The sequence below is a fragment of the Gavia stellata genome, chromosome Z (genome assembly GCF_030936135.1).
Source record: "Gavia stellata isolate bGavSte3 chromosome Z, bGavSte3.hap2, whole genome shotgun sequence".
In the NCBI taxonomy this organism is placed as follows: Eukaryota; Metazoa; Chordata; class Aves; order Gaviiformes; family Gaviidae; genus Gavia; species Gavia stellata.
Window position 1 is genome coordinate 34,292,558 of NC_082637.1, and position 72,089 is coordinate 34,364,646.

Below are 72,089 nucleotides of genomic sequence, written 5' to 3' on the forward strand. Positions count from 1 at the left end.
TACCCTATCAGATTGGAAGTATGCAAAGGATTGGAACCAATATGAACTGCTTAGAGAGTGTCAATCTGAATTTAATACTCCTATTCTACCAGTAAGGAAGCCTAATTCTCAAGAGTACAGATTAGTATAGGATTTAAAAGCAACAAATCAAATAACTGTGGACATACACCATACTGTATCAAATCCTTACACCTTGCTAGCTTTGGTACCTGAAACAAATGCTTATTTTACTATTTTGGATTTAAAAGATGCCTTCTTTTGTATTCCAGTGGATGAACAAAGCCAGGCAATCTTCGCTTTCGAATAGGAGAATCCCTATTTGAGGCGCAGCTGTGTTGGACTGTGCTTCCTCAACGATTTAAAAACAGCCCTACTCTGTTTAGTAACACATTGGCAAAGGAATTGGAACAGTGGCAAGGTACCTCAATCAGCGAGCTTCTTTGCCCCTGGACACAATTTTCAACCTGGAGACTTGTTTTATATTTGCACCTGGAAGCATGAGCCGCTGAAAAATAAGCAGAAAGGACCTTATACAATCTTACTGACCACCTATACCACTGTGAAGGTAGAAGGTATCGACACCTGGATCCGCTACAGGTAAGTTAAACCAACTCCGCCACCAGAGTTTGAGGACAAGTGGAGAGATATTTCAGCAGGACCCTTAAAAAAGGTACTATTGTGTAATCAGGTTGTAAAATGAAAAACTATCCTTTTATGTTTCTTTTCCAGATTGAAGGAACAAATGTGTTTTTCGCAAAATGGGGTAGATCTGAAAATGTTCGGGAAAGACAGCAAGAAAAATAGTGAATACCAGTACCTCCTGTTTAGCTGGAGGAACTTCTACAGAAGTTTTCACCTCTTGCCTGCTAGGAGTACCTACTCCTCTAATGCTTTTGAAAAATTATATTTTTCTGAGATTTTTAATATTAACATGACATACATGTATACTTGGGGAAGAACAACTAAAATCATGGAAGAAGGTATGCTAAAAGTAAAAGTTAAAGGCATGTTTCCAGCTGAAAGTTGTGTTCAGTTTGTGAACTGCACTCCACAGTCTAAGCAGTCTAAGTGTGAGAACCTTCTAAGATTTGAACCTCCATTAAAATGTAATAGAACAGAGATAATGAGTTATGTATGGGCTCGTACACCTACATCCCTGCAAATGTCACTGGAGGACCATGTGCAATGGGAAGATTAACAGCAATGTTACAAAAAAAAAAAAAAGCAAGACTTAAATGAAAAGACAACGATTAGGCAGAAGAGACAACTGTCCAATCTGCCTCCAGATTATAACTCTCATTGGCATTATGGAGTCCTAGTGAAATCACAAGGCTGCGTTCCTTACACGTGGATTTGTGGTAGCTATGAACTACTGTACTGTAAGAGACTGGCTTGTGAATTAGTCAAAAATATTAACTTTACTTCCCAGGTGCTTGCTGCCTTAGGAGAGGAAATGACACAGATTAGAGAGGCCACATTGGAAAATCAAGCAGCTATCGACTATCTGCTTTTAAGACATAACCATGGATGTGAAGAACTTAAAGGAATATGTTGCTTCAATTTAACTGACAATTCTCAGGTTATAGAATGAAAAGTTCAACAATTGAAAGAGTTAGTAGAAAATACCAAAGAGAAAGAGGGTTTAGATTTTTCTTAGTTAATTTTGTGGTTGCCCAATTTTGGATGGTTAAAAGAACTGTTTGTAGCCAGCCTCCTCCTAATCCTTACGATTATGACTAGCTGTTGCATAATACAATGCCTCCTTTTGTGCTGTGATTGGCTGATGCCATGCCTTAAGAAAAAGCCTTTGAACAATATTATGATGGTGCAAAAAGAAGTTAACCCCTTTATAGGAAAAATAGAACAGAAAGGGAAAACCAGAAAAATTGAGACTTATGGGAATTACAAAATATACCCATAAGTCTCAAAGGGGAGAAATGTTACAGAACATCTCGAAACACAAGGTCAAAAATAAATGAAAAGAATGGAAAGAATGTAAAGAAGATATTTTTTAGTGAATGCACCTGGTATTTAGACATATTAAAAATAAAAACTGTCTCTACTAACTAACAATAAGGATTAATACAAGGACGAATTCTAGGAAAATAGAATAGAGTGACAAAATAGTATCCTGAGATGAACTTAGCTAATTAGAATGTTTTATGTTGTTTAAGTTAGAGTCAGCAATTTTTACAGCCAATCATTATGAAGTACGTTAATTAATTATGTGATACAAGCTGTGTAATTAAGACAAAGAGGTGTGCTGGTTTGGACCAGGCACCCGTATCTGCGCATTTATGTATTAAAGGAAAATACCTCAACTCTGTATGTAAATTGGGCAATGCACACTGGATAAGAAAACCAAGTCTTGGGACAACAGTACTGTGATTAGAATTTTCACAGCAAAGAAAAACATATGGATTTATGTGTTTTACTGTTATACAAAAAAGAGAAGATAATTGAGGGAAGCCTAAAATAATAAGCAACATTTGCTAAAATATAAATTTTAAATGCTTATGGGAATACTAATGTAAAAATATTAAAGTGTGAAAAGTAGTGTTTTTATTTCAAAAAATTGGACATTTTTCTCATCAATAGCAGAAAACGCAGTGTGATATTCTGAACAGCCAAAACAAGGGCTATCATTCAACTGACTGTGAAAGAAAAATTAGTCTTTCCCGTAAGATTCCTGCCCTTCAGTCTACTTATACAAAAGCTTTTGCCTCTTTCACTCTCTGTCATCTTTACATATGCCCTTACAGAAGACATTTTCCTTTACAGAAAGCCCAGCTTCACCAGCAACCTCCTCAGGGATATCCTCTGGTACAGAGAAAACTGAATGTGTTGTGGTAGCTCTATGTCATTCACCTCTATATCTCAAAGAGAAGTCCAGCAGTGATATGGTCAGAATAACCTGTTACTGCTACAGGGCTTAATATCTGAGAAAGTATTCTGTTGTTTCTGTTACTGACTCAGCAGCTGCAGCAGAACCCACCTGAACTTTTCACAGACACATATAGGAGAAGATGGTACAACCTTCTTTGTTCTCTTCATATCCCTCAGTAAACACTGATTGTCCAGGATAAGGAACTGCCAATGTGGACCAGAACTTGTGTATTCAAAGTGTAAAGCTTAGTGAATCTGCATAATTCTAAAATTACAGAAAATTCCCAGATTCTGAGATAAAAATCTTATGAATAGTAGAAAATAAAAGTAATACTCCTACAAGATAGCATAGATTTCAGAGGATTTTTTTTTTAAATATACTTCTGGTTTAGTTAAAATGCCTGGCATGTGACAGTTCCCAAAGAAATTATTAATCCGTAAGATTTATGGCTACAAATGAATTACATTTTCCAGATTAGTTTTTACTACTGATAATAATATGACAATTTCTACCTATTTTGCCAACAGTCTCAAAAGTCAATCTTCCATTTCAACAAAATTTCTAAAAAAACCTTTATAATTTTACTTTGATATGATTAACTTTTTAATCTACATAAGACAGTAGTTTTTTAGAGTCAGAAAACAAACATGGAAAACTAAATTAAACATTCAATTTTAAATCAAAATTGTCTATTAAACCCAAAACACAGTGTGGGACAGAAAATAAGCAAAATATTTTTCAACTATTCCAAATCATGTAGAAATAAACATTTACTACTTTCATTTCATCCAGTGAACAATTAAATCAATTAATCACAGAACTCTATGCATATCATACTCTCAAGACTAAATTCTACAATGACTGGGAAAGAGAAGGAGAAGTAAAGATACTAGGAACCCATTTCCTTGAAGTTTAGAAATAGTGCAGGAAATAACCCTGATTTTTCTGTGTGTGTTCCAGAATTTGGAAGGAAATAAAAGAGGATGTAACATTTACTCTGATAGGAGAAACAGGGAAGAGTATTATTGCTTTGTATTCCTTCCACATAGGACAGAGCAATGCTGCAGAAGTATTTTAAAATCCACTAACAGCAATTTAGCACAGTATTAAGTAAATTATCACCAAAAAAAGCCCTATCAGTATCTTTTCCCAATCAGTTGCTAATGTACAGTTCACCATGTTGCTAGTAGCCACACTGGCCACCTGGCATAAAAAAGAATTTTCCCATTGACTTGTAGTATTGCAGTAATGGAACTGCTGCAGTAAAGGAAAGCACCTTTTTCTTTTTAACATACTCAGATGTTTTCTTTGTCAAAAGAAGAAAAAGAAAAAAGAGAGTGGACACTAGTTTCTTCAAGATCCAAATGGCTATGCTTTTTTTATTTTCTTTGTGTTTTTTGATAATTGTTAGTGCTGTAGAACTGGTGATCCAGCTCAACCATGCTATAAATGGGCCAAGGATCATGTATTTTTAAGACATTTTTAAAGGTGAACCGATTAATTGTTGATCCTTTCCAATACGAAAGGAGGAAATGCAAGGAGGACATCATCATGTAAGACTTGACACTAAGTGTTTATCCTGCTTGTCTAGTATGAAATCAAGCTGTTTGAGCTTGATTTGATGTCCCAAATCCTTCATACATTCCAGTTCAAGTCCCTTTTTAAGGAATAGCTTCTGGCAAGCAAACTTACAGATAGACCTAGCAGTAGCAATGGAAAACTCTTGCCACATAATCCAAGGTTATCTCTAGAAGAATTTCTAATGGCAATTCGCTTCCTCTGCAAAGTACCTACCAAAGCAGAAGCAATAGTAATAAGTTTCCCTAGTGACATCTTCAGCAACAGTCTTGACAACCATCCTTTCATTACAGTTTCCTTAGAATTACAGTACCAACAGAAAGGACAATGAGAAAGATCTATTCATTCACTCACCACTGACATGAAGATATGTTGAGATTGCAGGAAAACATCCGGAAGGGAAGAAAATAAACCTGAAAGTTTCCAATTAACTACAGGAATGAAAGTAAACATTTTTATTTATAAAGATTGTAGCAGCAAAGATAATAAAGGAATGAACCTGTAAGGATTTACTGGATGTCAAACAAGAGTCATCACTAAATTGACCATGTCCCTTAGCTTGTCCCCTGAAGCAATATAGCATGATTTGTGGTAATGCGTTCAAAGTCACCTGTTTGTTGCAGTCTTTATTGACTGAAAATGTCAGGTTGAGGAGATTATCAGTGTATGTTAGTTTATGTATCTATTTTAAATATGACTGGTGTGGGTGATCTATACAAAATGGATTGATTTGAAATGTAAAGATGCCAAATATTGCCAAAGTCTTCAAGTATAAAAATAGTTCATGTGCAGTGGAGCTACCAAGTTCAAATATATTCAGAATATGAAGAAAAGAAATAGAAGTTTTGTAGCTTGCTGTCTTAAATTAGTCCTGACATTTTACTCTAAACAGCTTTAATTTCCCATGTCAAACACTACATTGCTTTAATCATACCATCACTATAAACAATTTAGTAAACCTTTAACTTTTGGTTCCCTTTCCTTTTTCATGCATGGATTATTTACCTCTACACCAGTACATGAAACAAATCTTATCTTCCCTGTAGAATTTTTCTTTAATATACTGATTGCTAAGTGGAAGATAACTGCTCCACTGAAATTAATTTTTCATTTTTTACAGTAAATGTTATTTACTGTAATACGTAATGAAATCCAACAATGCAGCTCTGGGGTACCATTAAACTGACAGATACGAAGTGACAGCATTTCCATTATAGAATTGTCAACACTATTTCTTACAAGAGACATCAACAGCAAAAAACAACAATCACCTGCTTTTACCAGCCTTTCTTGGAATTTTGAAAATATCTCTGCTTATAATATATTTGCTGTTCTATCTGTTTGTTATATTTTTACAAATAAAGCTTGACTGATTATTTTGGTAGATAAAAATAACTTCTATAGTGTGCTCTAGGAAGAACAAAAAATGAAATTTCACTTTACATGTTTAAAACAACATGAAAATATAGGCTGCAGAATGAATAATAGATCAGGAAACAGTTTATTAAGTTATTTGACATTGATCTACCTGCAAACTCTTTTTAATGCAAATACGTTTAATCTTTTTTCCCACTAAGAGTGTCAGAAAGTAAATCTTAGGTGAGTACTGCTATTACACGTTCCTACTCTACAATATTTATTGAATCATTAAGTTCAAAAATCACTGACCCTGCAAAGATGCAGGTCAAGCTGCTTTCCTGAGAACAATTGATAAAAAAAATTCAATTATGTTAGAGATAAGAGTCTACATATTTCAAACTATATTAATAGGGACGTGAAAAGCACATTTCTAAGGGTTAGTAAATGTAATTTCTGAGTCTGCCAGTCGTAAATATAGAACTGTTTGTGCCCATATCCTAAAAAGTTTCATCTGTTTTCTAGGAACATTGATCTGCATTTGAACAATGAGCAACTAGAATCTGGAAACAACCACACAGAAAAGTAGTTTGCAAAAGTAGATATTTGCTTTTCCAAAATTGTCTCATCAGATCTTGGTGTTTATGTATTTTTTCTGTAAGAAGACACTTGCAGTTATTAACGAATGTACATATGCTTTCACTGGGCCCCCTGGCCACTCAAGCAGAAAAAAGCCCGTAAGAGGTAGATATGGAGATTAACTTTGTGAGAAGCTTTTATATTTTTGTAGAACTTTTATCTACAATTACCTTAGAAATCATGATTTTTAGTATTTACTTCATCCAGAAATGAAATGCAACCAACTTTAGGATGAAGGATAGCAATTGCTTTACTACTAGGAAGTAGTACTACATAGTATTAGGGATAGGAAATAAATTAAAAAATTCTCAATATAGTTGAAAATACTGTGGGAATTCACAGAGGAAGAAATGGTTTGTTGAGATTTAAACTTAATTTATTTTCCCTTAAATTGTAACCTGAGGACTTTTTTTTTTCTTTTTTGTTCGGTTTTGGTTTGTGTTTGGTTGGGTTTTTTTCGGATAAAATAATGTTTCCCAAGAAGAAAAGGTTCAGGAATTCAATTAATTTATCCTATGAAATTTAAAAGAACTGTTAGATATTGTATGATGGGACTCTCTATCAAAGATCCAAATTTTAACATGCACAGTCTGGAGAAGGCCAGTCTACACAGGATGACATATTTGCAGTAAATTGTATTGTTTTCACATACAGTGACATAAGAAAGACAGAAATCACATATTTCACTTATCTAAAGAAGTCTTTGCTTTACACATCCAAGATTTTGTGTTGCAGTGAAATAAAGCTACTATCACAGTATTTAGTCCTTCATATTATTTGAGTCTGACTTCATCTCTTAAGTTATGGTCTTTCCCCAATGATTTAACACAAAGAAGAACACATTGTTTGATTTTGTATTTTATTTTTTTAATCTTTGTTGCTTGATTTTGTTTTTATTATTGATAATAATTAGGCAGAATACTACAGCAGAGATTTTCATTAGATAAGATCCTCATTCCTTTCAAAAATATAAAAAGAAGTTTGCACAAATAAATTTGCATTCAAAATGAGAGTTTGTTAATCATCAGAGTTTGACACTTGTCTTCTGTGCTCTTGAAATTTAGTCTTTAGTTACCAGTATTTAAGTTTCCAGAGGATGTCAGGATACTTTTTCTCCAAAATCCTAGTAAGGGTCAAGGACTGTTAGGTAGCTGAGACAGCACAAATTTCCAGGCCCTTACTCTTGCTCAAATTTCAACCCATGAATCACTAGCAGAAGAAAGACGCAACCAGGATATGGTAAAATATCCATGTGACTTAGGAGCAAGCACCTTTTGATGTTGACAGCATCTAAGTTAAAAAAGAGCAGATAGCCTCAAAGGCTTTACCAAAACCAAACCAAAACACACACACAACAAAAATCCAAATCCAAAAAAATTGTAGCAACTACCAAAATATCACCAGTTGCACTCACCGAACAATGAGGTGGGTGACACTCAGTGATGGAAAGGAAGACTTTGTTTTATTCATTGTTTCCCATTATTTTACTACTAAATGTTTTGAATTGTATTTGATATGAAAGCAGATCATAATTTTGTCACCTGAAGCTTACAATCACGTTCTTTGTCCATCACAAAGAACTTTTACAGCTAGCTTCAATGCTAGCTTTAACATGTTTCTCTAAAAACTGTTATGGAGTAATCTTACAGATAAATTTTACAACAGGTCACTTTTGCGAAGCGGTTAAGAATTCAAAACATTAACTTATGTCCCCAGCGTATGAGTTGTTGAAGATAGAAAGCAGAGGAGACACATTCTTCATGTATCAAGTTTAGCCACTATGCTGTTGGAATCCATCTGGCTACATTACGGTATCTGATGTTTTGGTAAATTAGGTTCTGTATTTTGATTTTGTATTATGTGTTTCTTAACTAAAAAGAGGAAATGAAAAATACACAGAAAGAAATACCCAGAATTTTTTTGGGAATGCGGGTCTTACTACTAGCATTAATAGAAAGGTATAATTTAAAGTGTTGATCATCTCAGGCATAGGTATTCTACCTGAAGAATCCTAAAAGTATCCTGATTTTTTCTCAATAAGTTTTCAACTGTAAACGTCAAATTTTCACTGTTACAATATCACCGAATTGCATCCCAAGTTATGGAAGACTAAGTTATATGTTTTCTGTGGACATGTTGATGCTAGTTCAACAGCATTTTTGAAAGGTTTTGTGAGCAAATCTGAGTATCCCAGATATGCTTAAATACTTGAACATTCCAAATACCGCTGTGTGGTTTACTGATATTGTCCTTGGGCTAGGTGTGCTATCTATTTCGAACAGTGACTTCACTGTATATGAATGATAGCGATAGAATAAGATAGTCCGAATATTTTGTAAGTAATCTTTAAAGCTATCACAAAAACATTTTTTCTTATATAAGACACTACTGTTTTGCTGTACAAATAAAATTTAATTATATTGACAAAAATATTATTCACCTGAATAATCTTTTTTATTCTGTTGCAATTCAGGCATCTGCAGCCAATTATCTGTTTCTCAAAAACAGGTAACAGCCAGAGTAATAAAACGAACCCATTTTATGAAGCATCTGAAAAATGATGGAAAATATTTTCAAAGGAGCTATACCTATAGCCCTGAAAAGTATCCTCGCAACCTGTAATTTAAGAAATCTAAGAGGCTGAAATGGTAGAAATATATTAGAAACAAAATCATACACAACATTCATGATTTTTCATGTTATTAAATGAAAACAAACTATCAAAGATAATTAATTTATAAGATTTCAAATCCTTTAGTATTACTAAAATTATGTAAACACACCTCCGAACTTTTACACTACATTATTTACTAGGCTAAGATTTAAACAATGAGATCATCTGCCATTTTTTACTCTATCCTATGTAGATTCTGTCTCAAAAATAGTAGAAAATGTTTTAGCAATTGAATTTTAGGTTACAAAAGAAGAAATAAAATCAGAGCAATCAAAATAAACCTGAAAGAAAAATGAAAAGTCATGATAAATATTTTATACATTCTCCCAAAAGAATTTCATTCAGTGTTAATAAAAGTAGATCAAGGAAAACAAACTTGTAGATTCAGATATCATTCAACAAAATTACTAAGAAGATAGTTTTGTGGCTTTTTTCATTCTTTTTTCTTCTTCTTTTTCTTTTTTTTTTTTTAATTCAACAGCACACTTTTTTGACAACCCATATAAAGTGTGAGAAATAAACTCAGATTTTCAGAGGAAAGGGTGTTCAGGGTAGATTTTTAAAAAAAAAATTTGTCTCATAAGATTTAATATTAAATGTAGCATTTCTAAAGAATATTGTGCTATTGCTGTGGTCAACATCTTGTAAGTTGATGAGACATTTAACTTTGCAGAAAATATTAAAATATTAATCTGGAGTACTCTTATAGAAGTAATACACCCATTAAGTTATAAAGTAATTTTTCATGCATGGAGATCTATAAACAGATGTATTGATTTCCCAAACAGCTTCAAAAGAAGAAAACACAGAAGGCTGGTCTCAGAATATTAGGTATCTTTCTTGCTTCTGCACTGATGAGTGTCTTAAGAGAACAGATTATTGGGCAAAAGGACGGGTTCCTTTCTTCACCAATTCTTCATAAACTATCAGAACTATCCCCCCCTTCCCACCAAGGAAATTATTTTTTGAATTTTCAACAGGGACATGAACAGCTGTGTAATGTACAAATTAACTTCTTTTTGGAAGGAAATTTTTCCTACTCTTACAAAAGTGTAACTTCAGAAATGCACTGCTCTGTACTTGATGGTACCTGACTTTTCTTTTAGCATTTCACAATGATATTTTAATTCTGGCCAGTGTATCCAATGAAGCAGGTAATTTTTTATCTTTGTCTGTCAATTTAGTCTCTTAAACCGAATTTGTGACTATCAGAGAGAGAGATTGGCCTCTTGCCTACTTGCGTTCTGCTCTTGCTTTACCACTACATTGAAAACCAAGAAAAACATATGTATATACAAGATAGGATGACAAAATATCTGACACGGTAGAAAAGACGAGAAAAGAATAATAATTTTGGTGAATCTGTGCCTCCAGCTGTCAGGAAAAAAAAAAAAAAGTTATGTGACCTTAGTATAAAAAAATTACATGCCAACGATGACAGGAAAGGTACCACTCCTGAATTACTGAATCCTATTCTCCCTTAATTCAGACAACAGTGTGTCTCCTGTGTCTTTTCCATTTCTATTTCCCCTTCTCACTCCTGATAAGAACTGACAATGCTTCACCCCCTCTTTGCTATTTTGTACTCTATGCTGTTGAGAAATTCTCTGTCATACAGAAGTGCACACTTAATATCTTCTCCTATTCTGTTGCATTTAGATCTCTTCTTCCTCAGCTTTTCTCTTCTTGAAGAAGAAATCTGTTTCCTTCCCCTCCTTCCAGCCCTTTTAGTGTGAGTTTGATAACTGGGAAACTAGTAGGCAGTTTACTTGAACTAAAAGAATTAGAGAAGGACCACTACATGGGAATTCTGAAAATATTCCTATGTTGTTTGAGGTACAATGTTTATTCTGACATATATTCTTATGTTTCCATACATGGAATTATAGAATTAATTTTCAATCAATGTCTTCAAATGAAAAATAGAAATTAATATTGATACTGGAAAGCACAGAAATCTTAAAACGGTCTTTTTATAATAGTATACTTCCTTACCCATAAAACAGTAATTTCTGCAACTGTTGGGCATTCAGAAGTTGCATCTTGTCAAGATAAAGTTCAGATCTTGTTGAAAAGTTGGTCAGCATTTCTGTGTCATTATTCCCCTAACATTAGGTTCCAGCAACTGCATTGAAGTGCTTTAGTTATATGGTTTTTAAAACCTTGTCTTTAATATTTAAATTACTTGTTCATAAATTGGCCCCAAATGAGTTCATTCTTTCCAGTGTAATCTGAACATTTAGTGATGTTATCTTAGGCAACCTAATTTTTTAAGAAATCAGATACTTATTTAAAAATAACCAAACTAAGCAACCTTACCTATGATTTTATTGCATAATATTTCTACATTTTTGTGAGGAAAAAAAACAGATTTGATATGGGATGTGGGGAGAAAAGTGAACTTCTACCCATGTTTCAGAAAAATACTTCCAGGTCTTAGTCATTATGAAAAATATGTACATACCCAAGAAGACAGCTCTTTACAATAAAGATCATTAACTGTGTTTATTGTATTAGAACTTTTGAAAGCTTTGAAGACAACTAATGATGGTAAAACCTTTAAAGATTCGTAAAATCACTTTCAATAATAAGCAAGAGATACAACATTCATTTATACACCTGAATTCTGATGTTTCAAAAATCAGACCAGAAAACTGGTGGGAAGAGACTATCATGACATTTTGGCATTGGATGTTTCCATGTTATTTCTTTTCTGAAGACTCTTCTCTTTCCAGTCCAACCAGTGATAGAAAGCTAAGTTGAACCTAAAAATTGAATGTCACAAAAGGTTTTCTAGCACAAAGAAATAAAATAATAATAAAAAAAAATCTATGAAAGTTTAAAAATAAAAGTCAAAGGCACATTCATACATTATATGAGCACACTCACACAGAGATTATTAAAGACATTATTAAAATATATTATTACATTAAAGGCAGATTGCAGACCTAAACTTTTGTAATTAACAGAGTTCAGATTTAGACTTTGAGTTCAGAATTGTCTTCCATCAATTGCAGATGTTCAATTAAAGCAATTTGCCTTACACTTGAAAAAATAGTCAGGACAACATTTTTTTTTCTTTTTTTTTTTTCCTTTTTTTTCCTTTTTTTTTTCCTCCTGTCTTTCAGTGCTGCAGAAAGAAAACAGATGTCTGCTCGATAGTCACGAAATTCAGGGCTGTAATTTACAGACTCTTGTTCATGTTAGGTTTTGGTCCAAAACAATTGAGTAATTTTTTGATGAGATACATTCTGTCACGTACTGTTACATCACATTGAAGTTACCTAAATACATTCCCTGGCATGACGTATGTCAATGAGATTAATTTTAAAGCATTTGTCACACAAACAATTTACACCACTTCAGTGTTTAGACAATGATCTGTATGGGTGGTAACAGAGCTTGGTGGTACTAGCAGAAATCATTGATGAACATAATTTTCAAAAATACATTTTACAGGTTTTTTTGCGATGATGTTATACCTTTTTAGATCACATTTCATTAGCAGTAGTAATTTATTCACACAACCCCACTGTTCCTCTGTGTAAAAGATCGTCTTGCCACATAAGAAACTGTTTTACCCGATCAGTTTATCTCTTAACTAGCAACTTCTGTTAACAGTGGTTTGTCCTACTAGGCTTCTATAAAACACATTTTCTGGCAAGCATAAAACTTAGTTAGAAGCGTATAACAAGGACCAGATTTCTCTGTGGTGCTTTGGTAGGGCTTTTTATATCACTTTCTTTGGTCTCTAATTGGAATTGTAGAAAGCTGGCAACACTAAAACTCAGGCCACTTATTTAAAAGCTTAATGTTTCAACTTTTGCAGTTTGGTTGGCTGGGGGGGAGTTGTTGGTGGTTTTCGTTTTGATTTTGTTTTTTCTTGTTACCAACAGTGGCTTAGGTCAACAGTAATGGTTACAGAAAACAGGATAATGGTAAATTCAGTCAGTGTACTTGTCATGGGAGAATTCATACAAAATTTACCTATGACAGATTCACTAGATCTGTGGGAACTTGTTTTCAGAAAGACCATCTTTCAGAGACTATTGAAGGCTTACAAACTGTTACTATTCTTACGACAGTTATATGTGTAAAAAAAGAAAATGGCACTATTGTATTGCATACTTTGTTACTGTTTGCCTGTCCTCTTAAACTAGACAGCAAATATTTCAAAGAAGTTAATTTCAAGGAAACTGCAAATCCTTTATTAAGTCATTTGTGGATACATTAAAATAAATTATCCTTCATATTCTTTTAATCTTTTAACTCAGTTGTCCTATGGGACATAAATTGCTTTCAGACATACTTGTTCTGCAAAGCATAAACTCAATTTTTAGGCTTACATTAGCAATTTTTAAAGAATACAAGCAATTAAGAAAATTAGTTGTATAAAATATTTGCCTTTGAAGCTCAAAAAACATCAGTGTTAAAAAGTAATCGGGTAATTGTTTGTTAAATTTTTGTCATTTGTTATATTGTATGAACTAAAGCACATACTTTTATTGTTGAATACAACTTAATAATCAATGCTATATCACTGACACAGAGTTGTTTTGTAAAACTACACAATGGTTCTGACCTGTATACTGTTCTGAAATTCTGGCATGGAGGCAGTCTTTGCAAGATTAGTGTCTTTTCCAAAGAAGTGGAAACTTACCTCACAATTTAACTGAACTTGCTATAAATTGACACCAAAGCATGTAAAAATAAACCCAAGCAAATCCAAGTAATCTTAAAATGCAATTCACTGAAAATCTATTAGATTTGCTGTAACTTAAATATTTACAAAGTTTACAAATATAATCACAAATTTAAATAATATACAAAGATTGTTTGATAATTTGAGAATTTTCTCTGATTCCTATTTTCCATATTTTGAAATTGATTTGTGTGAGAGCCTAGTGTGATCTTTATACAAATATCATTCAGTAGAGGAGCAACTACCGTTTTTACCCTGCACAAAATGGAACATGTATATTCAGCTTTAGCTATCTTGCTTTCCTGCAGCAAACTAAAACAAGAGAATGAGATGTTCAAAATAAGGGGTTTTGGTTGTTGGTTTTTTGTTTGGTTGGTTTGTTGTTTTTTGGATTTGTTTTGGTTTTTTTGATATGGCTACTTGCTTGCAATAACACCATGCATCTCTTCTTTGCAACTTCTTTGCAACATGGTGTGGAGAGCACTGAACTAATGGCACCCTACCATTTTGTAAAACTAACGTATCCATACTCGTATAGCTGTGCGTCCAAACTAACAAGTCCTGTTGAAATAAGGAAAAAAAAAGGCCAAGTTTATTAACATAGAGCTACATCAGGACCTGACCAAGAATCTGTTCAGTGCACTGCATTGTACGGACACAGCACCTTGGCCTATATTAGTTTCATAGTATAAATAGGCACTGAGATATTCTGTCTCCTCTCTGGTCCTGATTATAGTAATATAATGACCTCTCAAACCCAGTCAATATGGTGTTTTGGCATTGCTAGTGCATGTTATGCAGAATTCAGCATCTGACATCATGGTCATTATAACAGTATTTTACAGAGTTGTATCATCAAAATGGACAATTAAAGGTTTGAAAATGTCTCATCTTCCCATGGACTACTGTATTCTCTATGAACAAAACTGATTTCTACTAATTTTTCTTAATTATTGATGTCCCATGTGGTACGATAACACCTTTTAACACCATCTAGAAAACAGAAGTTCCATCTCCTGGAAAAATAAATGGGTTTGACTTTAAATTTTTCTACATGAGTATTAAAAAGTGAAAAAAAAAAGATAAGTAATTTTGTTCATGCACAAGGAAGAAATATCGAACAAAACAAATAAAAAGCCCAATCTCAGGGGAGTACCATTCTTTTCAAGAATTACAATTTGCCTAGTTGTACTGTTGCAGCGGTTCTGTTTCATATTCTAACACATTAGGTCAGAGACAAATTGGCACTAAGGCTTGTATTAGTAATAGTGGAGCTTTGAATCTATATCCCATGGGAGGCAGGACTGTGAAAACCCCAGCACTTTGGAATTTCAGGCATCTCTCAGTCAGACAATCATTTTTATCAAAAATTCTGTTGCCACCCAACACACCTTTCAGGGAAAGCTTTTATCCAAACCAATTGTTTATATATATATGTATTTTTTAATAAAAATAAATACTGCAGAAGGTTTTGCTGCTAGGTCTTAGAGTTTTATCTGGTACACAGCATCAAGATCCAGGGAGCTACAGAAGTAAAAAAAAATGTCCTTCTATCTTTTGTTACAGGACCAAGAGAAGCCTGCTGGTATTTCAACTAGAGAACTTACAGACATCATGATCTCAATTAATTTTAACAAATTAAAAGTTGGGAAAATTAGTATGAAGAACCCTAGCTTCTACAGAATAAACTGCATTTCTGTACTTGAGCTATACTAACAGTTGCTACACATTTTGAGGTGAAAACTTCTGGATTCACAGGACTGTATATACATCACTTCTGACCATCCCTACTGCTTTGATAATTTTTGCTTTCCCTTTCACGTCTTCTGCCCTGCTCACCCGCAAAAAGGAAATGTGTCATTACCAGTTTTCCTGCATATATGTACGGAAATTACAGTAACTGTTAGAGAGGCACATGTGTAAAAAGAAGATACAGCAAAGAACTAGGATGGTATTTAAGTGCATAGCAGCACCATAATCCATTTTTAAAAATGCAGATTAGCTGAGAGAAATTTAATCAATGCCTTCTGCTCATTCATGATAGTCAAAGACACAGTCTGCATCAGCGTGTAATTCAAAGGAACTGGATAATTTCATAGTACAGTGAGGAAAACTGACTTGGCATAGTTGACTTATTGACACCAGCTATCCTTCTGCTGTCACTTTTAATTCTCTATAAACAATTGTCTCTAATATCCTCTACTGCCAGAGACAATTCACACTCTGTGAATGATGGGGGTCATTTAGGACCATACATTTTCTTGTTTAGTATCTGAAAACTTAGAGGATGACACCAATTGAGCAAAATCACAACTTTGAATTTGGGTTTGTAAAATAAAGATTTATCTCCAGCTATAATATAGATAGCTATATTTCTATGACGTAAAAATACATGTATAGCTGTATTTTTTTCCAGTTTAAATGTATTTGAAATGTACTTACATGTCTTCCATGCACACAATATCTATAGTTAAGCAGGGCCAGATACTTCTTATCAGAAGCATTTCGTGGCATTTTCCTTAAAATTTTTTCTTATAAAACAAATAAAATTAAATAACCTTCTTACTGGCATCTATAAGTTTCAAAAAAATAAGACATTATTAAATTGATTTTTATACAGCAGGCAAGGGACACAAAAAAGTAAACCAGCCAGCTACTGAAAAATAAGCTACTTTTTCCTGTAACTATCTGTAAAAGCTGAAAAAGGCAGCACACACAAACACACACACACAAAACCAGCAGTGATTAAAAAAAGCAGGTGTAACTTTGAATATATGCTGTGCTTGTTTCAGATACAGTTCAAGTGACAACAGGGGGATAGTTTTTAGGCAAAGAGTAACAGTTGCAGAAGTGAAGGGGACTCTCTGGAGAAACAGTTTTAATACAAGATGAACAGCTGTTCTTAAGGTATAAATTAAGGCTTTCCCAGCACATACTCTTTATAAACTTACAGTTTACTTGATGATATCTCCATAAAGGTGTAATATCTTCAGCTAGAAGAAAGAAGGGTAGGTACCATTTCTTAAAATATCCTTGCATATTGTTACGTGTTAATTTGTCCCAGAAACACTATTCTAATCTGCATATTGCCTAAGATATTCGTTTGCCTAAAGGAAAGTTTAAGGGGACGCAATGTCTGAAAAGATGGTGTGGCCTTCTCTTTAGGAACAGTTGTGAAATGTAACTGTAGCACTAAAAAAAAGGATCCCTTAAAACAACCAGTCTGTTCTTTTGAGGACACACTTGTGACTTTCTCAGAAAGCACTCCACTACTCCTAAGACATAATTATTAATGACAAACTGTAAGCAACAATCTTGGCCTGTGAAACTGAGTTTGTTAGAGTGAAATAATCCACACAGGCTCAAAAGCTGTCAAAAATAGACCTTACTAATATTAGGAAAAAAACATACCTGGATTAATTTCAGTGAAATTAATTACTTACTTTTATGCAACACTGGTACGAAATATGATGTGTTAAAAGTGATAAAAGTCATGCAAACGGACATATGGAGGGATTTCAATCTCTTTGGTTCACCCAAAATTTTAATGTCCGGCAGTCTAGCCAAATGTAATTTTGAGGCAGCTGTCTAATCAGTGGGAAAATATCATAATCAAACCTAGATAAGGAGCAGCCTCCATTGTCGGGCAAGTCAAGATTTACCAACTACTGCAATCAATTTAAGGGCCAAGACCTTCTTGTCCTGAAGGCAGCAGCTTTTTACTAGGTTGAAAACAGGAGCTGTTCTAGGCAATTTTAATTTGATTCCCTTCTAACAGTACAGTGTGTTGTACTGTGCATAGGCTTTGTTGTCTGTGCCATGTACATTACCTGGCAACTTTATGTACATGGATGTTGGATTTAAGTGTTCTGTAAATATAAGACATTTCTCATCTAGTTCTTTATATAAATTGTAAGACTGTATTATACCTTGTTTTGTTTTTCCTGATAAGCAGCAGAAGAAAAAAGGATACTAGGAAGGTGGTTGGCACTTTAGACATATGAAAAACTCAACAAGTATCATTCCACTTTCTTTCAGCACTAATGTTATGATGATGTCTATTTCTCTCTTCCACTTCACCTGTACATTAGTGCCTCTTCTTTCATGACATTTTAGCATTTGTGATCTTCCTATTAGATTAAAGAGATTTTTTTCTTTCTTTTTTTTTTTTTCCAAGCCATAATGTGTCTCAATCTCTCTCCCTAAATTCTTAAGGATATTCTCTTCTGATCTTCATCAACCTTTCAACAAATATTATCTGATCACTAGCATGAAAGACCTAAAAATCTTCTCACAATATTTCACATGGTAACTTTCTATGTGTCGCTCACTTGAGAAAAACCTCTCTCCCACGTAATATCAGCCCAAAAAAAGAATATAATCTTATTTATTCAAACCAATCTCCAGAAGGAGATTTGCTCTAACACCAGGATTGAGGTAGAAGATTTGTGACTTCCATGAAAAGTCTAACTCTTTTATACTGTCTACCATGTCTTTCAAAGCAAAGAACCTTCTAGGCAGCTAGCTTAACTTACTGCATCTTTTTAAACTTCATTTTTTTAATATGATTGTGGCCTCAACAGCTTGCTGCTTACTTCTGTGCAGGCCCATGTGTTTGAGAAAAAGGCAAACACCTCAAATATTTCCAAATTTCTTTTTGATTGTGGTATCCTTGAAACTGATCAATTTTTAAACATCCATTACAGCTTACTTTCAAGCAAAGTATCCAGGACAACTAAACCTGATCCATGCAGGAGCACCAAAAGGAAACACGAAGTGATAGTAGTGGGTCACGCCCTGCTGTGGGGGATGGAGGCACTCAAGTGCTGATCTGACTTGCTGTCTACGAAATATAGCTGCTTGATGGGGGCTCAGATCCAGGATGTTGTGGAGAGATGGTCAAAGCTTTTCTGACCATCTGACTATTAGACCCTGCTGTTCTTTCTTGTTGGAAGCAAGGGGCAACCTGAAGGACAACAGATGTGACTACAGAGCTCTGGGGGCAATAGTCAGGGCATTGGGACCCAGGTGGTTTTATCCTGAGTCCTGCAGGTGAGAGGAAAGGGTGTAAGAGGAAGGCACATAGTAAGAAGTATGATAAAAGTGTTTCCAATTAAAAAAGCTCCAGCTCAAAATGTTGATATTTTAAAGTTCAGAAAATTTTCTTTTTATACAGCACTGATGGGTGGTCAAAAATAAATTACAGAAGAATATTCTGTGGTGAAGTACATTAGGCTTTCTATGGTTAATGTGAATTCTCATGAAAAAAAAAAAAGCAACCAAGCTGAGTGAGATATTCCTTGAAAAGAGTACATTAAAAACATTAGATAAAAATATCATTAGAAATCTAGATAATACTACAGAGGAAAAACAATACAGACTAGATTTTATTTTGTTTGGTTTGGGTTTAGTAGAGTACAACTCAACAGTGACAGTATTTCAAGTTGTTAGATTGATTTTACATCCTGAAGGCAAGAAGCTAACTTCACTAAAAGGCATATAATTACGAAAAATTTCTTGTTTGAATTGAGTATTTTTAACTTGTTTTCAATTTTCTTGTTCTTGGGAGTGGAAGAAATACTATATGCCACCTGTTTCATGTACTAAAACTGTGGTGACCTTTGCTTTTCTCAGTTTGCCCTTCTGGAACTATTTTACATGAGATAGGAAGTTTATTTTATAACGTCATTTAAATGCCTATTATAACATACATTGTAATTTGCATCAAGCAGAAAATTAAAGTGTGAACAACATATGCAAAATGAGCTCAAGGTAGCACATTTTCTTTAGGTAATTTTATCAGAAATCAGAACTCCCACAGCTTTAAAGAAAATTTCCTAATTGAATGTTACAAATTTTTTCACTTCCCAAGTACAAACATACTAAAAATGGTGCAAATGCTAGATATAAAACAGACTTTTTTCCCCACAGACCCTTTGCTCCCCTGATAAATGATCTAAAATGGGTAACATTGGGATTGGGCTGGGATTTGTGTGGAATGATGGTGGGATCATCTGAATGAAATAGGGTTTTCCATATTGCTGTGTATAATCTTGTGTCATCTTGTATGGAGATGCCCATTGAGCTGCCTGTGGCATGGAACTGGTAGTATGCAGAGACTGACACAGCTGTAACACCGTGGTGGAGCTGGTAAAACATGCCTCAAGGAGCAACAGGAAAGAGATATTGAGAAGCTGCAGCAGTGTAAAAAAAATCTCTGAAAATAAGAATAGATAAAGACCTAAACAGTTTTTAATTATATACTTGCGAAGAAGTGGAGGCAAGGGATAGCCATTGAGCAGGTTTATTTCTGACATTTTGGAAACATGTGGTATTTTAACAGTCTTCAATTAAGTCAGGCAAGTTAGAGACACTAGCAAACTATTGCACAACCTTGATGATTATTGTACTCAATGCACAAGCATTGCAGTCTTAACTAAAAAACAAATGAAAAAAGTGAAATTACAAAAGAGATTTGCAGCTAGCTCAGTTCATGATAAGGTTGCAAACTGGGCAAAATTCTCAGGCAGAAAGAAAAGAAACTCTTGGCTATTGAGAGAACTGGAAGAGTTTGCAAAGCAGGGGAAGTCACCCAGAGATTGAAGATGATGCAAAGACGAGGATGTTCGGAAATAGCAGACAGTAGAAAAGTTGAGAAGGGAAAAGAGTTCACAAAATGCAGAGACTGCGGTGAACATCACATTCCTCTACAAACAACAAACTACACTGTGGGGTGTGGGGGGCACGGCACATGGAAAAAATCACCCTCAGGTTGTTCCCTATTGAAGTAATACACTACCAGTACAAACATGGTAACTCCAAGTAGTGAAGACAATTGATTTTACTAGCTCAGCCATGAAACTCTTCAATAGAACTGTCAAAGCACTTCTAAAGCAGTAGCAAAGTGTTTTCCCAGTAGGGAGAAAATGGAGTCACAAACGTGAGTTATGATCACTTACATATGTTAAAGACGGATATATGTAGAGAAAGATATTCAGGCTGGATATTAGGAAAAATTTCTTTACTGAGAGCTTGGTGAAACACTGGAACAGGCTGTCCAGGGAAGTGGTGGAGTCACCATCTCTGGAGGTGTTCAAGAAATGTGTGGATGAGGCACTGTAAGACATGGTTTAGTGGGCATGGTGGTGGTGGTTGATGGTTGGACTTCATGATCTTACAGGTCTTTTCCAACCTTAGTGATTCTGTGATTCTGTGATATACCCACAGAAATATTCTGAATGAAGAAACTGAGCAAAATGAATTATAATCTTCACTACAGCAATTGGATATATACTTAAGAGGAAGATATATAATTAATGTAACTGTTTTAACCTTCCAGTGTGCTTCTGGCAGGAAAAATAAATCACTGATTTTGTAAGATACAATTTATTCCCATCCTGACAGTCTCAGTTAAGCTACATAGATTTAAAATTCCATACACCCCTTTTGTCTCGATGAATTGTCTCATGGGAGTATAACTAATATCTTTGTCATTGTTCTAGCATTATTCCTCTCTTGAACCAATTCTAGGACATCACAATTCAGTTAAGAGTTTTCAGTTTCCAAAACATCTGAAGGATGCTTCAGTTCATGAACATGCTAATTAGCAAACTAAGAGTTCCTCTAGAACTCCGTGGTTTGTAGTAGAAAACAGATTACTTCAGTAGTAATCCCTTTGTAATGTGTATCTGGGTCACAGATAATTCTCTCAATGGTGAAGTCTCTAGGTTATTTTAGAATTTTTAAACACTCAGCTCCATTTATCAGGTAAAACATCTGCCTGAACTAATCACATGCAACTATCAAAGTAAGTTGTTCCAGTTGTTTCAGTTTTACACAACTCAAGGCACCATTTTGATCCCTTTTTCCTTTCCCAGATAGCTGTACTTCCTTTGAAGCTGATGACTGATCTGCAAATACACAGCTGACATTTGTTCACTATTTTCCAGTATATGCAGATTAGCCGGAACACAATAGCTATAGTTCTGACTAGGCTTCTGGTCTACTGCTGGGTGTTGGGAGATCATGTATGAATTTGCCAAGTGCTCAAATCTCACACCAGCAAATCTTTTAGTCCAAGGAACCCAGCAGAGCTGTAATCACTATTGAGTTTTATTCAAAACTTATTTTAATACATATAATAGAGACAAAAACCACAAGTGTGTCCATGGCAACAAAGTAGTCAGAAAGTGCAAATTCTGAACTTTATACAGCATTAAAACTTATGTTTGAATTGTGTTTCTCTCACCTATATTAACTCAAGTTAGAAACCCACAGCTGAGAATTTATATTTTCAAAAGAAGCCTTGAACATCTATCCACTAGTAAAGGTTAACAAGAAGGAAAAAAATCCCTTTTTTCAATCCCAAATCAAGATGTTTCTAGCTTCCCATTAAGGAAGATAATTGCAAGCATTCACTTTTCGAAGTAAACCTAACTTGCACATACAATTTGGGAAAGAATAATGTTTACAGAATAGGAAAAAAGCAATCTGAACACTTGTACTTAAGAGTCTGACAGTGCTGCAAGTTGGTGAAGATCTCATTTCTGACTAAAAAGGAAATAAAATAAATTACAACTACTTAGGACAAAAATTAAAACTAAAATTCCACTTATATACCAGAATAATAAATAACATACTCAAATTCAAGTCCTGTGATCTCTCAGTTAAATAATATATTTAAGTATACGGTGGCTTTAATGTGCCAGTAATTTTTATTCCCTTTCAGATACCTATTAATCAAACAAATGTATTTTATAAAAGAATATCTGAATAAGCATTTTCTTCTACTAAAAGGAAGCTTTTATAAAGGAAGCCATCGTGCGGTGGGGCAGCTATGACGTGGTCGCCATCACAGAAACATGGTGGGACGACTCGCATGGCTGGAGTGCTGCGATGGAGGTCTATAAGCTCTTCAGGAGGGATAGGCAAGGAAGGAGAGGCGGTGGGGTGGCTCTGTACGTCAAGGAGTGCTTTGATTGTATAGAGCTGGATGATTGTCACGACGGGGTTGAATGCTTATGGGTAAGGATGAGGGGGAAGGCCAACAAGCCGGATATCCTACTGGGGGTCTGTTACAGACCACCCGACCAGGGCGTAGAAGCTGATGAAGCGTTCTACAAGCGACTGGCAGAAGTCTCACAGTCGCAAGCCCTTGCTCTTGTGGGGGACTTCAACTTACCAGATGTCTGCTGGAAGTATAACACAGCCGAGAGGAAACAGTCCCAGAGGTTCCTCGAGTGTGTGGAAGATAACTTCCTGACGCAGCTGGTAAGCGAGCCTACAAGGGAAGGTGCCCTGCTTGACCTGCTGTTTACGAACAGAGAGGGTCTGGTGGGAGAAGTGAAGGTCGGAGGCCGTCTTGGGCTTAGCGACCATGAAATGATAGAGTTTTCAATTTTTAGCCAAGTAAGGAGGCGGGTGAGCAATACCGCTGCCATGGACTTCCGGAGGGCAGACTTTGCCCTGTTCAGGACACTGGTTGGGAGGGTCCCTTGGGAGACGGTCCTGAAGGGCAAAGGGGCCCAGGAAGGCTGGACCTTCTTCAAGAAGGAAATCTTGAAGGCGCAGGAGCAGGCAGTGCCCATGTGCCGTAAGAAGAGCCGGCGGGGAAGACGGCTGGCCTGGCTGAACAAGGAGCTTATGCTGAGGCTTGGGGAAAAAAAGAGAACTTACCACCTCTGGAAAAAGGGGCAGGCAAGTGAAGAAGAATACAAGGACCTCGTTAGGTCATGCAGGGAGGGAATTAGGAAGGCAAAAGCCCAGCTAGAGGTCAACCTGGCCACGGTCGTGAGGGACAACAAGAAAAGCTTCTATAAATACATTAACAACAAAAAGAGAGCCAAGGAGGATCTCCATCCTCTACTGGATGCGGCGGGGAACATTGCCACGAAGGATGAGGAAAAGGCTGAGGTACTTAATGCCTTCTTTGCCTCAGTCTTTAACAGCCACACCAGGTATCCTCAGGGTATCCGTCTCCCTGAGCTGGATGACAGGGATGGAGAGCAAAATAGGCTCCCCATGATCCAGGAGGAAGCAGTTAACGACCTGCTATGCCACCTGGACACTCATAAGTCTATGGGGCCTGATGGCATCCACCCAAGGGTGCTGAGGGAGCTGGCGGAGGAGCTTGCCAAGCCACTCTCCATCATTTATCAACAGTCCTGGTCAACGGGGGAGGTCCCGGATGACTGGAGGCTTGCCAAAGTGACGCCCATCTACAAGAAGGGTCGAAAGGAGGATCCGGGGAACTACAGGCCTGTCAGCCTGACCTCGGTGCCGGGGAAGGTTATGGAGAGGCTCGTCTTGAGGGCGCTCACGGGACACGTGCAGGACAACCAAGGGATCAGGCCAAGCCAGCACGGGTTCATGAAAGGCAGGTCCTGCTTGACCAACCTGATCTCCTTCTATGACCAGGTGACCCGCCTAGTGGATGAGGGAAAGGCTGTTGATGTTGTCTACCTGGACTTCAGCAAAGCCTTTGACACTGTTCCCCACAGTATTCTCCTAGAGAAGCTGGCGGCCCGTGGTTTAGACAGGTACACTCTTCGCTGGGTAAAAAACTGGCTGGATGGCCGAGCCCAGAGAGTTGTGGTGAATGGGGTGAAATCCAGCTGGCGGCCGGTCACAAGCGGAGTCCCCCAGGGCTCAGTTTTGGGACCGGTCTTGTTTAATGTCTTTATTGATGATCTGGATGAGGGGATAGAGTGCTCCCTCAGCAAGTTTGCAGACGACACCAAGTTGGGCGGGAGTGTTGATCTGCTTGAGGGTAGGAAGGCTCTGCAGAGGGATCTGGACAGGCTGCATCGATGGGCTGAGGTCAGTTGTATGGGGTTCAACAAGGCCAAGTGCCGGGTTCTACACTTCGGCCACAACAACGCCAGGCAACGCTACAGGCTTGGAGACAAGTGGCTGGAAAGCTCCCCCACAGAAAAGGACCTGGGGGTGTTGATCGACAGCCGGCTGAATATGAGCCAGCAGTGTGCCCAGGTGGCCAAGAAGGCCAATGGCATCCTGGCTTGTATCAGAAATGGTGTGGCCAGCAGGAGCAGGGAGGTGATCATGCCTCTGTACTCGGCTCTGGTAAGGCCGCACCTCGAATACTGTGTTCAGTTTTGGGCCCCTCACTACAAGAAGGACATTGAGGTGCTGGAGCGTGTCCAGAGAAGGGCGACGAAGCTGGTGAGGGGTCTGGAACACAAGTCTTATGAGGAGCGGCTGAGGGAGCTGGGGTTGTTCAGCCTGCAGAAGAGGAGGCTGAGGGGAGACCTTATCGCTCTCTACAACTACCTGAAAGGGGGTTGCAGAGAGGTGGGTGTTGGTCTCTTCTCCCAAGTGATGAGTGACAGGACAAGAGGAAATGGCCTCAAGTTGTGCCAGGGGAGGTTCAGGCTAGATATTAGGAAAAAGTTCTTTACTGAGAGAGTAGTGAAACATTGGAATAGGCTGCCCAGGGAGGTGGTAGAGTCACCCTCCCTGGAGGTATTCAAGTAGCGTGTGGATGTGGCATTGTGGGATGTAGCTTGATGGACATGGTGCTTTGTGGTGTTGGGTGGGTTGTGGCTTGTTGTTGTGTGGTGGGTTTTTGGTGTGGGGTGTTTGTTTTTTTTTTTTTTTTTTTTTTTCTCCAGGTTGGACTTGATGATCTTACAGGTCTTTTCCAACCGTAGTGATTCTGTGATTCTGTGAAGCTGTGGCTAAGGGTAAGCAAAATAGTCAGTATCACATAAGTCTGTTAAAACCATATGAACACATACCTTCCTGAAAAAGGCCATAGAATGACACTGTTCTTCACTTTAATAAACATCTGTAATGGGCTGTGAAGCTGTTTTGGCTAATGTGAGCTAAACTACTGTTCTGTAGTAACTATAAATCAGATATTTCAATATTTATGTAGAAGCAGGGAAGGTGAAAATTGTTTTGGCAGCACCTGTTGATTCCATAGCACTCTTTTTTCCTTTCTTTTCTAACAGTTATTCATAAGAGTTGAATAAATCTGATGTAATTTTTTTTTCTAGATTTAGGGCATATATGTTCTCCATGAGGTATTTTAGCAGACACATGTTCAATTTCTCCATGTGCAATACAGTGAAGTAAAGAAAGAGATTTTAACTGCAGATGAATGATCATTACAACCATTTAGGATGGCTACCAGCCTAAGTTCTGGTGGATAGTAGTTTTTTCCTTTATAATCCCTGGATGAGTATTGGTTTCTCCCTCTTTTTCACTAGTTTTTACCAACTTCTGTTGCTGTGATAGTTGTTGTTCTCATGAAAGCCTTGTTGTCTCTTAAACCAGCATTCTCTTATAAAATACTTCATTTAAAAAATAACTGTGATCACATGAAATTCTCTACTTCTACAGCTACTCAGTTTAGGCTGTGTTCTGACTTCCATAAGTTGTTACAATTATTAGGAGAGCCAAATCAAGGACCACGAAAACATCAGTTGTGTGGAATTGTTGGCAAATATTACTTTTAACAGGCCTTGATCACAGAGTAACAAAAAGCTTAATGTAGCTATATAAATTACTGCTTCATACTATCTCGGTCTTAAGATCTCTAGGTTTTGGGGTTTTTAATCATCATTTGCATTTTGGTTCATGGCAAAGTTCAAACTCACACTGGAATTTTGGAAATATAATTCCCTTTTTAATTACTGAAGTTCAAAAGCTACTGCTGTAATTACAATACTTACTACTGTGTATCAAGACTCCTCTCTTGTCCAAAACATAGTTAAAAAAAAAAAAAGGATAAAATGTTGGGTTTGTACTCATGGGGGGAAAAAAGGTTTTGGACTATATTTAGCATTCCAGGAAATAGGCTTTTATAATGAAAATACTGCTAGAGGCTATCTGTAGTTTTGCTGCAACCTGGACAATGTTAGCAGGAGCCTTATGCATGGGAGACACACAGCTTGATGCTGTAGAATACCCACAAACTAGCAAGGCATTTTCCATAATTTACTTTTATGAGCTTCAGTTTCAAATTAATTTTATGGACTTAATGGTTTGGGAAATTGTTATGGGAAACAATAATTCAGAGTTGACCTTTTCTGAGCTACCTGTTATTTGATTGATTTAACTAGCAATATCTTTAATTGAATTTGTCAGCAACAAAAATGTGTGTGCTAACAGCTGCTGGCTTACATTTTATAATTATTGTTATTACCTCAGATAAATATATAAGCAGGCAAAGAAAGAGTGGGAGTAGAACAAAGTCACCTACAATAGCACAAAGTGAACCTCTCATTGGAGAAGTTGTAATACTGTTTCTTTAGAAATACATTTCTGAATTAGCAGAAGTTGCAACACATTTATGTCATTTAGTTAAAAAAATCACAAGTTATACATCAGAATTTGTGGGTAAATAATGACTAAATACTGTGGTATTTCCTTAGCCAGAGTTTCATAATTTCATCAGAAAAATTATTTGAAAATTCAGGCTCAGATTCTGCAAATTCTGACTGCTGCTCACCAGCCCAAAATAGCTCCAGACAAATACAGACTTGTTCTTTGTGCACAGGCTTGTTCTTTGTGCAATACACTGTAGGAGTAACGTCTTTCTTTTTTTAAAAAAAAGAAATACTCTGAAACTCTCAAATTAAAATACGATTAAGCAACCAGAGTGCCAGAATTACATAGAAAAATATTGTATCAAAAAAAGAAATTAACTTCCAAATATTTTAATTTTCATCTCTTAATAATAAAAAAATAATAATTTTGCACTGATCTTGTGGGGAGGGAATACTTGGGTATTGTTTGTTTGCTTGGTTGGTTGGTTGTTTTTAAAGTATCTCGGTGTCATTAAATCATATGGCAAAGAGAGGAATCATGGAATATTTCATTGTTTTCTAGTCTTAAACATTCTGGAGAAAAACAACAGTTTCTTTCAAACATACTATTTCTTTCACCCTATCTGACAAACCTTTTTGTAGTTCTTTTTTTAATGGTGTTCTGCTCAATTTCTTGCCATAGAATTAAAGGAAATAATGGTTCACATGTTCTATGTCATTGCTAAAAAAAGAAAAATCTCTTTGAGGAAAGCATATAACTTCTTATTAACCTAGGTGTTTCAATGCATGTGAAATTATCTCTAATTCCAGCTCACACACCAAAATGAATTCAGGGTCAGGCCTTCTGATTTTCTAGATACGATTCTTTTTCTTATTGTCATTACTGGAGCTCTTCACTTTGGAACTTTATGAATAGTTTGAATCTGGTTATTGAGACATAAAAGTACTGTATGCTATTGGGAACATCTAATGCTGACTGTGTTTGGATAATATGGGATTTATCAGAGGCATAAAAAAATCTAAGTACCAATCAGCCTACTTTCAAGGAAGCAGTTTAATGGTTGTACCAGTATATATGAATGAATTATATGAAGTGAGAACCAATGAATCACAGACATTTTGGAGCAGAAATGTACATCCAAAGTAACTGATCTTCTCTAATGTTTCTGAAATTACAAATCTTGTATTTTGCTTAATATTTGCAATAAATTAAACAAACACATTTCAGCTTGGGGGGGGGGGGGAAAAAGCTCTGGTATTCCAGTTTTAGCTAACATCTCTTATATGCAATTTCTCCTAATTTAAGTAGAAAACATCCTACTTCAGGGACATAGGACTATGTGCTATTGCCTATAAAATAAAAGTTTGTGTGTGAAAAAAGATTTTGCTCTAAGTATCCAAGACATCTGCTTTTTTTTTTCAGCTAGTGGACAAATAAATACGATAATATAAGATAACAGCATATCTGAGATGATCTTGTGCCACTCATGGAGAGAAGCAATTTGTCAAAGGATTTTTTAAGGCATGAAGTATCACAAAAAGCAAATATGGAAAAGCAGTAGAAATATGATCCTGTGACTAGAAAACACAATTAATAGTCCAAATAAAAACTTGAGACCATTGTATTCTTTGCTGCAATTTTTATGCAAGCATTTTATATGAATGGGAAATTTTAAAAGGTTTTTAAGAAATTCAAAATTAAGAATAATATTTATCCAATATATTTCCATGGTGCATCTTGCATTACAGTCTCTATAATAAACCAGTATCTACTGTACGGGTATTTTCAAAAATCTCTACCAATAATGGATGTATGATGAAAATTAGGAAACTACAGATTTTAAAAACCTGTGCAGGAAGCCAAGTGTCATGATGGTATAACATCAACCTATGAGATGCTTGTTTTACACTATGGCTTGTGGAACTTATGATACAAGCCATCTCGTACATCACAGTGACACCCTTCATACAAATCCCTTCTTTCTGTATGATAGCATGTAGCTTATCCGAAACATATTTCCACTCACCCTAAAGAGAGGCAGTAAAGTTCAAAGTGTGTGAAGATAAACACTTTTAATAAATTACTTTTGCCAAGTACTTGATATTATTCTTCACCTGAAAACAGGTAAAACCAGACAAATCCACTCTTCACCTCTTATGATTTCTAGTAGAATGTCAGTATGGTATCCTCAGGGGATTCAGATGTATTTTAGCAGCCCTGTAACAGTTACCTGCCTAGTTTTAAGCAGGGAAAAATGAATTTTTGTATTTACAAGCTCCCCTCCATATTACTGTAGGAGATCAGAAATACAATCATGAATCAGCCAAACCAGAGAAACTAAATATGGTTATTTATAACATCGAAGGATGTTGAAAGCACAAAGCAAACAGACAAAGAAAAGTAAAAGATTTTTGCCTTTTTGGAATCTTGAATGTTAAGTCAATTGTTAAAATATTAAGTATGGTTTTTTCATATGGGACTTCAGAAAAAAGTCAAACCTGAGGTATCCTTTTAACCTATACTTGCTGTCACCTACTGGGTCACTCAACATTAGTGCTCATGCTAAATGAAAGAATAAATAAAATATGTGGTAGTCTCAGATGTGTGTTGAGTGGCTTATAAAACAGAAAAGTTGATTAAATTTGTCAAAGACACCTTAACATAAAGACAGAAGAAATAATACACAGTATTCTGCATTACAACATTTCAGAATTTTATATGCTGTAGTATTCTAATACTTAAATCTATAAAACAAAATCTAAGTTCAGCAACTATAGTAACATATTTTCCATGCTTTTTTATTATGTAATGGCTACCTCTAAAGTCCAAATATGCATGTAGAACACAATCAGTCTAAATGTTTATTTAGTAACATTTGTTTTTGGAAAGGAATCCAATTGTCTTCCAGTATCTGACCAGGAAGTAATAAAAAAAGGAACACGAGTGAAAGTAACTGCATAACATTTTTCACTAGCTAAGAGAAGGTGTCTCAATAGTGGCAATGCTTTGAAGAATCAAGAGACCATTATTGAGTATTTAAGAAGTACTGAAAGTGCATTTGAATTCAAAATGGAAAAGAAAAATGAAAAAAATCATTTCAGATGCCTTGCCTTCAGAAGTCTGATATCCTATCTCATAACTTGCATAAAGCACAACAGATTTTCAATCCCTGTTTATTCTGGAGAAACTATCACCATCCTAGATCACATGGTAATTAATTAGTCTTAGTTTTACACATAAAGCCTACTTTTACCAAGGTCAGCTGTACTATTCTGTAAAAAGGAAATACATTATCAGTTATAAAAATGATATATGCACAAATATACATGTGATAATTGTCTTGATTTAGAAAGACGTTAATTTTACACGTAGTTACACATAATCACTGCTACTTTCAGACAATACACTGAATAGTTGAGATAAGAATTATAATATAATACAGATGTGAAAAGATTAAAACCAGAACAAAAACAATTCAAATTTACTAAGCAGAAGGATTTTGGCAAGTTGTCATTTCATTTTCAAATATTTCTAAAGTATGTTGTTCTCTACGAAGAATACGCTGAGGGAGAATAAGCTTTTTTTGCTACAACGTTTTGGTCAGTTCTGCACAACCCATCATTACTCAGATAAAAAGGTGTTCTCTGTAAATAATGAATTCCTTTTTAGGCAAACACACCCCTCACCAGGCAATAAGGTCTCTCAAAACTGTACAATGTCTTAAAATGGCCTTTGTGAAATAATAAATATTTTTCTTTAAATGATCCTAACATTTAGGAAAACTGGTGAATACATTCATTTATTTTGAATATGTGATTTTAAGTTATGCATAAGATATTTATAAGAGAAGACTGACACATATGTATAACAACAGATCACACTAAAAATGTTCTATAAAAAATTCTGGTTCTCAATACATTAATTTACAAGAGAGAAAATGCTATTAATATGTCACAATTAGCCCACAGAACCTGTGTTACATGAGTTCAGAACTATCTGGTTGTTAAAGGTAAAAATATACTTGTAAAGAAGCAACATCTTCTTTCTTTCAGATTATATTATAGCCTTCTCTGTTTTGTAACTCTACAGATTACCTTTTGCAACTCATCTACTATGCTTAGCACACAGCTACTGAGAAATACTGAGTTGTGTTACATATTTCCTTCCACTTCTATTTGGTGAGTATTGCCTATTTGGGAGCAATACCAATATGTATTTGGAACAAAAATACAAATTAAGAATGGTTTCCATTGTATTTTACTGAAAATCACTTGTAATAGATAATTAAGAAGGAAAAACTCTGATACTCTCAACAGATGCATTTTCAAAATGCCTCAATATTCTATGAAGATTTGCTTGATTCAGGTTTCTATGCACACAAGGACAGCACTCCAGAAGAACTAAGTTACCTGAAGCACCTCTAATTTTGAGGACAAAAAATTTTTCATTAGAAATGTTCCTGTGCTGTACCAAGATTCTCTGCAGTTCCATTAGGGCTGCTTTCCTAATCACTATTCCTTCAGTAGAAATGACTGCTTGACTTACATTGTTCTCAATTTCAGTAAGGATATTTTTAGGAACAATATAGATTTTATCAAAAGAAGGAGGTTCTTTTTCTCCCTAATTTTAAGCTTGATTAAGTGGTAAAGTGAATTTGTGCTGATGGTAAGTGGCTAAATGAACCAGAATATTTTAACCACAACTGCAATACTGCCTGTGGGGGGTGGGGAAGTTTACTTTGTCACAAGTTGCCAAATCAGTTTTGAGCCACAAGACCTGCTTTTTGCCTTGAGGTGCAGTTGACTCTGCATAGACGTCTGAGCTTTGACCCTTCTGTTGTGATTGCAAGATGTGAATTATTGTCATAACATGTAATTGTTTTGTAATGTGGTTCTTTATACTCAGCATTTGAACTCACTCCACCATCACATTTCAGGAAGCCAAATAACTGTCAAGCTAAAAGAATGTTCAAACTCAGCCAATCTAAACTGGCTTCAAAAATATGGCCTAGAGGTTAAAGCTTTAATAGTTTAATTTTAGCTTGTCAAGCTATTGAACTGACAGTTAGTGATAAGAATTTTAATACATTAATTTAATACTCATGTATTCTTATTAATATGTTCATCAAAAAAGATTTAATGATTGCTTCCTTTACCTCTATGATCACAAAAAGTAAAATATTGCATCTTATTTGCCTATATCTACCTTTTCCATCTTTTTCATAAAACACAACAAATTAATTCTAAATAGTGAAGACCTATTGTCTCTTCTTCTATATATCTTACTTATCATTGAAAGTGCCACAGACGTATCCCTGTTCATCCAAGTTTACACATGGAATCTGAGGCACAGTGAAGTGTGAGGGATATGCTTTATGTTTCTGCACTACCAAAATTTCACCATTGAGAAGAATTCATGTTGACATTTTCAGAGCTGAAACTGTGCTCACCAAGCAGAGAAAAACAAAGCACTGAATTTCTGGTCAAAAGAAATTGATACATAACAGAAGCAACAGCTATTCAACTTTGACTAAGTGTTTTTATTATTATGAAATTTTGCTATATTAATTTCTGTAAGAGATAAAGTTTGCACAATTTGGATTTATTTTTTCCATAACATCTGAAATAGAATATGTATGGAAGTTGAAAATTGTGTATCATTGTATATCTGACATAGATCCAGAAATATAAAACTGGTATAAATCTTAAACAACTCAAAATTTGTTATAAATTAGGCCTTTTTTTTTTTTTTTTTTGCCATTTTTTATTTCCCATTGGCTTTTCATTGCTATTGATTCTTTCAAGGAAATTTCTTATATTTGATAAGGTGATAGGATTTCAGCCTAGGAAATTATAAGAAAATACCTTTATTCAAGATTTGCAATCTCAGAATATTGTCAGCAATCTAACTGCAGTGAATCAAGGCTTCCTTAACTATGAAATATAAATATCGATACTAATTTCATATTTAAGTAAAAAAAGACACTACTGCAAGAGAAAGCAGAAATAAATTACATTTGTATTTATTAGATTTTACTTTAAAAGATCTTACTTTAAGAATGTGACTTTTTCTGACAACATGTTTATTAATTTGGGTAAAATATATTACTGCATGGAAACTACTTGTACTTTTACAGTAAGAATAACCAAGTCCAGGGGATAATTTTATTACTTCCAATAAAAGTATTTTAAATTTTAGCTAAGTAAATTAAAGAAAAGGAAGACCACATGACATAATTTAGATCACACTTTAATCTGTTACTGATTTGCAAAGGCAAGAAAAAAAATCCTTTGAAAGGAAGCTTTATATCAAAATGGAAATTTATTGTTAGTATTCACTCAAATAAATAGACACTGCTTGTGTGAAATCACTTCTGCTTTTAGACCAAGATGTAGTATGTGACATTATACTTCAATGATATCACAAAAAAAAGTCACTCAGAAGACTGATCAGAACAAATAGCTGCCTGGTTTAAAAAGTAACAGACTCTGGACTGGATGATCTTTAGATATTAAAGTCAGAAATAATGTAGCCTGTTTACTTTGTAAGTTCACCATTTATCAACAATAATAGAACAAAGCAAAGAATAAGAATCTGTGCTACGTCAGTGGTCCTAACTCTGCAATTGAGGTACCATATACATCAATACATATGTATACATATACCATAACATGACCATTTCTATGTCCATAGAAAATAACAGAGCATACAACTTTTCTCAGTATCTAGTACTTTGAAAGATTTTCCTGTATTTATTAAATTCTGGAATAATAATCTTTTTCATATAACAAGGATGTATAATTGGAGTTGTAAAACTATTCTTCTAGCTTTATTAATGGATGGATAGAAATATGGAAAAATACCACAAAATGGTGTCTAGCTTAACAAAAACCATATGATTTCTCATTGAAAGATGGAGATTTGTATTTCTTAGCACTCAAGCTCCAGCAGTAATGCAAACCTTCAGTTTATAACAAAACAACAACAACAAAAAAAAGCATGGTTTATTAAGGCTGACTGGCCAAGCAGCCAGCCAGAAATATTGAGAGCCACCAGTTATGGTTCTCTGAACTGTGACTTACAGTCATTGAATCCTTCATTATTCAGAACTGTTCTAACACCTAGAAATATGTAACCATCACTCCTGTTGTCTCTGCTTAGTGTCTAAAAGTAAAAATTAAAAATAAACTTATTTCAGATACAAATTCCTAGCCAGTAACTATTATATGAAAGTTACCAGAGTGTTGCTAAGATCAACAGAAGTCATGATGTAATTTATTAGAACATCATATAAGTTGCTCATCCAGGGAACATTGACAGGACACAGCAACCTCTTAAATCTATCAGCTCTCCCTGTAGTCAGGAAAAGAAAAGCCTTTACAGATTTGTCATACTGGATTGGGAGGGGGGAGGGAAAATTCTGGAAGACTGTCACATAGTTGACAAATAGATCACTGAAATTTGAAAAGCTGACAATATCAAACATTGCTGAGTGACTCATGTTCTACCAAACTAGCTACAATAGTCACCCAGACTTGCAGATGCATAGGAACCTAGGATTTCTGGAAAGTAGGCACTGAGCATATATGAATCAACTGCTCTAATCATATGATACAAAGTCGATCTGTAAACACAGAACAAATATGATGCCTCTGTGATTCAGAATTCCTACATATGAGATCAGTTGTAGACTTATAATTTTGGGAATTTGCCAAGAGAGCCGGGAAGATATTTCTCAAGATTTGTCACACAGACACAACACTGAAGGATATTGTTTTGGCAGTTAAATCTGAAATCACAGTTTATTTGAGCAAAGCAATAAATCGACACCAACTTACCACCTGACCACAATGTCCTCACAGCGCAATCAACGACTGGAAGATTAAAAGTGTAAGACTCTTCAAGATTTCCCTGGAAGAGAAAATAAAACATATTTTATTTGCATTTCTAAGTAAAACAAATAGATTCTGAAGGGTTCAAGAAACAGAAAAAGTTAGTACACTGACTATAAATAACTTCTGCAAACTGCTATCATTGAAAGGCAGCAAACAAAGTGGAATTTCCAGAGTAACTCTGATGTAAAACAGTCTAGATCATAAATGATCACATACTAAATGGTTTGAATCAGGTATCTTCTGATTAAAGTGTTCATGAAACAACAACTATGTTTTCAACGTAATTGAAATTATTTAATTATAAACACATTCTTGCTATGCCACTGTGCTAGACCAACTCTTTTTTGATGTACTATTTTTAGTGCAAAAATGCAGTTTCATAACTGAACTTACACTATTTGCTCATTAAGTACACCAGAGGTATTATCAAAACCTGCAGTACTTGCACAGGCAGTATGTTAATCAGTAAAATACCTTAACAGTTTGTGAAAAGAGAACTGTAGCCTTGAAAATAGTAAAGCTGTTTACATACCACAAACCAGTGTCAATCTCTACCACATGGATGTCCATTCTAACTTAATTATTTAACTCTTTCTCACTAGAAGTCAGGCTTATAGAGGTTCTATAAACTACCCTAGTACATGCTGAAAGCAGGAATCATCTTTACAGCATATTTTTGAATGTCATTCTAGGAAGATACAATTAAAAAGCACCTTTCCTTTCAGTTGTGCATATCTTCATACTTTGCTTTTAGATATGTTTAACTATTCCCCAGCTCCACACTGATCTGATTTCGTATTGTTTGTACCTTGGGAGGAAAAGATAATTGCTTTTGTGACAATAGCATTTCTATCATGCAAAGATATTCCTTTCTAAACTGACTTTTTCTTTTGTTTCTTCTTCATCTTATTCACATCTTCTTCCCTTTCTGCTTTTGTGGAAAGCATTGGCCTGTTGACCCTTCAGGCAAACAGCCTATTTTGACTGCCTAATACTCTTATGTCATCATATGTGAATAGATAAATGATGGTCTATCTTTTCTTCCATGATAAAAGATTGCTTGTTGGGGAAAAAAACAAATAAAAAAAACCCCAAACCCAACTATTTTCTCATTATTGTATTAAGCAGGATATTTTTGCTTTTTGGTGGGGCTGAGGTTGGTATTTTCATGCTGGTTTAATTTATTTTTGCTTCATCTGTGCCATCATCATAGGACCTCGTCTCTATAATGTGATGTTTTTGTCCTTTCTCCCTTCTCATTTTCTAGCTCTAACTTGCCTACTTATCTTTTCAAGTATCCATCTTTCCCTTCTTGAATTTTATGTACCTTAATACTTCTCATGCTCCCACTTTCCCACTGTCTTCCACAAATACCCAATTGTTCCATTTTTTCATTCTTCTCTCTTTTAGTGAATAGTAGCTGGCTTAGCCTGACCAGAGATATTCTGCTTTCCTTCTCACCCTTATACAATCCTCTATGGGCCTTGATAACATTTTCACTTTCATTCCCTTCTTTTGTCTCTTCAGTACATATTCCACTTAAAATCAGGAACAAAACAACAAAAGCAGCAGATTTTGGTCCTTATGCTGCTAGACTGCATGTCTTGTAGACTTTATCCTGCCAGACATCTCTCTTTGTTCTAAAAAACCCTCTCCCAATAATATAACTGAAACATATATTGTGTCAGCAAGGACGACATAATAAGGCAGATCCACAAAGATAGTCAGCTTTTTAGTCTTTTGATCCCCTCTCACATACATTGGAGATTCAACACACTTTGTAAATGTGCATGGTGTCCACAAGAGGTTAATTACTCACTATTGAAAAGTTAACCTTAAACTAAGACAAACAATAATAAAAAAGAAACATTTTTGGTTACCCAAAAATATGGTAAGAGTAACTGCCACTGCCAAGTATTTTGTACTCTCAGTAGGAGTACTTTCTGTCATTCTGTTGAATACGATCATTTTTTGCAATGCTTTTCATATTCAAGGATCATATTCTGCAAGCTGAAGAACAGTCCATCCCAACAAGCAGGAAGTCAGGTAAAAAATGTCAGGGGGCCTGCATGGAAGAACAAGGTGCTCTTGGCAAAACTCAGACATAAGAAGTGAGTATATGAAAGGTGGAAACAGGGACAGATAACCTGGGAGGAATACAGAGACACTGTCTAAACATGCCGAGATGCAGGTAGGAAAATCAAAGCCCAGGAATAGGATCTGGTGAGGGATGTCAAAAGTCACAAGAAGGGCTTTAAGTACATCAGCAGCAAAAGGATGACCGGAGAAAATATGGTCCAACTGCTGAATGAAGTGGGGACCTTGGTGAAACAGGACATGGAAAAGGCTGAGATACTGAATGCCTTCTTTGCCTTGGTCTTAACTAGTAAAACTGCCCTTCAGGAATCCCAGAGACCAGGGAAAAAGTTTGGTGCTACATGCCCATCAGGCCTTACCTCCACCCCTGAGAAGGTGATGGAGCAGCTAAGCCTGGAAACCATTTCCAGGCAGTTGACCAACAAAAAAACCACCAGGAGCCCTCAGAGTGGATTCACCAAGGGGGAGTCATGCTTGACCAACCTGATAACCTATGGTGAAATGACAGGCTTGGTAGATGGGGGGGAGAGTGATGGATCTTGCCTACCTAGACTTCCATACAGCTTTTGACACTGTCTACAATAACACCCTCACAAAGACGACGATGAAGTATGGGCTAGATGAGCAGATGGTGAGGTCGATTGAAAACGGGCTAAACAGCTGAGTTCAGGGCATTTTGATCAGCAATTCAAAGTCTACTTGGAGGCCAGTAACTAGCTGTGTGCCCTGGGGGTCAATACTAGGTAATATTATGTTCAGTGCCTCCATTAATGATCTAGAGGATGGCGCACAGTGTAGCCCAGCAGTTTTGCAGATGACACAGAACTGGGAGGAATGGCTGATACAGCAGAGGTTTGTGCTGCCATCCAAAGGGACCTTGACAGGCTGGAGAAATGGGCTGACAGTAACCTCATGAAGTTTAACAAGTGGAAGGGGAAAGCAGCTTTGCACAAAATGGCACAGGGTGTCCTTGTGGACACCAATTTGAGCCAGCAATGTGCATTTGCCACAAAGAAGGCCAACATCTTCCTGGGCTGCACTAGGAGGAGTGTTGTCAGCAGGTCAAGGGAAGTGATCCTTCCCTTTTATTCAGCACTGCTGAGGCCACACCTGGAGTACTGTGTCCACTTCTGGACTCCCCAGTACAAAAGAGATATGGACATACTGGAGAGGAACAGTGAAGTGCCACAAAGTTATTGAAGGGACTGGAGCACCTCTCCTATGAGGAAAGGCTGAGACAAATGGGACTGTTCAGCCTGGAGGAGAGAAAGCTCAAGGGGAAACTTATTAATGTATATAAATACCTGAAAAGAGGGTGAAAAGAAGATGGAGTCAGGCTCTTTTCTTTGGTGTCCAATGACAGGACAAGAGGCAATGGGAAGAAGGAAACACAGAAGGGTCTGTCTGAACATCAGGAAACACCTTTTTACTGTGAGGATGAAAGAACGGTGGAACAGTTTGCCCAGAAATGGCTGTGGAATCTCCATCCCTGGAAATATTAAAAAGCCATATGGACATGGTCCTGGGCAACCTGCTCTAAGTAGCTCTGTTTGAGCAGGGAGGTTGTTCCAGATCCAACCTCAACCATTCTGTGATTTTGTGGTATTTTATTCATGGCACTTGGAGTTTGTGTTTTTTCCACCCACCCAGGCAGACTGTGATTGATAACCACCTTCCACATTTTTCTGTACCTCATTGGTGACATTCAGAAGCCACAATATTCGTAATGATTCAGGAAAAAATAAAAGGCAAGTAAAGAGCAATAAATGACAAATAGAGATCAAGAATGTTTCACCCTAAAAACTCTCTTCCCTTAAACTTTAGGTGAAACTATTTTTATCGCAATACAATAGCAGTTTCAGAGATAAATGGTTTTTGAAATGCACTGCACAAGCAACACAAAGAAAGTAATTGAAAATAGGCAGGTAGAGATTTTTTTTTCCCCTAAAAATCATAACTAAGCTACGACTCAGTGACATTAAAGGAAATAATGAATTTGGAGCAAAGCTTATTGGTTCCTCAGATTCTTTTTTTATGAGGGAAAGCACAGATAAGAGATACTGAAAAAAGGCTATTTCCTGAAATAGGAAATAGTTCAAGAAAATGCCAACAAAGTGTAAATGGCATGGCTTTAAAATGGTCTTTTTCTACTGGAGTTAAATTTAAGTATGATCAGTAATTCAGGCATTTATGACCTTCAAGTATCCAAGCATGTAGAAGCATAAAAATCTCATCATCAAAATTCCTGAATATTAATGTAAGGTACAGTACAACCTTGATCCAAACCCCAATGAAATCAACAGAAATCTTCCAATGATCTGATTAAGCTTTGGCCTGGCCTTCCAGACTAACAACTTAATGAAGCACATGAATGAAGACCCAGACTATCACTATAGACTAAGAACTCTCAGTTGTATCCAAGCTAATCACAACTTCATGCAACAAAAAATATCTTTGCAAATTTCAGGATTTTAAAATCTGATTTCTCTCCTTTCCCAACAGCAAAATAAATTGTAAGGTATTATGGCCAAACTAAACCTGGATTTTTCAGTGGAAAACTCACTCAGATCTAATACAAAACAGAAAGTAAATGAGATTACACAGAAATTCTACATGTTGCAAATTTAGAAGTAGTAGAATACTGTAAAGGAATATGTACTGGAAAGTTTCTGACTGTGTACAACCTCTTTTGCAAAGTGAGCTTTACAAAATAGAAAGGCCTCTTTCCTGTTGCTTACAGTCTAAGGAAGTGAAAGTGGCAAGGTAGAAATACGCAGCTGCCTACAAGTCACTTTTCCAGCTACCAGTCAAAGTTAACATTTGTTAGCAAATATGAATTCCTTACTCTCATGCACTCTCAGAACAAATCAAAACAAATCCAAATTCATATAAGCTTTGTGATTTTAAATGTGTGTACAGAATTACAATAAGGTAATAATTACAAAATAGTTACCCATTATAGAGTGTTATGTGTCTGATCCCCTAACTGGGTCTCTGGCATGTGCATCAGACTTTGGGTGATAAGCACTAAGGCTAACAAAGAAGTTATAATTTGAGGTCTTCTATAAGAAATCTGCTGTATTTCTATGCATGGTAAATCATATTTATACATATACATATGATCGTGACAGCCTAGGCTTTCTGTATTCCTTCTCTTTTCCATGTCTGGGAACAAATAGAGGAGGAAGTCATCCTGCACTGACAAACATATATCTCACCCCACTTCCCACTCACATTACATGCCTTCTGTGCAGAAGCAACTACAAGATACTTTGAAAACAGAAACCAAACAATTAATTAGTTATTAATAATTATTAATTATACCTCTCGATCATATACCAAAGGTCTTGGGAGACTGGGGAGGTCCCTGCTGACTGGAAGATAGCCAATGTTCCAGTCACCAGTGTGCTCTAGCAGCCAAGAGGGCAAACCACATCCTGGGATGCATCAAACACTGTATAACCAGCTGGTCAAAAGAGAAGATTATCCCACTGTATTCAGAATTAGTGCAGCCTCACCTTGACTGCTGTGTGCAGATCCGGGACCTGCAGTTTAAGAAGTATGTTAAGGTCCTCAGATGCATCCAGAGGAGGGCAACAAAGCTGGTGAAAGGGCTGGAAGGCATGTCCTGTGAGGAACAGCTAAAGACTTTGGGCTTGTCTAAGTTGGAGAAAATGAGGCTGAGGGGTGACCTCATTGCTCTCTAGAGCTTCCTGAGGAGGGGAAGTGGAGGGGGAGGTGCTGATCTCTTCTCCCTGGTATCCTGTGATAGGACGCGTGGGAATGGTTCAAAGCTGCACCAGGGGAGGTTTCAACTGGACGTTAGGAAACGCTTCTTCACTGAGGGGGTGGTCAAACACTGGAACAGTCTTCCTAGAGAGGCAGTCGATACACCAAGCCTGCCAGTGCTTAAGAAGCTTTTGGACAATGCCCTTTTTAAATGGTCAGCCCTGAAGTGGTCACACAGTTGGACTAGATGATTGTGGTAGGTCCCTTCCAACTGAAATTATTCTATTCTACAGGAGCAACAGCAGGCTCTCCGTGTTGGCCATTCTCCTCTTAGGCATGTATTATCATCTGCATTTGAGTAAATCTGAAGAGCAACAGCCCATTTTCCCTGTGCAGCCATGTTCTGGACCTTCCATCAGCCCCTGTCATCCCATCCAGTTCTACAGGCATTCTATTACAGTAGGCAGGACTTGGGCAGCAGCCATATCACAGGGGGGTTGGTGACATGGCCAGCCTAGGGAGGTTATGAAAAGGGCTGCACCGTAAGCCAGCCTAGGCTGGAAGTGAGCCGGTGGGTGAGCAAAGGCTCAGGTGAGAGGACAGGGAAAGGGGCAAGGAAGGGGATGTCAGGGCCACAGGCAAGGAGGCAGGGGCTGCCTGTGGTGCAACACATAGTGGCTGCTTGTCCTTCGCTTTTAGGGCCAGGGGCCCTGAAGAGGATACGACTGGACCATGGCACACTCCTGTCCTCAGCCACTCAGCCAGAGAGATTTGCAGCTTTCTACAAGGACATCTACATAAAGATAAGGACTCAAAATAACATCTGACTGCTGTTAATTTCAAGCTATCAGCTCCTGGCACCAACCCCAATGATGTTATGGCTATGTCACAGTCAGCAGCAGGCTGGCAGTGGTCCATGCCACTGTGCGGGTGGTGACATGGCCAGCCCAGGATGGGTGTCCCCTGGCTGCCAGGGAAACCTGGGAACGACAGCCTTGGCCTAAGGATGGCAAGACCCCTGGGCAGGGGTGGCTTATGGTGACCAAGGGTGACTGCTCCTGTTGTTTGTTGACACTGTCCTGTTTTTCACAGCCTCAGGCTCAGACAGGGACACAACTAGAACATGGTGCACTCCCATCTTCTCCTTCCTCAGCCACTCACCCAGGGATTTCTGCAGCTTTCTACAAAGCCATTGACTTAAGGACAAGTAGACACAACCTCATTCTGCACCACACCATGGTCTCACAGGCAGCTGGAAGCTACCCACAGTCATGGACAAGGGATGTTCCGTGACACCTGTCTTCTCTGTCTGAAACTTACCTTGAAATAAAGTTTCTGTTTCATGAACCCATTGGCTGGTTCTTCTGGTTTGTGTGGGGGTTTTTGGGAAAACTTAGGGGCCTTTCCTTGTGTAACAAGAGCCAGGATTTATTAAAGCTGGCAGCATGCATACATCAATGGTAAATGGTGTCCCAATGCCCATTTACCTCACTTCCATGCTGACATCTGAGATCCCCCTTCCTCCCAATCTTAAACCTAACTTGTTTAATTCATTGATTCTTCAATCCGATATCAACAGATAAACAGAGACAGTTTCATCTTCATGAACTTTGCAGCCTTTTATAGGCATTTAACTATTACCCAAAAGATAACATAATTACTCCAAAATGTGATCCAGACATCTGAACACCAGACTGCAAGGAGGATAAAAATATAATGTACTCATGGAATTGAATAACTGTAAATTCCTTCTTAATTATCACTTAAAATGTATGTCCTCTGTTTCCCATTCTTACAGGAAATAGTATTGTACGTAAGTATTGATTAATCACATTTATTAATTTTTTTCTTACCAGTTGGATACTTTTTTTCCCATGTACTATAATTTGAAAGAAAAACGTATTAAGATGATAATTCTAAGATACATGCTTAGTTATGCCAACTTTCTCTAAAAGTAGGAAAAACTAAAACTCCAGTGTTAGATGAATACAATTGCTCCTTTCCTGGAATTATAAAACATTTACTTTTATGCAAAACATTTGCATTTGATAACATGCATCTATTCATATATAGCTTCCTGACAAAAATTTTTATCCATCTTTATTTTGCACAGGAATAACAAGCATATACCCTCCTTCTCTTTATGATGTAACCAAGTGAAATACCATGAATATCCATCTGGTGGTTCATTTCCAAAATTCACATTTTTTTTCAAATCAGTCAAATGAATTTTTTTTCTGAACAAATCAGTATTTTTTGGTTTATATTTTAAAAGATACACTTATATAAAATTTAAGTTTAAAACTGAAAATTTCAATTTTCCTTTCAGTATCATAATGTAATTTTCTATATGAAGACACATTTTCTGCATTTTCTATATGAAGACACAGTTTTTTCCAAAACTGTAATGTCTTGAATCACTCCTTAACAGTATGGGTAGGATTTCTCACTAATTCTGATTTTAAAACCTTACAGTCATCAAAAATTACAGTATTAGTTATGGATTACAACTAAGAAGCCAAGAACTTCCATATATCAGAAGAATGACATTCTGAGCCTTCTCCAGGAAAGGAAGAGTGGTGCTAAAAGCAGCTACTTTTCAAATACCTTTTTTTTTTTTTTTTTTTTACTAGAGAGTCTAAAGGTAAAGAGATAGACTCGGTGACAAAGACTTTCAGTGTATTTTTTGCAGTGTGATTACATTTAAGAATACGAAACATATTGAGGTATGAAAAAAAATCATTACATATTCCAAAGCTGACTCCAGCCTTATTCTATGATACTAAATTTAGCTCACAATTTTATAGTGGTGCCAAGTGTCTTATAAGTCTGTACAGAACCAGTAAAGATACCTTTCTGATCTTAGGCGACTAGAGTACAGTGCATTGCAATCCAAACCCAAACAAAACAAAACCCAACCCTGTAAGCCTGTCCTGAAAGCTACAGATATTGCATTTTTCAAACTTTCCCATCTCCTACTTTCTTATTATAAGCTTTTAAGAAACAACCAAAATATTTCAGATTCTTTATTACTTTTGGAGACCAAAAAAATAAACTGGAAAGATCTCATCTTCAGCTCTGAATGGTGCCAAATATTTCTGAAGTGCTGATTCTCTGCATTGCTGCCTCTTACTGAGGAAGAACCAATTATTCTGAACTGGTATCTGAGTTTGCAGAATTTTTTTTTCCTTGTTAAAAGAAATGTAAAGTAGTATAAACTGCAAAGGAAGCATATCAGTGTGTTTGGAGCATTTATTTAATATGCTCTTGCAATGCCTTCAAACGTGGTGAAACAAGGTTGTATACGACAATGGACTAAGTCAATAATTTTTAAGTCAGGATCATTTCAATATCAGGTATATTTTACACAGTCACACTGGAAACAGAGTGAATAGAAATATGCAAATAATAAGGGATATATGTTGTCAGTGCTGGAGGCTGAAGGACACCATTCAAATGACTGCCTTGAATACACATTTTCTTACATTTTAACATTGATGTGTGTATGGCAGAGATTTCTTAGGTTGATGCTATATAAAGGCTACATTTCCTTTATGCATATATATATCAATTCACTTTTTTTATTTAAGTTGCTTAATTAATCATCACATCATAGGAATTCTGATTAAGCAACATGAACTCACAGAATATGTCCTGAAAAACTGGTGCACTATCCAGTGCCTCTTTTTATAAATATGATTCTTTGTGAATTAATCGACCCTTTTGTCAGTACCCTTTGTTACCTAAACTATGTATTTTAGCTGTTTGTATTGAATTTGCTTGCTCCAAGTACATGGGTTTTCATCACTGGAAAATTATTAACCTGTCTAGTTCACCACTACTGAAATACATTCATGTTCAGTATCATTTCCCTTCCTGTTAACATTGCTATTTTTCTTCAAGTATTCTTAAAAAAAAGCAGCACTTCCAACCAAAGGAAGTAAAACTAATACCTAAAATATATTCTAAATATTCTGTTTACTAAGCATAAGTACAGCCTACTTTAAATAGATTAATTTATTATCATTTTCTTGAAGACTGATAAACACATTCTGTGTACATTTAAAAGAAAGGGGGGGGGGGGGAAGAGAGAGAAGAAGAGTTCTAGGGCTGAGTCCTAAAAAGAGAAATCAGAAGAAAAAAATCAGCATGAACCATTGCAAAGTTGTGGTAGTGGGATAGAAGTTTGGTAAGATTAACTTTTTCCTATATTTGGGGGCGTGCATGCCTTTCACCCCACCCCGCCCGCACTGTTTTTTTCTACTTACTTTTCCATGGCTCTTTTCTATTCTTACTCAATTTCTTTTAATAATTTCACTGTTAGGGCTCATTTAACTCTCATCTCAGTATCATTAAGGATATCAGTACATCAGCACAGCTATGAGTCTAAATCACAGATGATAAAACCTCAAAAATTGCCAAGATCAACAGCAGATCTGAAGATCATAATGTAGCTCTGGAAAGTCCTCTACTTGGTTTCCTAAACTTGCAGACACAGAAAAATCTCCATTACTTAATAAGTGGCCATTGTTTATTTAAAGTAAAAAAAAAAAGAAAAAAAAAATCCTTCCCAGGAAGAGAATGGTGGCTTACAGTGCTATAAATATCAAGAGGATGTTGTTGCAACACACCCCCAAAGGTTCAACAGGCTGGTCCCTGCTTCAGAGGAAAATGTCTTCTAAAGTGCCTGGGATATTTTTTATAAATATACTCTCTCCCCCCAAAAACCTCTTGTGTCTCCAGAACATTTATTTCCTACCTCTAAGTATAAAATATATGAAAGCAAATGTTACAGCCTCTAAACCTTGTTTCTAAGTCTGTGTCACACAGTGTTACAAGCTCTGTAGATAAAAGACTTGGACTGTGGCAAGTGGCTGCCAGTGGATTTTGGAGACCGATTGTTCTGTTAGACTCTGTGTGTGACCATGGCCATGTTTCTCTCGGGTTTGTCACTGGTAAATGGAGATGACAGTCTTCTGCTATGTCACTTCAATAAATTTAGTTAATTTATTGAAGAACACTGTGAAAGCATGTGAATCTATGTGAATGAATGTTACTTATTTAAATTTGACCTCATTAAGGCTAATTCTCTTGTGGTTGTCCTGTAGTCTTCTTCATCACCACTCTTGTATTGAAATGATGGAAATTGACATTTATTGTATTTCATGCCTTAGGTATGCAAAACTAACAGTTACCAGACAAAAAAGAGTATGTCCTCCTGTCACATTTTTCTGCCTTCTCCACTGTCACTCACACACAGTCAATGAGTCTAGAGAGCTCAGCACTGATACTTGAAAAACAAGGGTCTCATTTTCTGCAAGTTTACCTCTTTGATGACAGTTTGATGAATGTCACACCAGCACAGGGAAAGGGGCAGAAGCACATAATTCGGGACTTTTCTTCCAATGGTAACTAGACTATAGATTGTTTTTCCCACAAAACCAAAAAGCGTTCTCGGATATTTGGAAGTCATGGCCAGGGACAGACGAGAGAGCTCTTTAATAATTGAACAACCTGTCAGGACTAATGATATTGTAGCCAAGACATTTTTTTTCCCAAGGGAATCTCTTTAAACATTGTGGTTGTGCACATGGATATGACACAGGGTAGCAGATGAGGTCCTAGATGGACTTAGGACTCATGAACAAGAAACTGCTTGCATGGTCTAGAAAAGAAAGAGACATCTACAACCAAACAAAAATGTAGCAAAAAGAGAAGGAATCAAGTAACTCTGACTCATAGTCAATGTGGTACAAACAACTGTGATACTGAGATATCCTAGGTCTAAGTAACTTCATTCAGATGCTGGAAACAGTTTAATTGCATCAACATAACACTGCCTGTAACATTAGCTATCATCAGATTTAGACTCCAAAAAGTACGTAGAAAACGTCTAAAAATGGAAGCACTGAAAAAATGAGACAATTGGTTTCATTATAAGTGAGTAAGGGAACTAGAAGTTGAATCTTCTCCAGACTGGAGGTACTTAGCCTGAATTAGAATAAGTGTCAGACAGAAGGATCAACACTTTTATCATTTCACTAAAAAAATGTTTAAACATAAGAAAGACTGTATGAAATGTTGGTATCCACCTAGAATTCTCCCTTCATAATGATTTTTTTTTTCCCCCATAGAATTGAAAAATGTGATTTTTATTTAGAAAATTTATTTGACAAAGAGATTGTACTGTCAAAAGTTGCTTGCTTATTAAGAACAAGAGTTGCTTAGAGAACAAGAATGCAAAGGTCTACAAAAACACTAGATAAGCCAGGGAGAAAGAAATTTGGCCTAAAGTGGTTAGGGGGTATTTTCCATTTCTAGAGAAAGTGGGAAAGGAGATCATAATGTAGATATGTGAGAAGGATACTGAAACAGGTTGATTTAGCTTTTTGTATCTAATGTTTTTTATAAGAATAGAAGATACTTTGCCCTTAAATATGTTTCTCTGAATACTTTCCTGATCTCACATTCATGGTCAAACTAGGCCATTCAAGGATGCCTGTGTATTAGTCCAGAAAGCTGGCAGCAGATGATGATCCTAAGAGTTGTATTCACATCTGGAGATGTGGGGACAGCCTATTAAGACTTCTCACTTGCCTAATCTCATTTTCACCAACAGACTGAAACACAGTCTCTCTCTTAGTGCATGGCACAAGCAGGCAGCCTTCTGAGAATGACTTTACAGCCAAGTAAATCAGTATTTTCCTACCGTAAAGTCATTCTCAGCAGTATTGCTATTTAGAGGTGGCATGACAAAGAATAATATCAAGAAACATGCCATTGCCCCAGTGGGAATGTAGTAGCACAGGAAGCAAAATGGAGGGGTTTCAGGCTGCTGCTTGGTAGAGATTTAAGCTCTAGTAAACAGGCCCCTGAGGAGAGATAAAGTGAAAATGTGTTTAACCCTTTTTCACCTATTAGAATGGCATCGGAGTTGTTTTACCTTGCATTTGACAAAGTTTGCCAATTTCTATTCCATTCTATTCTATTCTTGGCTGTTACACACCCAAGCTGTAAAAAGAACTCCTAAATCGTAGGGAAAAAAAATAGTTGGGCAGATAGTAGTGCCCTCCTCTATTAATATAAGTGTTAGTAATATCAATATGAATGTTAGTGTTCATTCTTAATGACACAGAAGTTCCTGGCAGACTTATCTCAGGCTGAGGCAAACGCAGCAGCCAGGGCTGACCCAGGATATCAAGGGCTGGGACAGACCTTAAAGCCCTGCCAGATGCAGGCCCCTGCCCCTGCCTGGGGCCCCTGAGGTCCAGCCAGGGCCCTCCCAACCTCCTACTGTGCCTGCCTTGAGCCTCAAGCTGCGGGTAGAGGCTGGGCCCTAAGGCCAAGCCATGGTGGATAGGCCCTACAGCTGTGCCAGAGGCTGCCCTGCAGCCTCCGCAGGTGGCCAGGACTCAGAGCAATGCAAGAGGCCATGGTCAGACACCATGAGGCCTTGTCCCACAGCTGTTCCAATGTTTTCCCCTGTGAATCCCCTACAGCCAGGTGCAGTGGGGCTTGGCTGGAGGCCTGGGGATGTGCCCACAACTACAGCTGGGCTTCAATCAATCGATCATCATCTATGGTCATCAATCTCATCTTTCCTCCTGGTCCCTGCCTCCAGGAATCTCTGGGCTGACCCTTCTGCCTCCACCCCTGCCACCTCTATGACTTCCTCTTGCCCCTGTGCTTCACCTTAACTCCTTATCCCTGCCCTGGTTCTGTGACTTTGGCACAGTCCTCTGCCCCTGCCCAGGCCCCAGGCCCCGCTCCAAAACAGAATAAATTGAATTTAAAAGTGTTGTTCATTCTTTGTTGAGGTGGAACAAGTATTTCTTCCTTCCCAAAAATTTTAGTTGCTAGATCCTTTTGAAAAAAGTTGAATTTTCTGAGGTATTAAAAGTTTGATCATGGTCTTGCCTCTGCAGTAAATAATTTACCCTAGGCTTTTTGTTCAGGTATTTCTGGTGTTTGGAAAAATATCACATCAAGTTGGGGGGAAAAATTTTTTTTTCATTAACTTGTCTCTTAATTGTTCTATTATCAAAACGCTACAGAATTAATTCCCATATTAACTTTACATTTTTAAAAAGCCTCTAGATTAATATACTGACTAGTCTGTAAACTTTCTAAGGTGGAAACTGCTGGCACATTTTTTTCTTACAGTACCAAGGAGCGAAGACATCACAGCAAAACAAACTTTTTTATGTGAGCTAACTTATTGTGCCTTGGAGACAACTGAGTAGTGACAATGCTCTGTATTTGCAGTAAAGCTAAAAGGTATTCTTTCATAAAACCCACCAATCTTCTTAGTATAATTAAGAATTTGGCATATGAAATGCATATGCAAATTGCTTTTTTTTACTACCCTACTTATTTTTTTTTCCATTTGAAAATAATTTGTTTCTATGACTTTTTAATTCTGCTCTCTTATGGGCTCCTTTATATATCTAATGAATGCAAATAGTACTCGATAGCATTTGGCATTTATGAAAATAGCATATTACCAGAGAGACATTGTTCAACAATTCCTATAAAATAATAAGGAAAATCTTCTACTAATGGGTCAACTGATATGTCACCCAAATGCTACAAAACAGGCATTGGTAAGCTGAAAAGTCATAGAAGGAAATGCAAGGGGGAGGAACCACAAACCAAACCCTGAATATTTTGCAATTATTTCTTCTGGTCATACATCAAGACTGAGTTATAAAATGCACCCTGGAGCAAGACTGCAGTAAACCTTTCCTTTTGTGCTATGATTCTACTTTTTCTGTAAGTCAAGAACAATGGTCTAAATAAAACATCTGACATATTATGGAAAATGTCAAGTATGTATGTATCCAGAAAGTTATGTTCTGTAGAAAATATATACATATACCTTGAATGTACTACTGTTATAAAACATGGTGCATTTTTAAAAAAATTCAAATATACAAACAGAATTCCTCACTGCAAAAACTTTTGATTAGTGTTATAAAATTGGGATCCCCACTTTAAGTCCTTTGAAGCCATCATGTAGTCCAGTACTGGCTGAGTGAAGCCAAAGTTCCCAAGGACAGGTTTACAAAAGAAAAGCCAAAGTGTTCTTCTACCTATTCCCATCTTCTCACAACAGCATACTGTCTCTCTAATCCTTTCTGAATATAACACATTTGTACAGGCAGTTGATAAAGGTGATCTTAGACTATAAGCAATAGCAAATGGAAGTTAGAAGCAAAAGGACCAGGAATCCTCCAAAGTCCTCTGAACAGATATGGCAAGCAAAGCACATTTTTCTTTATGGAAATTAAAAATAAAAATGAAAAAAAAAAAAAGAAAACAAACAATGAAACAGTAATGTTCATGTCACAAAAAGATATAAACTTAGAAAAGATTATTCTGTGGTTGCCAGTGCAGTTTTGGTGATTCCTTTACCCTGGTACATCCATTCTGCATACAAATAAGAAATTGTCTGTCATCAGGTAATTGACAGCTCTTTCACAGTGCTTTTATACAAATTTGTGTTTTCTAATTTAAGTCCTTTAATCATATTTGGTAAAAAAATGCAATATTCTTTTAGACTGAAAGCAAAATAAAACCTCTTCAGCAGATAAAATGCTTTGTAGAGTTAACTGTCATGTTGAAATCTGGTTTATAGTTGCATTGGTTTAAAGTAAGCACAACATTTTTTCTCTCTTATATTTGTCACTAGAAAAACTCAGAATAAGTTAGGATTCTCTTTGACTTCTGTTTCATTAGCCAGCTTTACTTACAAGTTCTTCAAATATCCAATAACAAGGAAATTGGTGGCAGTGGCAGCATTATATATATAATCCCTTGATTATATATGTATTTTTGATCATGCTCCTTATGTGCAATAATAATTTAATTGTAGTCAGCTACATCTGGATCCTAAAAAGGCTTTTTCATGTATTAAGGTATAGTCAAACAAGAAGTTCCACTGCAGAGGGATTATTTGCATGAAAACGTTACGTCTATGCATAGCTGAATAAGCTGTAGGATAGACCCACAGGCAATTGCTATCTCAGTAGTTGCACTGATTTTTTAGCAGGAAGAGAAAATAAGTCACTATAACACTTCCTTTTTTAAGGCAGATTTAAAATAAAATCAGTCTATTATTTACAGGAAGCTGCAGAATACACTGAATTTGAGTTGACTGGCTTCTTTCTAAACATTCTATTTGACAGTATCCCTTGAACAGGAAGATACTGTAATCTTTTGTGACTAGAAAAGAGTTTCTGAGTAAGGCTCTCCTTTACGGAGACTCTGTGTTTCCTGGCCAATACGACTTATACTACAAATGTGTCAAGTAAGCAGAATAGCTAGGAATGACAAGTCCACTGTAAGTAAATCCTTACAGATGCTGACTAAAAGCTAGACTAACTTCAGGTTCTTGCAGCTGCAACGTTAACTTAAGCAGTGCAGCTCTGTCACCTAAGTGCAGATTTAACTACAACTTTTATACACCTTCATTTATCTGAGTTATCAATATGGTGAACTAATTATGATGCAAGAGTTAGATGTCTCTAGTCTTGGCTAGTTTCAGATGACTTAGTGATACCTGTTGTGCTTAGTCTTCTTGAAAATTAAAACTGAAAATGTATAGCCTGTGTAAGCAATTCAGCTAGAAAAAAATTTCTAAACAGGAGTTTCTGCTTAGGATGATTACAAATTTTTAGTCATAGCTGGGGTAGGTGGAGAGTTACTGCCATCTGCTGGAAGGATTCCTTTCCTGATTCAACATTAAAATAAACAAAAGTACATTATTTTTTTTTATGGGTAAAGTAGTGGAAGATTGAAACTCTTACCGTTGATGAAATTTAGGTGCATAACATCTGTGTAACCATCTAAATGCTCATTTCCTAATGGCATCAACAGTGTAAAATTATAAAAATATGGACCTAAATCTCCTTGCAATCCAGTGTCTGAATGGAGGACTGGATAAATAAACCAGGTTTAGAAATATGAACTAGAGGGCATAAACCCTCCCAAAAGTGGGAGATGAGAAGATGTAAAGGGAGGGGGAAATTAAACACAATGAGGTCTCTGTGGACAATAATTTCTTTAATTTTATAGCATACATTTCAATACTACAGATTCATTCATGAACATATTTAAAAATATTACTTTTGGAGAAAAAAAAACCCAAATATTTGAAAAAGGCATGTTATGGATAGGTATCAGGGACCTCACAGAAAACACCCAGCTTTCTGTAAAGCTGGCAATACCAGAAAAGAAAAAAAACCAAACAACAAAAGAAAACAAAACACATGCTCATTTTGTCTTCTTGCTAGCAGACCTCCGTTTAGGTCACAAAATACACATCAGTAGTTAGCACTGCAAAGTCATGTTGATGATGAATGTAGAGTAAGCAGTAACGTCTAGCTTACACAGCACTGCACATTTTTGAAGAGCTTTTCTGTCTTCATTTTCAGTTCTGTTTCAGCTATGTATAGTCCCAAATCCAGAAAACACCGAATACTCCTTTCCAACTAAAAGCCTTTAAAAGTCAATTTTATATCAGCCTGATGAAGATTTCAAGACAGCCAAGTTAGATGTTGAATGATTCAGACTGAACTGTGATGTGGACATCAGTACTCAGCTTCACACATTTGCAAGTCTAAACTAGCATGCCTATAGGCATATATATTCTACCAAGAGAGAACATTTCATGGTTAGTCTCTATTTGATGTCTTGAGGCTAACAGAACTCTATTGATATTGTCATTACATTAAACCATTTTCATTTGCTTAGAAATTAATGAAACTAGGAAGAAGTTGCAATGAAGGATGGAGTGGAAATGGGACCAGCCGGATGAGTAAATCAAGCCAGTTGAACCACTTGGAAATACTGAGATAGGATAAAGAAGTGCAGTGTATAATGGTTGGCTAGCTAAAGATGGAAGAATATAAATACACAGTTGAGGAGTGTGGTAAGAGGGAACTATGATTACATAGTGAAATGATAGATTGATTTCAGGCTATCATGCCTGAAATATTTGCTGTATCAAGAAAACTTGCACTAAATTATATCGTAATTCAAACTGCATGATGAAGCATTAATTCCTCCTGGGCTGGGGGTTCACATTTCCTGTCTTGTACTTCTCATCACATTGACCATTTCTAAGATACAAATAGCATTTGTGAAATTCAGCACACTGGAATTTCAATCTCAATGATTATTTATGGACCCCTAACTTTAGCTTTGTCTTTAGGTCCGGCGTTCATTACCCTAGTACCAACAGCTTTAAAGTGACCGACACAGACAAGATGTGCTGGGAGATCTCTTTTTAAATGCACACACACAGAGACACACCTCCTCCCATTTTGTTTATTTATTCTGCTGAGCAAGAGAAATATATTTTCCTTCTGCATGAGCTAGATTGTAGAAAGTCCAAAATTCACAGTTATTTTTCAATGGTTGGCAGCTTCCTGTGTACTGGATGTATATATACAATATTTTCATGCCTCTAAGGGCCATGCTAGCTTTTTCTAGGTGTTATTTGGATAATTGCAGAGAAAAGCATTTCGCAAAAAGTGGGATGCATCTTAATGGGAAGAAAGGTAGGATAGTAAAGTTCAAGGAGTATACAAGCTACCTGAAGCAACTATATTGATGTTGGTGTAATACTGTGGTTGGGCTAACTAGAGAGAAAGACATGAAAAGCAGAGATAACCTGTATTGAGGGAGCATGGGAAGTGTGAGAAATTAGGTAAAAAAACCCTGTGTGTAACCTTTATGATCAAAATTCCTATTCAGGATAAGTTGTCAACCTAAATTGTATTTTTGCAATACGATAAAATTGTATGCAATTGTATTTTTCTGAAGTCTAGAAGATTTAAGAAGAGATTCAATGTCAGACGTACACTGAAATTCAACACATGCATAGAGAAATCTTATACAAAACTTTTGTCTAGAAATGCCAAATGATCAACAGCTTTTGAAAAACATCTCTGTAATTTTACGTAATGTAGTGAATCTGTGACACGCTTCTGCAAGAAATTGAGAAACTCACAGAATCAGTCTGGACAAAGTCATTCTTTGTAAATAAATGTAAAAAAAAGTGCAAGGCATGTTCAATCTATTACAGCATAAATAACTTGTCACTTTGTAAAATAACTTTTCATTTAGTTCCTGTGTCCAATCTGTTCTGCAAAGTGCCCAGACCTGTTAGAAGCCATGCATGAATTAGAAAAACAAAAACCCCCTAATAAATAACATTACTGTCTGTTAATAAAAGGTATGTTTTTTCCTTAATTAAATTTAAAAAAACAGAAGAAAAATCCCCCGTTTTTACTCTCCTGACCTGTTTCTTCCCCTAAAGGAGATGCACCTCTAAACAGCATATCTTTCACTGCCCTTTGCTTCTTAATATAGTAGAAGCAGTATTTTGCAATACTTGCTTCTGTAAAGTAACTTCCTTCTACTTACACTTAGATTTTCTATACACTCTGATCTCAGCCGTCTTCTTTCAATACTACTTAAGAGAACAAGGCAAACTGGCTGACCTGCTAAAGCCACTAGTCTGTGCTGTTGTATAAGGAATCTAGATTATAGGCAATTTCTTAAAAATAGTCATATTCGTTTTTGTAAGCATGTTTTTTACTGTTAAATAATACCTACTAAATACTTTGGGTCTGAATTAAGTTTTAGCTTTTATTTTCCCAGCATCTGCTATATAATGACAATCTTGAATCAGAAAGTGTATCATATTCAAAATATCAAATATGTTTTAGTTCTCCTTTGATCTTTTACTAGAAATAAAAAATTGTATTAGGCTAACTGAGGTACTAAATCTTTAAGCTTTCAAGACCCAGGTACTTTCTTTATCAATTCAAATATGTAAAGGGAAGAATAATTTTTTCTAATATAGAAGTTAATGTAGAAGAAAGGAAAAAAAAGGAGAGTGAGCAACTACTAACAGAACTAATTTGTTTGTGAATGTTATATGCAGTCTACACTTAAGTAATCTTTGTAGACTACTTAATGGTTATGGATAAAGATTAAGCTAAAGCTTCAAAAGGGGTTGATGCTATTTGGAAATTATCTTCCACTATAATACAGATGTTTTCAGGGGCAGGGGAAAAAAAAAAGTCCCTAAAGGATATGCCTAGTATATTTTAATGGAATCAATCTCATCCCAGAGGTAAAAACATTACTGATACCATCATAGTACTAACATATGCGTAAGAGTTTTGGGGTTTTTTTTTGTCTTTTCAAAACCTTTAAAATGATTCCTGCTGCATTTTAACAACAGTTTTATAATGAAGACTACAGAACATTTTCATTAATGTGACTTTTCACTTTACTTTCTTTTGCTCCATATGGATGTATCTGTATTAGAAAATAAGGCACCATAAAAAAGTTTTCTTCTTCCCATTTAAAAACATGAATTTTACATTCTACCATAAGGTAAAATCTTTGTTAATGACACCTGTAAGCAACTTCACAGAAAGGATGGCCTGCACCTGTTTTCTATTATTATCTCCTCCACTCAGTCAGCAGACAAAGATAATCTTTTCTTGATGCAATGGATTTTATATCTACCATATTTATACTCTATAACCATTTCCACTTCCCCTGTAAGTTACTTTGCCTGTGAAGAATATAAATCTTAGAGTATAACAAGCATTTTATTTAAGTTTTAATTTTTAGTTTTGAAACAATCAAAAGTAAATATAACCTTTAAGATAGTAATCCCAGCAAAAATGTGTGCTGATCAGATGCATGCCAATTCAGCAGGACAATTAGAATTTTCTGTCACATTAACATTTTGATTCATGTGCCACAGAAACATAGTATCACGGGAAGTCTATAATCCTGGACTGTCTATCTAGTTCAGTTTTATACGCTGTACAATTCTCATATTTTTTTTCCAGAACTACAGCCCTTCCTCTCACACAGAGCCTTGCCTTTAGCACTTTAATAAGCTCAAATTACAGGCAACCAATCTGAAGCATTTTGCAGGTAATAAGCAGATCAAATATTCATGAAAATGGGGAATTCAGTTTTAAGTATCCATGGACAGTTTGTTTCCATGGATGTTTTACTACCCATACGTTGCTGAATGTGGTGTGAGCCAGAGAGGTGTTTAATCACTGCATAGCAGCAATGTGATTTTGAGTGTGTCAGTGCAAACTCAACTTGCATATAATTTGGATACTGTCAGCTATTTAGCAGCCTTACTCACACACTACACATTAGGAAGTGCTTTTCAATTCTAAAAAATCTAAAATTAAACGATCCATGAATTTTTCTGTATGCCTAATTCTTCGTTATAATTATAGTTACCATTCACAGGATGGAATTTCAACCACATTTATTATAAAAAAACAAGCTTTATAGGCTTTAAGGTTTTGATTGATACAGAGAGTATAATGAAGGAGTCACAAGCACAATTCCCAACCTATATCTTGCCCTGCATCAGTTTTATGGCAGGAATTCCCACAGTCTGTATATATTCCATTTCCAATTCAGGATATCAAGGAGAAATGTTAATGCATGGAGAGGTTTAGCTACATGAGTCCCATTAACTTTAAATGTATCATGCTGAAAATATTCTCTATCTAGTTTGAATTCATACATATATGCTCTAGTCACACCCATGTGGAAGACTCAACTCGCAGGCTTGTAAGGCAGCATTCACAGCCCTTTATCCCTACAAATTGTATTGAAATAAATTGGATTTCTGAACTGTAATCTTGGTATACTGATCTGAACACAAATTTGTTATTACAAATTTAGAGCATATTTCTTTATTTTTTAAAAAAGTGTTTTCAAAATTAAATAGTTAAAATTGGATATTGCATTGATTAGAATGTTATTTGCTTTCATTTAGCTAGTTTAATTGTTAATTTTTCAAGACTTAATTGTAAGCATGACAAGGAATAAACATGCTGTTGTAGCTCACTATGTGGAAAGTCAAGTCCACCACTGGACTGGACCTGAAATGGGGCAAAAAGGTAAAAGAAAAAGTTTCAGATTATGTAGGGAGAAGGCTAGGTCTGCACACAGCATTCTATGAAAAATGTTGATGGCTTGGATCAAGCATTCTGACTTAGTCTCAAAATGAAACTGTTTACATTAGTGAAGTTAGTCCTGGGGAAAGTCTCTTTAACTTCACTTTCATGTGCATGTGGTCATTGGCTTACAGAAATATGTACTCTGGGATTATGGAATAATGGCAAACTGGTGGTAAGAAGATGTCCATGAACTGAATTCTTCATCACCAAGGAACCTATTTTATTTTATTTTGTCAAATACACTGTATTGGGTTTGCATGGTAAGATTGGGGGGTGGGGGCAGGCTACAGGGGTGGCTTCTGTAAGAAGCTGCTGGAAGTTTCCCACATGTAGCATAGAGCCAATGCCAGCTGGCTCCAAGATGGATCCGCTGCTGGCCAAAGCTGATCCAATCAGTGATGGTGGTAGCACCTCTGTGTTAACATATTTGAGAAGGGAAAAAACTGCTGCACAGCAGCAGCCGGAAGAGAGGAGTGAGAATATGTGAGAGAAACAACCCTGCAGACACCAAGGTCAGTGAAGAAGGAGGGGGAGGAGGTGCTCCAGGCACCAGAGCAGAGATTCCCCTGCAGCCCATGGTAAAGACCATGATGAGGAAGGTCATCCCCCTGCAGTCCATGGAGGTTAATGGTGGAGCAGATGTACACCTGCAGCCCATGGAGGACCCCACACCAGAGCAGGTGGATACATCTGAAGGAGGCTGTGACCCCGTGGAGAGCCTGCACTGGAGCAGGTTTACTGGCAGGACTGCTGACCCTGTGGGGGACCCACGCTGGAGCAGTTTGTGAAGAACTGCAGCCTTCGGGCAGGATTCATGTTGGAGAAGTTCATGGATGACTGTCTCCCATGGGAGGGACCCCATGCTGGAGCAGGGGAAGAGTGTGAGGAGGAAGGAGAGGAAGAGGCAACATGTGATGAACTGACCACAACCTGCATTCCCTGCCCCCATGTGCCACTCAAGGAGAGGAAGTAGAGAAATCAGGAGTGAAGCTGAGCCCAGGAAAAAGGGAGGGGTGGGGGGAAGGTGTTTTTAAGATTTGGTTTTATTTCTCATTACCCTACTCTGATTTGATTGGCAATCAATTAAATTAATTTCCCCAAGCTGAGTCTGTTTTGCCTGTGATGGTAATTGGTGATTATTGGTAATTAATTGGTAATTATCTCAACCCACAAACCTTTCATTATATTTTCTTTCCCTTGTCCAGTTGAGGAGAGGGAGTGATAAAGGAGCTTGGTGGGCTCATGGCATCCAACAAAGGTCAACCCACCACACTATACATACCGCCCCCACCTTTTTAAAGGGCTTAGATGTTAGTTTAATAACCTTTTTGAAGGGCTTAAACACTAGAGTTTTAACACCTGTAATTGAATGGGAAACTCATAAGGTCTGAAGTTACTGGATTTCTAAGGACTCAGCATGCTGAGGTCTTAGACCCCTCAGTTTCCTCTGAAGTAAATGAGAGTATAAGGCTTTCAATTCGATATGAGGTCAGGACCTACAGTGTTGTAGCAGAGCAAAGTAAGAACTGGTTATAAGAACACCAATTTTCTTTGCCTTGACAATCTGTGTAATCCTAAGCGAAACTAAATTTCAGAGGTGTGTTTCTAAGTAATCTAATGTATGATAATTAAGTATTACATGCAAAGTATGCCAAAAACGCAGGCAGATTTTACCCAAGAAGATTTTATCAGTTACAAGTTTGTTATATGCTGGTCACACTTTAAGTCATGTGACAGTCATGCACATGTCATCTATTTGACGAAGTAAAATTCATTTAAGACAATAGTCTTAATTTTAAGATACATGTCTGCGAAGAAGGTCAAAATTCATGTAGAAGCAGCCCAGAACATTGTCGATGGTAGTAAATATATGAATTATAATGTAAGAGAGAGAATATGAATATATATATACTGCATTAATTTTCATGAATTTTCTCACAAGTGTACCAAATTAGTTTTCCGCATTCTGTACCTGTAAAAGTCAGACTGACAGGCATTTGCTAATTTCCTTGAATGAAGATTAGCAATGTTACATTTCAATTGCAATTCTTTGCCATGAAACTGTTTAGAAACCAAAGAGCATATTCAGAGGGCCGGTAAGTGCCCCTGCATCAGTCGAATTTCTCCTGGCTGACTCAAATAATTTCTCTACCTGCCCAAAGCCTCTCTCCTACTGCAAAGACAGAAGCAAAGTCTTAAGAAATTTACATTGTATTTTATTGAAAGAGACCATAATATCACTTTTAACAAATTCTTTACTACTGACTCTTGACCTTCAAGGCTCATGACTAACAATGAGAAGTAATGAAATCCATAATGCAGTGGCATAGTAAGATGACCTGACACTATACAGATTTTTCTATCATCAGGTACCATGCTGTGTAAGCTGCTGCCTTTGTGCATTGCTTTTTTCACTCCAACATTAACCAGCCTATTTTTCTAGGTATCCTATTTTGTCATTACTAAACTGCTCTTTCTGGATCAAATCCATCATAGGTGACCCTGCACACATGCATTCCTCTGCATATCCCCCTGCTAGTTTCCAACTCTTGATGGCTAATTACTAATGTTTACCAGTTTTTTCCAATATATTCAAAATTAGTTGTATGTCTTTCACAATGCTTCAAGAGCAGGGGAAAAAAAAATAAAATACATTTTTAGCCATGAGGGTGAACATGTGTAGTTTATATCCTCAAGTCTCATCAGTGAAAAGAAATCCTCCATCTCCACTGAACGTCCCACTCCAATAACCTGTGTTTTATCTCCTTGTTTTGTTACAAAAATTAAGATGAAAAGGTAAATTTTATTTATTAATCAGATGTGAGAGAGATCCATTAAAACCATTTCTGCAAAGTAACAGATTTTACAAGGTTTGTCAAACAAACATTATACAACCTAGGTGTAATATTTGTTTAAAATAGCAATCAGAGTATAATCCAGAAAAGAAAACAAAAGCTATAGGAGAACCACAGCAACAGGAAATTGATGAAAAAAAGAAATTTGTGAAAGGCAGAAATGGAGATCAAATACTGGCCTCAGTGACAAAAACCAAAAGTACTATATGTTTTGCTGAGACCAAAATTCCAACTTTTGCCTTCTGGAGCTGCTTCTAGGAAGGTTTCCCCAAAGGACTAAGACATAGGAGGATTGGTATAATGCTGTGTCATGAGCTAGAATGGACAGACTCAGTTTTAGGAATGAAATCCTATAGCTAGCAGACCTTTGTGTCATTGCAGTTATTCAGCATGACTCAAAAAAAAAAAAAAAAAAGCTTTTCTTGGGTAGATCAGGAAAATGCATCCTTCCAACTGTGGAAGCCTGTACAGGGAAACAGCTCCCTCTCCAGCCCCCGGAACAGGTGCAAAGCAGCAATTGCATAGTTGGCAGTAATATAATGCCTACATCTTGTTTGTTATTTCAGGTCTATGCAGCATAATAAATAACGTCAGTGTTCTATGCTTTTTTTTTTTTTTTTTTTTTAATCAGAGAAACATTGCTCTCGTTTTTCTGTACAGGTTAAATAAAATTTGGACTAAGAAAAATCCTCAGCAGATAGAAACTGACCTTGCACTTGTGGCAATTAAACTCTGCTGTGGATTGGGTCCCTACAGGGTAGATCAAGATTAAATTCTTCTTATCATTAGTGTTCTTTTCTATTATAGCTGTGTGCACAGTGTAGACCTGATACAGCATTGAATGCTGAAGGCTTGGTAACATTAACAGAATTGGAGACTGGTGGTTAATGACTTCTAAATCTCCTGCAATATTAATTCCGTTCCCCCTCCTTGACTCCTTTTTATACATTTGTTCTAGTGTCTTAAGCTATTATTTTAACTGCTTTCCTTCTTTTAATCAGGATGTAGTGAAGAATGCTTGCCCTTTCTTACTAATATGTGTGATGTGCCCAGAATACACAAGACCTGGTAACAAATCTACAAAGATTACTTTGTTGACAGAGAGAATATCCAGCACATACACCACAGCCAAAGAATGCTTAATATTAAATCATTTACTTCATGAAGTGAATGATGGAAGAACACAAACAGCCATGATCATTTATTTTCCTAGTTAATGGTCTCAGAATGATAAAATAATTTTGGTTGGAAGGGACTTCAGGAGGTCTCTAGCCCTACATCCTGTTCATAGCAGGGTTGATCCTTAATTCAGACCAGGTTGCTCAGGGTTTGTCCAGTTTGGTCTTGAAAACCTCCAAGGATGGAAAAGGCACAATGCCTCTGGGGAACCTGTTCCACTCCTCAGCTGTCCTCCTGGAGAAAAGGCCTCTCCTCGTCTTCAGCCTGAGCCTCTCATGTTTCAGCTTGTTCTGCTGCCTTTCAAGCTCCTGCCATGTGCCGTTGTGAAGAGCCCGGCTGCATCTCCTCTATCCCCTCCTAACAGTGCTGGGAATGCTGTTGGGTGCCTCTGAAGCTGCCCCTTCTCCCAGCTGAACCAGCCCCAGTTCCATAGCCTCTCGTCACAGTGCAAGGGCTCTGGGCCCCATCAGCCCAGTAGCATTCCCTGAACCCACTCCTGTTTGTCCATGTCCTTCCCATACTTGATGGTCAAAACTGAATACAATATCCAGATGTGGTCTAATGAATGCAGACTAGAAGAGGAAAATCCCTCCCCTTGAAGTCCTGGCTCTGCCCCTATTCATAAAGCCCAGTATACTGTTGTACTTTGCTGCTGCGGTGCACTGCCGACTTTGTATTACTGTATTACAGTCATAGTTTCAAAATACTAGTGTGGATGTCTTAAACAAACTTTTGCATTGTGTTCTTTTTTTCTTGAAAACATGTAAGTCAATCCTTGTGTTACACTGAGAAATTTTAATCACTTTTCTGCACTGTCAATGACACTGCAATTTTCTTTTCCTATGTCAAGGGACACCATATTACTTCTACATCACAAACTCCATTATCCTTCTCTAAATGTTAAGTTATAGTGATCTTTACTCTCCTGTATCAGTTGTACTATTTCACTTTCATTTACTTCACTGTTACAAAATCATCCCTTTTTCCCATGTAAGAACATATAGTTACCTTGCACTATTTTCCAGTTACCTACAACTTGCAAAGTCATGCCATGATAACTACTTCACTTGCTTTGTTATTTTTAATATCAGTAGTGAACATCTGTATAAAAAAAGGCGCTTGTCATGTTATGGTCATTTGCTACTCAATAAAATTATCAAAATGAATAGCATCTGTTAAAATCTTGAGGAGAACAGCATGCAAACTAAAAAAAAAAAAGTAAAAAAAAGTTAAAAAAAGAGAAAACATAACTGTATAAATTTGAAGATTCACTATAACAATGTCTAAGGCCATTGCTTTATGATACAAGCTGTAAAGAATAGAGCAAAAATTCAAATAAATTCTGGAGCAGAGTTAGCATGTGCCTTACATCTGTCTACAGACAGGAGAAATATAGCCAATGCCTGCTTTTCACAGAAATCAGGTGTAATTATATTTTAAAAAGATCACATAAAAATTGAAGCCAAAAACTCTGATTATTTAGGATCCAGCATTTATTCCAGTGAAGGTTCTACTACCTAAATACCTATGAATTTTACAGGGATATTCATGTATATGAGCACAGTATCCAAGTTACATCACAGAGATAATACTAATATTTAGTATATCATCCTTGATTCCAGTAGCTGAAAGACACTATTTCACAAGCACATTTTGAACAATCATTTTAGAGCAAAATTTTTCACCTCATCATAAGTTCCAATGTTTTTCTTCTCTTCCGAAGAAAGACGTGAAAATATGACTTTATATCAGATGTATTGTAATCTTCTCTTTAGCTTCCACTTACAATTTTGATAACGTTGCCTTAAATTAATATATACTCTTTAAAACTAGTACAGGATCTTTGTAAAGAGAATTTGCATCCATTCTGGTTTTCTTTCCCTTCTATTTGGTTTACTCAAACGATTTACCTTAAAATCTATATAGATTTATCATTGTTGAACAGGATGCTGGATCTCAAAGAATTTATACCAATTACCCCTATGGATTCTCCTGAAACTGACACAGAAATGTAAGCAAGCTGGTGTCACAAACATCGTGAAATAGTGATGTATGTGAGTGAAAGAATTCTCATTAAATACTGGACAGACTGTACATTTCAGTACTATCAGCGGACACTCATGGCTTTATTAAGTACAAGGGTAAGAAAACCCCCAAACATTAGACTGAATACTCATGTTGTGAAAGTGTTTCAAGTGTGAGTAGACATCAGCATTGAAGATGAACATGCTTTATTGCTTTATTACGTAGTACTCTTTCTCCTAAATATTTTTAGCATCAATAACATTTTCATTTGCACTTCAAATTATCTGTATCTGCCATAAAGCTACTCTGAGGAGTATGTGTGAAAGTATTGTCAGTCTCTATTTTTCTTAGGTTTATGGACTCTGTGTGTGTACAAAATTCTGTGGGGAAGGGCTATTTTCAGAAAATTGTCTAGCTGTTCAAAAGCTGCAAGTGGGCTGAGCCTTGAGACAGTAATACAAGTAGAAAAATGTGATTCCATCAAAAAGTTATTGAAGAAAAGGTTAGTTATTATGTCTTTGGTTGTTTAACAATCCCTTTGATCCAGCATGTTTTTATGCAGGCACAAGGCTCTGTCCATGCAGCTTATATTTCAGGAGTCCTAAAAAACTGTCAAAAAGCTTCACGAAGTTTGTTTCTATAGTCTTCATTTAAGCCAAACCAACACTGAAATTGACCTAAGAATTTAGTGGGTTTACTACTATTCTTATTTAGCCCAAGATTTTTTAAAAAGACAATTTGTATTAATAAATATTTGCTAATGGTAGAGCCACTTAAAGTAAAAATAAATAAAACGTGATATTGCAAAATACCATGGATTTCAGAGGAAGCAGGGAAAAGTGCCTTCTTCATTCAAGATTTATGAATGTTGGCAATGCAAAAAAAAGCACATTTCACCATCAACAGAGTTACAGTTTGAAACAAATAATGGAAATTATTAATGAAACATGCAATGATCTTGCAATATTAGTGGCAGTCTGGAGAAGTTTTTTGAGGCAGAACTAGCTGCTAATTTCTCAACATGTTGTAAAGTGTTCACAAAGTGACATACAGAATTTCACAGGAGAATAAAACATGTAAGGCCAAATTGTGCCACTTTGTGGATCCACTCTCACAAGTGTGAAATTTTTGCATGTGTCTTTAGTAGCCAAGGGCAGTGTAAATGACATAAGCTGTTTTTATCTTGCAGAATATATACAGAGGTGTTGATTGATATGCTTGTGGGTGAACTTTTGTTTTGGTGCATCCTACAACCTAAAAGATGCTAACAGTTTAGAAACATGTATCTTTATTTCTTTTTTGATCACATAAATTTTTGACCCTTTTCTTTGTTTTAATAATTCTGTCCTTCACTACATTAAAAAAAAAAGAATTTAAAAGATCCTTGTAATTTATTTCTACTGTTAAACTGTTAAAATGGGTGGAAGAAGGAAAGCTCATCCAGACAGTCATAACTTCCTTTAAAATAATAAATGAGTAAGATATTTTCTCAGTTTTGCTTTAACTAGGCATCAGAAGAGGAGGTGATGGCATACTCAGCCACTAACTTACTCACTAATATTCCAGATGTTTCAGCTCAAAAATAAAGTGTCATGACAATATCACACCTTTAAAAAGAACAGTCATCGCTATCATCAGAAAGGACAGGTATTGCAGGAATAAAAAATCCCATCTGGGGGCATAGAGAAAGTAGAACAAGGAAGGAGACCCAGCTTCATATTTCCAGCATTGTTTAGTGGACATGCCAGAGTTACGTATTCAAGGATGGAAAATTTGAAGGTGTACCATCTGTGCAAACACGTAACCCTTCGGCTACCAAAAAAAATGAGATCTCTTCCAAACAGCCAATGCAGCAGACTCACACTTTTCCTTTCTGTTTTGTTAAATCTTGATGTTTATCAGACTGGATGATGTTACTAGGACCTTAACAGAAAACAGTGAAAAATTCTAGGCTTACAGCCTCATTATGAACTCTCTTTCTTTGTCCTGAACCACCTAAGCATTTTATCACCATCAGCAGATTTTAGACAAATATCTTTTGGGCTAGCACTTAAAAGAAAATAAAAAAATCCCTATCAATTTTACTAGCAATTATTTTTTTCACATCTGTCTAACAGCAGATAAAATGCCCAAATCTATACTCATGTACCTGCTTTTGTGAAGTACCTTAATAATCTAAAACTTCACAGCTCTTGCTAAGGTCTGCATGTTTTTTTCCTGTGTTTTTCCCAATAATTCCTATCAAAACATGGATATCATTGAACCAATATTGTTTAATTTCTACAATTCATGGGAAAATAGTATTTTTACTAGAAAGGTTGTTAAAAAGGGATACATAGTTCCCAACACTTTAATCAGTTTTAACAGATCATTTGACAGGTTATTTTTGGACTAGAATAAAGTTATTCTTTTTTGTTCTTTTCAAGGACTCTGGACAATTTTGATTTTATATCGTAAATAGGATCGTGCTTCCTCTCAGCATGACTGTATACATTTGAGCAGGCAGAACTTTCTTGGTTTTAGTCACACAAGTAGTTATAAAAAGCACCTACTTTGTTTGTAGCCCACTGACATCTTTGTAGCTGAAGTGGGAACAGTTGGGTCAGAAACCTTCAGTAAAACCACTATGTATCAGTGGTTGGATACTCCCATAGAAGAATTTCCAAAAGAGCTAATTACTCTTTTCAGGGCATCAATAGAAAGTCGTTGCTTCTGAAAATTTTATAACTGTTTACTTCCTTTTCTTCTCTTTATCTGAACATCAAATGCTCCCTGAACTTGAAACTACCCAAGCTGCTCATTCTCCCTAGCAAGTCACTGAAGAGATTCAAAGCTGTACATGTTGAAAGGCTCCCTTTCTGTCTCTCCTGTACCCCAGGAAAAAAGAGCCTGCAAATCAATACATTGCCTAAAAAGTCTAACAGAACTTTCACAATGTGTAGACATATTTGCTTAATTTCCTGGGGTTTTTGGCATTGGTTTTTTTCCCGACTATGCTTTGTGGTTATTCAGTATAATCTGCTACCATTTATAATCCAGACTGCACACACAATAGTACAAGTAACATGTCTTTAGTTCAAATCACAGCACTCAGCATTCCTACTGTTCCTACAGAAACAGACACAGATATACAGAATGCTTTCTATTTATATTAACCCAATACTCATTTAATGCTTTGTGAAGATGCACACCTTCAGCAGCTTTAAGCTTAGAGAACTTCCCTAATTGTTAACCCCCACTATCCTTACTGCACTTTAGGTAATTATGGTGGCACAAGAAAATTTGTGCAATTTTTTGTAGGTCACCCCTCCCATATCTTTAGTTCATTCAGGATTATATTAGAACATACAAAACAAAATATTCCTACTTGGGTGGACACCTTTTACATATTGTTAATAAGAGTGTATTCTCCTCTATGAAAGTACTCTTTTATGAGAACTTGAAATGAACAAACCTATTTCACTGCAGAACCTCCTCCATTCTTCCTTGTTTGTCAGGACTTCATCTCCCTATATCCCTCCTTTGCAAGATAACAAAAGACAACCACACCAAGTCAACAGAGTTGATAATGAGTATACAGTTTGGGAGGAGTGAGGGAGGAGGTGGGGAAGGGAGTTATAAATCCATTTTATGCCTGCTCCCGGCCTCTGACCCAATAAATCCAGCACAGACACAACTAGGGTTTAGAACTCTGGTTGGAAAAGCTTATTTGCTTTCTTGGCTTGCTCCGTATCTATAGGATTTCCTGAATTAGCAGACATGCTCAGGGAACTTTGATGCACAAAATTAGAAAAAATGTCTGTTCCTGCTAAGACCATTATAATAGACTGTGTACTAAGCATCTACGGATTAAAAACTGAGAAAAACTTCAGCAACACTTTGACAGATTACTTTCACCCATAAAAACAACGAGGTAAAAATTAACCTATTTACAATTCTGTTCAGGTATAAAAGTCTTATTTCAGTTAAATCAGAGGAAATTATATAAAAATGAGATACTACAGGAAGTCAGGTACAATATTAACTGTAGAATCTTATGTGACTCCATATCACTTAGTAGGATTTGATTCACCTTCATTTGCACAAAAAACTAGTCACTTGAATTTTGCTTATAACAAAATATGCACGGTAGAAATTGGTATCTAACAATAAATTCCTTTGGGGAAAAAAAAGGCAAAATTGCTCAACAAGCAGTAGCCTGAATGAAGAAGTGGAAGCAAAATCATGGTATGCATCACGTTCTCCAGGCTTACACGACAGTTTTGATTTAATTTGAAATTCTGACTTCATTGAACTGTCACCAAAAGTCTCCCTTGAGCTAATTCTGAAAAAAAATCATGTTTCTGTTATGTTTACAAAGAGAGTCACGTTTTTAAAATGTACAGATATCACTAAGAGAATAATTAATTCTGCTGTCTGCATGAACATACACAAACAATTCAATAAAGATGTTTAATGCCAACAGAAGAAGTGGTACACTTTTCCCATCCTTAGTACACAGGTATTTGGAGAGCAATTCTATACCCTTTGGAGAGCAATTCTATACCCTTTAATTTATGCAGGGTGACTAGCTGTAGTGAAAAGGATTTATAGGGAGCAAATAATTTACATCAGTAAACCTCATTTATTGAGAACTGTTTCACTGAGTTTAAAATCAGATGATAAAGTACTACCAAACTGCTTGCAAAATTAGGTGCTTGAATGGCAGCAAATCTACTTCTTACATCATGCTAAAATTTGAAAACAAAACAAAACTAAAATTCAAAGGAGAGCAATTCACAGAAAATGCAAATTTATTTCTACTATTTTTAAACAAAAACTTTTGGGAAAAGGGTGAGCTGAAATTCTGCATACCAGTAAAAAAAAAATCCACCTACTATGCAAAGTAAAAAAGTCGCTTTTTTCCTTGAAGCTTCTTTTAAAAAAATACAGTAAGATAACTAAATTAAATTCTATCCCTGTTCCTAAGACACTTTTTTCTCCACACCACCCCCCCCACACACCCCCCCCCAAACTACTCAACTTCATCCTAGATAATTTTTGTCTCTCTTTCTCTCTGGAGAGTCTACCTATGTCTACCTAGAATCTACTCATGCATTTCTGCCTAGAATCTAAAGTATAGATATGCCTTATTAACACTGACAAACTTAGTTCTTCATAACAATGGAGCAAAATACTTTCAGGGAAATTTACCTGATTTCTAATGACTGTTGTATCTGTCTGTATCTAGGACTATTGACCTAACATCAAGATCCAATTTAACATCTCTTCAACAGAGAAACAGGTTGAGTATTGGTGCATAATTTTAATGTGAACAAAAGAACAGGGTTAAATGGATACAGTTGGTGCGGGGAGCTTTTATCTGAGTTAATGTTTAAATATGATCTGCGTGAGCAAAGATTTCTCTACCTGGAAGACTACATAATCTAATTAATGATAAAATGAGATGTAACATTGTACCTCATATTGAATTACTAGCTTGACTGAATAGGAAGCAAGCATCAAATCTAAAAATGCATTATCTTTAGTACTTTACAGCATGGTGAATCCTTTCGTTGTGTTGATATATAAAACATCTGTATAACCAGACAAAAGCTATCAAAAAACATTTTTTTTCATCGTTTCTTTTTTCTTAATATAATATGTCCTGCATTTTGAAGTTTTTTATATCATTGGTAGTTTCACAAGAGAATTTCTCTTTTGTGAATGATCAGCGTACCATAACTCATGTTTCCACAGCTTGATACAGAGAATGTTTTATTTTGCTAATGAGCAGCAAAGCCAGAAGAAGCTATGTCTGATCTCCAGGCCAATTTGAAAAATGCTGATAAAGCTAGCATTGATATAACTGAAATTGTACCCTGTATTTTTTAGTTCAGCACTACCTTTTAGCACTAGTTAAAACTAAATGAACATCAGATACACCTTTCTATGTTATAATAACTAGAGTTCTGTTCCCTGGATCAAAATAAGTTTCATTTTTCAAGATTTTTAATGGTTTTATGATTAATTTTGAAATTGAAACTCTCTAGAGCTTTGGGGATTTGAAGAGAATAGTAAAATGTCCTAATTCAACCAATAGTTAATGAATTTATATGTAAACTGCTATTGTTAAAAAAAAAGGGTTTTAATCATTATAACAAAAAATACTTCCAAATAATTGTAATTTTAGAATCCTCATGTTGTTGAATCAAGAAAAGTCAGACTAGCAGGTAGGTATTCCTGTTGGACATAAAAATGGGTTTCTTTGGAGGAGGAAGTAAAAGATTATACTAAAGTTTAGCAATTAAGTTTTTGGGACTTAAAATTCAGATGTTACTGACTTATCTTCCATAAGAAATCTAAAATATTTCAATTTTCACTCCTTGTCGCATGCATGGAGATGTTTTCCAAAGAGGCTTCCCAGTACTGGATGAATAGTTTCTTAATTAAAATTTTTTTTAGCTGCCAGCTGTCAGCTATGGTTATCCTCTTTCAGGACTGATGTTGGCGTTATAGGCCATACAAGAAACATTCTGTCTGGTAATGTTATAAAACTACCAATGTCAAAGATATCACACTCATAAAACACAGAATCACAGAACAGTTAAAGTTGGAAGGGACCTCTGGGTTATTTTCTCTGACGTCCCTGCTCAAGCAGGGTCATCTACAGGAAGTTGCCAAGGACCATGTCCAGACAGCTTTTGGATATCTCCAAGAATGGAGATTCCACAACCTCTCCGGGCACCCTGTGCCAGTGCTCAGCCACCCTCACAGTGAAAAAGCATTTCCTGATGCTCAGACAGAAGTGCCTGTGTTTCAGTTTGTGCCCATTGTCTCTTGTCCTGTCACTGGGCACCACTGAATGTTTTCTTAATATCTCCAAGGATGGCGACTCCGCAACCTCCCTGGGCAACCTATTCAGGTGCTCATTCACCCCGAAGTAAAAAAAAATGCTTTGCTTATGTTCAGATGGACTCTCCTGTGTTTCAGTCTGTGCCCATTGCCTCTTGTCCTGTCATTGGACACCATTTAAAAGATCCTGACTCTATTTTCTTTACACCCTCCCTTCAGATATTTGCACATATTGAAGAGATCACCCTGAGCCTTCCTTTCTCAAGGCTGAACAGCCCCTGTTCTTTCAGCCTTTCCTCACAGGACAGTTTCTCCAGCCCTTAAATCATCTTTGTGGCCCTTTTTTGAACTCTCTCCAGTATGTCCTTATCTGTCTGGTATTGGGGAGCCCAAAAGTGGACACAGTACACTAGGTGTGGCCTCACCGATGCTGAATAAAAGGAAAGGACCATGTGTCTCAACCTGCTGACAACACTCCTCCTACTGCAGCCTAGGAATCTGTTGGCCTTCTTTGTGTCAAGGGTGCATTGCTGGCTCATGTTCAGCTTGGACCCTCCCATAGCCTTCTCTGCAAAGCCATTTCCCAGCTGGATTACCCCCAGCCTGAGTTTATTCCTTCCAGGTGCTAGTCTTTGCACTTTCTGAACTGTATGAGTTTGATGTCTGCCTATTTCTCCAGCCTACTGAGGTCCCTCTGGATGGCACCACAACTCTCCAGAGTATCAGCCACTCCTGCCAGTTTTGTGTCATCAGCAAACTTGCTGAGGGTACATTCTGCTCTATCCTCCAGACTATTCATGGAGACATTGAACAGGATCAGACCCAGTATTGCCCCCGGTGTACATTGCTAGTTACCAGCCTCCAAGCAGATGTTCCACTCACCACCACCCTCTGGGCTTGCCTATTCAGCTGGTATTCAATCCACCTCACTGTCCACCTCCAGCCTACTTATCCACAGCTTGTATATGGGGATGTCATGGTAGGGTGTGACCAGTACCCCCTGTTCCTGACCCCGGGTAATAGTGCTGTCATCGTCCGGTCAAGGATTCCTAAAAGAACCTGTCTGTCCCCTTAGTGTTGGATGACAGAGAATGTGTCAAAAGCCATGCTGAAGTCTAGGTAGACAATATCCACTGCTCTGCCCTCCTCTACCAAACCTGTCATTTCAACATAGAAGATTATCAGGTTGGTCAAGCATGACTTCCCCTTAGTGAATCTATGCTGACTGCTCCTGGTGATTTTGTTGTCAGTCAATTGCCTGGAAATGGTTTCCAGAATTAGCTGCTCCATCACCTTTCCTGGGATGGAGGTGAGGCCTGACAGGCCGGTAGTTACCTGTATCCTCCTTCTTGCCTTTCTTGAAGGTATGAGTGACATTTGCTTTCCTACAATCCTCAGGCACCTCTCCTAGTCACCATGATCTTTTGAAGATAATCAAGAGTGGCTTTGCAATGACATCAGGCAGCTCCCTTAGCACTCATGAACACAAGTCATCAAGACCCATGGACTTATGCATGGCCAGGTTGTTTAAGCATTTCCTAGCCTGATTCTCTTCCACCAATGGTATGCCTTCCCTACTCCAGATGTTGCCCCTTGTTTCAGATATCTGGGATCTCTTAAGGCCCATCTTGCTAGTAAAGACAGAAGCAGAAGGCGGCATTCACTACCTCAGCCTGTTCCATGTCCTGTTTCACCAAGGTCCCCACTTCATTCATCAGTGGGACCATATTTTCCCTGGTCATCCTTTTGCTGCTGATGTACTTAAAGCCCTTCTTGTGGCTTTTGACATCCCTCACCAGATCCTATTCCTGGGCTTTGTTTTTCCTACCTGCATCTCAGCATGTTTAGACAGTGTCTCTGTATTCCTCTCAGGTTATCTGTCCCTGTTTCCACCTTTCATATACTCACTTCTTATGTCTGAGTTTTGCCAAGAGCACCTTGTTCTTCCATGCAGGCCCCCTGACATTTTTTACCTGACTTCCTGCTTGTTGGGATGGACTGTTCTTGAGCTTGCAGGACATGAGCCTTGAACATCAACCATTTTTCTTGGGGTCTTCTTCCAACCAAGGCTTTATCCAACAGGATTATTTCAAGCAGAGCCTTGAAGAGGCCAATGCCTGCTCTCTTGAAGTCCAGGTTTGTTAAATTGCTTTTTTGCGCTGCTCCTTCCTCTCAGGATCCCGAACTCCACCATCTTGTGGTAATGGCAGCCAAGGCTGCCTTTGGCTTTCACATTCCCAACAAGCCGTCCCTTTTGTGTGAGTATGAGGTCCAGCAAAGCATCTCTCCACTTTGGTTTGTCACTTGGTGTGGCAGGTGCATCT